The sequence below is a fragment of the Spermophilus citellus genome (assembly GCF_964194105.1).
Source record: "Spermophilus citellus genome assembly, chromosome: 1".
Classification (NCBI taxonomy): Eukaryota; Metazoa; Chordata; class Mammalia; order Rodentia; family Sciuridae; genus Spermophilus; species Spermophilus citellus.
Window position 1 is genome coordinate 228,157,885 of NC_138182.1, and position 72,089 is coordinate 228,229,973.

At 40.5% G+C, this 72,089-nt stretch overlaps 1 long non-coding RNA gene across 1 annotated transcript; it reads left to right on the forward strand.

Moving 5' to 3' along the window:
• The first annotated feature begins 1,396 nt into the window (after positions 1–1,396).
• On the forward strand, positions 1,397–36,279 carry LOC308656986. Its single transcript, XR_014023822.1, has 3 exons — positions 1,397–1,524; positions 34,247–34,370; positions 35,799–36,279. It is a non-coding gene; the product is annotated as an uncharacterized lncRNA (long non-coding RNA).
• Positions 36,280–72,089: the final 35,810 nt, after the last annotated feature.

Below are 72,089 nucleotides of genomic sequence, written 5' to 3' on the forward strand. Positions count from 1 at the left end.
GTAAAAAATCAACAAATATCAGCGGGCTGATCCATAGCTATAGGAATTAGCCTGACCAAACCAGGAGGAAGAAGTTGATAAGCTGCAACCTATTATTTAGAGGTTATCGTTAGATTTTTAAATTAAAAATGTTTTCCTGTTATTTTCACTTATGTCAGCATCTAAGGAGGAAAATCTGACACACACATTTTTCTATATGCCTAGAAAGAGAAATGCTACTATATGTTATAAAAGTTTATTAAAGCATTCTTCCACTTCCTTTCCTAGCATATGCTATGAATCTTTGTAGTAGCCAGGGTACATTTTTTTTTCAATTAATTTTTCTTTTTTGCTTTACTGGCAGTCAATTTTACTAATAGTCATTTTTCTAAGTCAAACACTTTAATTAAAGTTGGAATGAAAAATCTGATTAAAATCTAAATTGGCTCTAGGAGCCATGATCTTTTGGTATGCTCTTTGCAGTTACATAATTTATGTCCCAAATTGCTACATTACGACTTTCAGTCCATTTTCCCTAACTAAGGCGTTTAGAAAGGTCTAGAGCTTTGAACCAAATAATCCTAATTTGGAAGCTAGCACATACCCAATGTCAAGAATTCCATGACTAGCAATAAGTTATGGAGCGAATTTCCAAAATGATTTAATTTTTGAGCAATTCTGAAAGAGGGACACACAATTTCTTTCCAGTTGGTTGCTTTTCCTATCCTAACTTGTTATTTAAATATATTCAATATTCATCTTAAAACTCATTCTCAGTGATAGATGCTCTGCTACCATTCAGAAGAAACCAATTAATTCTGAATATATAAAGGAGTAGTCAGTAGGGCAAAAAAAGCAATGCGGTTTATCTGGGTCCTATTTTCCAAAAACCTTTCTGATGACAAAATTTTAAACATAAGATATAAAAACCTTCCAAAACCAATGTTGTGTAAGCCACAAAAAAAAAAAAAAAAAAAAAAAAGCAAATGATAAGCATTCCAAACCTTGCATACAGAGAAAGCTGATAAATCTGATTCCCACTTAGTGTCTCAGGTGGATGAATTAATAATTTCATAAAAAATGTATGAGTCCATCAGGGACATCTGAATTAGAACAAAGGCTGAAAGAACAAAGGTAAGGAATATGGGGAGTATTTATGAAAAGGACACAGTAGCTGCTGGGGCATGTTGTTTTTCAAGCTCAGCTTGTGGGGGTCAACTGGGGTGGCTGGCCCTATTGCTGCGCTCTATGGACAGAAATAGCCAGCCGCAGGCAAGGGTCACCCCATGGTATCAATTACTTGCTGCTACCTGGAAAATTTAATTTCATGCCCTGCAGTAGATCTGCTTTCTTCTCTAATATGAATGGCAACTGTCTCCGGTTGGTAACAAGAATAACTCATTTCCTCAGAGTCATTAGACTCTAGAAGCTTCTCCATTCAGAAAGTCCACAGCAGATTGCTAGCATAGCTGAAAGATCTGCTGCACTAATGCTGAGTGAAAAGGAATGAAAAGTCTGTGTTTGCCCTCTTCCTCACCTTTTAAGGTATTGTTTGGTTTCTGATTTGTGGTTGGGTTAGCCTCAGTTATTCTGTGAAATTCATATTTAGGTCAACATAGATCTCTCCATGGAATTCCCCCAAAGAAAGGTAGAGCTAGAGATGTTAGCAAATACAAAAAGCCTGTGTTTTCAAACAACAGGAAATCTGGATGAAGGAAAATTTATACAGGACTTGTTTTTCCTTGGAAATGTTGTTAAGGGTCTATAAATAATCTCCCACCTGAACCCTCCAGTGCAAATCATACTTTGGAAAGATGAATGAGAACTGTTTTGATAATTAGATTAATATTGTACTAGAGAGCTGATGGGAATATTCAAAACAAAGAACAAATCTTTCACATTTGATCTGCTCCATTATGGACCTGGCTGTTAACTAGGAGAATAGAATACAAAACTGCCAGAAAACGGATCCTATTAATGGTCCTGATTTTTGTTACTTTGTTTCCTTGGCCTTAGTTCTAGTTTAAAAATGTTGCTAATGATTTCATCAGCATTACAGAAATTATCATTCAATGAAATAGCCACGTGCACTAAAATTAAAAATTCAGAAATGAAAAATTGTAGTTAGTAAATAATGTTTCTTTTGGAGTTTAGGTGTGAGGATGTTTTTATGTACACACAACGTACATAACACCCTAACTGTGCAGTTGTGCTTACCTGTAATAGTCAGTGACAAACATAAATGGAACTTACACCCGACTTCTTTCTCCCCAAATCACTCTGCCAATTCTCATTAACACAGTCAAATCCACCCAGGCCATTAAAGCATAGAAAGGAAAGAGACAGCCTTAGGGCTTGTTGGGGATCTCAGTGGGGGGGGGGGGGAAATGGTGGGGGAAGTGAGGGAAGATGATGAGGTGGGTGAGAATTGCTTTTTCTCTGGACTTTAGTTCTAAGAACAATGGCGCATCTGAAAAGAGCTGTCATTGTTAGAGGAAGAAGCAAATATTTCCTACTGAGAGTCAGGGGTCTTCAAACTATTCCATCCTCTTTTACACAAAAGGTCATACTCTATCTCTCCTTCAACTCATGTTAAGAAATAAATGGATTAATTATGTGTTGTTTTAAACTCACCACTATTATGGTTTATTTAAAAGATTTTTTAAAGTGTAAGTTAAGTAAAACAAAACAAAGAACTTCTCAAAATGAAAACAATTTTTAAAAGGTCTCTGAAAAAGGGGGAAAAAAGAAAATTATGTATCTTGGGTATTTAGATCTAGACATAGAAAAGATATTTAAGATTTTGTACTGTAGTTCCCTTGTTATGCAAAATGAGAAACTGGGACTCAGAATGCAAAGTGACTTGCCCCAGGTCACTTAACCTCTTAGTCACAAATTTAATTAACATCCATGTTTCTTAAATCTGGGAAAATTTGAGCATCAAAATAAATGTTCATAATACATTTTAACCCATTGCCTAAAATAAAAGTCTTTAAAAAGTATAATGAAAAGATGGGGGGAAATATTGTGCTAAACTTACTACCCAGAATCAGCACTTTGAGCCCTTGGTGCTCCCTGAAAAGGGCTGAAAGTGTTTCAAAATTTCCCCCAAAATAAAAGATTCCTTATCTTTATAAATAAATAAACATAATAGGCCAGAGGAAAAAGTTCCTTAACTAGAATGCCAACTCGTAAATATAGAAGAAATGATAGATTTTAAAAATTATTAATGGAAATTAGAGCCAGAGAACAAAATTTTGATGAGAAACAGGATAGCAACATAGCCTAGAAGTATCATTGTCCCACAGCAGCACCTGTCTTCCCATCCATCCAGGGTCCCTGTGATACATTTCAGGTAGTCCCCAAGGGTGGTCATACCAGTTTCCACAAGTCCATAGTGCTAACAAAAGTTTCTCATTATTATCTCCTTTTGTCTCCAAGAGACAAAAGGTGACCCCATGTTCTCTCAGTTGGACTCAATCCCAACCAGACAATTAATGGACATTCTCTGCTTGAAATGTCAAAGTCAAACAAAAATATAGAGATGAATTTCCAATAAGCAAACTTTTATTTGTGAAAAATAAATGGGATTGTAATCCGGGACACAAATGCACAGGCTGGGGTAGCCTCTGGTATATCTGAATAACTAAGAAAAGTTTGAGGGTTTAACTTAAGACAGAGAAAATTATGCAAGTTATTATTAAAGAAAGTTCATTGGCACTTTGAGAGCCGGCAAGCTCTGATTGGTGAGCTACAGCAGCTACTATGTAAAGGTAGTTTTAAGGTCATAATTTGCAGTTCTTGTGACAGTTGTTAAGAAGAAAAAGCAGTCTTGAAGATAATATGAGCCATTTTGCTGGGTTGGCCTGGTGGGCCAGTTTCTGGAACAATTGCTAGTGATATGAGCATTTTCTCCCCTAGTCTCTTGTCTTTACTTGAGATGAATGTGACAGGAATGTTTTTATTTATATACTCAATGTCCACAGAATGGACCAGGCTTCTGGAAGCCTGGGATCCCATGCCCATCCTCTGTACCAGTGAAGGTGTGTGGAAGGCAGGAGTACAGTCAACATTGACAAACAGGGTCACATTCTAAGAAGGCTCTGGTCATGGCTTACAGAGTTCAAGAGAAGACATGCTTGCTAAAAAGGTGTGCTGTTGGGACTGAAAATTGGTGCATCAAATATATAAAGCAGTCTGGAGATTCATTGGAAAACTTGGAATGGAACCACCATTGACCCAGCGACCCACTCCTCAGTCTATACCCATAAAACTTAAAATCAGCATACTATAGTAATGCAGCCACACCAATGTTTATAGCAGCATAATTCACAATAGCTAAACTGTGGAACCAACTTACATGCCCTTCAGAAGATGAATGGATAAAGAAACTGTGGTGTGTATACACAATGGAATATTACTTAACATTAAAAGAGAATAAAATTATGGCATTTGGTGGTAAATAGATGGAGTTGGAGAATATTATGACAAGTGAAGTAAGCCAATTCCAAAAAAACAAATGCCAAATATTTTCTCTGATATAATGACACTGATCCATAATGGGGATGATAGGGAATAGAGAGGGAATAGAGGAACTTTAGATAGGGCAAAGGAGTGGGAGGGGAAGGGGATATCATGGGGGTAGGAGAGACGGTGAAATGAGATGGACATCATTACCATAAGAACATGTATAAAGACACAAATGGTGTGACTCTACTTTGTGTATAACCAGAGACATGAAAAATTGTGCTCTATATGTGTAATATGAATTGAAATGCATTCTGGTCTCATGTGTAACAAATTAGAATAAAAAAAAAGAAAAGAAAGGTATGCTGTTCTTTGTCTATGCTATAAAATTCTAAACTGCAAATTTAACATGGCCAGAAAATAAACTATTATTCACCGCTCCCTTCATCCTCTGGGCAAGACTTGCATAGATCATCATCCATAAAGCCCAGAAACAACATTCAAGAATGTCACTGGAAACCAATATTCACAAACAGCTCGATGAATGATGCAGAGGCATGAATAAAGATGTGGCTGGCATTAAATCAGTGCTAGGGGACTGCAGAGACAAGCAGATCTATATTGTTTCAATATAAACCGCTTCTAAAGAAGGGAGGTATTCTCATTAATAGCAGCACCGCCACATTTTCTTGTGGTGGCAGATATGAAATTAGCCAAAACAAGTGCCCTTGACGATAAAGAACAAAAATAGATAGTTTAGTTTGTGAATAGGAAGAGAGTGCCTAGACTCCTACATTTATTAAACAGTAAGCAAATGCATAAGGAAGGGCCTCTTTTCTCTCTATTATTTTAAATCTCATGAATAAATCACAATATATCAGATGAGCCCATGTGTTCTTAAATATATTGTAAAATCAAATTGTTTTATCTAGATAGGTGCCTTGTGCAATCTAACATCTTATTTTGATGGTGATAGCTTAAGAGGGATTATAAAAAACGGTCTCAAGAGTTTGTAGTACCTCTCCATGGCTCAGTTTTCTCAGCTAGCTGATGTGAGATAATAATAATTTATAGTTTTACACTGAGAAAGATTATTGTCAAGCCCAAGCGGGTATAAAGAGGTCTTGGGGAGGCAAAGTTATGGGATCAGGAAGAGGGGAGTGTCTTCTACAATGGGAATGTTTAATGTCATCATCAGGAATTGACAGCCAGATGTGGGTGGGTATACTGGTGTGCTAGCTTTGATCTAAAAACGGGGCTCACCTTCCCCAACACAGTGATGAGTGGAGCAACACTAACCTTTAGTTCCAATCTCTGCTTCTCTAAGATCATCAAACGTTGCTGACACCTCCTCCCTCTGGATTGTATCCCTTATTGACATTCGCACTTTCATTGGTCTTGCCCTGCAAGGGAGCCAGAGTCACATGGACATTGTATATTTCTACCTGAGTTCTTATTTCTGATGCTTTAACTCTCCCAGGGCAGAGTTTTATAAATTCCCCTTTCCCCTGTTCTTGGGGAGTAACTCCCATCTATTTTGCTAATGAGGGCTCACCTTTTCTACAAAGGAAATGAGCCTGTTAACAATGATTCAGGGTTTATCTTAAAGCTCTATAATAGAAAATTTGAGAGTAATTGAAGTATGCATTTCCTTTGTAATCTCCCTGATCACCATCCCTCCAGACCAGGCAGGCTGAGATGCCCCTGCTCCCCACTCCCCATGCACATTTCTTTAGGATAACATTTATGGTTCATTGTGCTGATTTTACAATTCTGCTTACTCCTGTGACCTATGAGCTCATTAGGATAGGGACCATGCTTTACTCACTTTTGAATTTCCCAGAAGTAGTGTAGTGTCATAGTCAAGATCTTGGTTTCTGGAGTCAGAATGTCTAATATAGACTCCCTGCTCCAGTGTTGGCTTCCAACTTCTCTGAGCTTCTGTTTTCTCAACTATCAAAAGAGAAAGTTAATAGTTTCTTCCTCAGATTGTTGCGAGGACAAAATAACATTTGTAAAATACCTAGCATAGTACCTGCCATTTAAAAACACATAGTAAATGTTAATATTTAATTATTAGTAATTGGTGCATGGAACATAGTTATTCAAACAAAGGTGTACTAAATGGGTGACTGAATGAGCAGGAAATGCCAAGCCTGTTGAACCCAAGTCACAAATAGAGCTCCCAAACCACAAATGGGTCCCGATAATAGCCCATTGCAAAGATGTTTACTAAATTTGACTGCAGTAGAAGGAATATTTCTGGTGATCGCTGCAGAAGGGTAAATGAATTTCTGAACTTCTGAGATTCTCAACATCTCATTCTTCACCCAAAGGCACCTTTCCCTGGAAGTCCTACAGAGGAGGCTCAAACGCATTGGATCACAGAGTAATGTGTAAAGAAGGGACATTAAAGATTGTGGAATGCACCCTGCCCCGTTGTAGAAGGAGGACTTCAGGCTCAGAGTTAAGAAGGCCCTGAAGTTAAAGTATACCATTCTCTCAGGGCTTTCTGCCATCCCTAGTAAAGTCAGGGCTACAGCAGTTGGAGGCAGAGCTAGAGGCACACCATGAATAGTGACTTCATATGAAGGCCAGAGGTTAACTGTCAGGTTTTAAGGCCCCTTTTTTGGAAGGAGGGAGGGGAAAGGGTCCTAAAAGGGCTGTCTCAGCACAGATGTACTGGCATATGTCATCATGACAGGTAGACACATCTTAAAACAAACCTCACCAATGCAATTCAAAACAAACTGAGTCTGCAAGAACTGGTTCCTTACATTAGCTCATCAAGTTCATCCCCTTGTCAAGAAGAATCAAATCTCCAGGTAAAAGGCAAAGCACTTGATCCTTTCCAGAAGGCTAGGCAAATTTAACTTCTTTCCCTTCCAGAACCGATAAGATCTTGAATAACCACAGTCTGGTGCGTGGGAGGAGCTAGACTTGGCTCTGCTGAAAAGCTGGTAGTTGTTAGTGGGAGCTTGAGACTGTGAGTGGAGGGATTTTCAGCTGCCCGGCTGCACTTAGTTTGGTTTTATGTCAGGCTTTCTCAGTGCTTACCTCACCCACTTGTTATGCAGACCCACTGCGACATGTGTAACTGAGGGTTTAAAACAACTGCAAAGCGCTGCATGGATGGGATCTGTCCCCATTCTTAAAGACAAAGAGCTTTTGGTTGAATACATTTATGATCTGTATATTCAAACACTTTGTATGTGTGTGATTCCGATAGTCAGCTTCAGTGGTAGCTCTAAAGCCATGTTAACAATAATTACCCCAATTCCACTACTTCTTGCTCCCACTTGTTCTGAAGGGCTATACTCCCTTTCAAATGCCCCTCCAATATTTTGACCAGTGCAAGTGGGAGCTGCCATCTTGCTCTGCCAACTCATGCTCCAGGCACCACCAGCACACTCAGCAGTACCATGTTTTTTTTTTTTCTTAATTTGTGTTCTATATCACACTTGGGTGGAGAGTCCTACCAGCAGGATTGCCTGAACCTCTTTATTTTTTCAGAATTTTAGGGGCTTCTTATTCCTACTTCCTGCTCACATTGTTCTCCCTCTTGAGTCTAATATGGCTACTCTTGGAGGGAAACGAACCATGGACTCAACACTTCACACAGAGACTTACTCTATTTCTGGCTAAATTTGCTTAGTTCCCACCACCTGTACCTGGATTTTTCCTCAAGAAAACTACTCTCTCTCTCTCTCTCTCTCTCTCTCTCTCTCTCTCTCTCTCTCTCTCTCGACTTCTTAGTCCCCCAAAATCTGTCTCACCAGATTTTCCTGCAGAAATCCCCAGAAATGCTTGTATCCCACTTAATCTCCTTCTGCCAACATTCACTCATTCCATAGGTTTCTTTGAAGAATATTTACTACATGAAACATTTCTCAAACTCTAAAACAGAATTGTTTTCAAACTCCAAGCAGTGCTGAAAAAAAAAAATCCTATAACCTTGTGACTCTAAAAGAAATTAGGCATATGGAAAATTGAAAGAAGTGGTTATTTGGGATTTACTGAAATCAGAACACCAGAATATGCCCGGGTTAAAGATGAGTAGGGATGAGATCGTGTTGGGGGAATGAAGAGGCCATTGTTGGGCAAGGTTCTTTGTGAGAGAGCTGTTGATGTTGGCAGAGGTCAGCATGATGTCTTTTAGGAATCTCCCAATTTTGTCTTAGATGTCTGTCCCACACACTCCTGTAGGGCAGCCCTAGCACTTCTCCCACTTCCTGCAGAGTGCAGACTATATCCTGAGCAGCATAGCAGTCATTGCCCCTAACCCTACCTCCCAAGGAGGAATAACTAGTAGAAACCAATTCATTACTTGCCTCATGGCAGGACTTAGAGACAGTCCATAAGGCTATCAATTATGAAAGGCTCCAGGAAATCTTCCTAGATAAGAATGAAAACTCTTCAGCATTTTTAGATCACCTGACCAAGGCTTTATTACAATATACTAATCTGGACCCTAAAACTCCGGATGGGAGACAACTACTAATGACTTACTGTTTCTCCCAGAGTTTCTCCAATATTAAGGCCAAACTAGGGTACCTAGAGAGGGGTCCCTAACTCCCCAAGCTGAGGTTCTGGGAGTAGCCTTTTAGGTATATAACAGGAGAGACGAGAAGGCCCGGAAGCAGAAATATGAGATGCTCTCTCAAGCCATCTGTCTGGCCTTAGCATCTGTCCCTGGTTCCACTGGCCTGCAGAAGGGTCCTTCAGAGCCGCCCAGACCCTGTTTTAATTGTGGTCAGATGGGTCACTGGGGCTCGTACATGTCCTAAGCCTCACAAGCCTCCACGCCCTTGTCCTAAATGCCATCAGAAGGGACACTGGTCATCCAGCCCTTCTGGTTCCCCTTTCCAACTCTCAAGACTAGCTGCAGAGGACGGATGAGACCCAGGTCCCCATCACCTGACCACTACCATCACTCCATGGGAACCCAGGGTAACTCTGTGTATTCAGTAGGCCTGTCTCCTGCCTCCTAGACACTGGGGCTACATATTCAGTCCTCAAGGAGCTGTGGGGGCCTACCACTCGTTCTGTGACCTCTATTGTCAGGGTAGAGGTTAAACTTTAACAACCCTTACAGACACCTAGCCTTGTTTGTGCCTTTGGCTCTCTAGTTTTCACCCTCTCCTTTTTGGTGTTGCACAATGCCCTGTTCACCTTATAGTAAGGGACATCCTCACAAAGTTGGGGGCTATGCTTTCCTTCTCCCCTCACATGCACTTCCATCCAGATTCGCCTGCTGCTCCCCTGATCCTCACCTTAGGACCATCCCCTCTTCTGTCTGCCAGTGCCTTCCCATTACCCCCTTCTGAGGTGGCCCCTTCTGTCTGGGGTGTTTCAAGTCCTTCTATCTCCTCACACCACAAGCCCATTCATATCTATTTCAAAGACCCCTTCCCCCATTTTCTGGCCCAATTATAATACCTGCTCTCCCGACAAAAACTCTATGCTTACAGCCAATCATTTAAGACCTTTTGCAAACAGTTTCCTTAGACCTACTTATTCCCTTTATAACACCCCCATCTTGGCAGTAAAAAACCTAATGATTCCTACCCTTTGGTCCAAGACCTCCATTCCATCAACTCTGCGGTTGTCCCAATCCATCCCGTGGTGACCCAATCCTTATAACCCATCCTTCTCTCTACCATTCCTTCCAGGACCTCTTACTTCTCAGTACTAGACCTGAAAGATGCCTTCTTCTACATTCCCCTACATTCTGACTCTCAAGACATTTTTGCCTTTACACGAACAGACCCTGAGTCTTATAACTCCACTCAGCTGACACGGACAGTTCTCCCCCAAGGGTTCCAAGACAGCCCTCATATCTTCGGACAGGCCTTGGCGAAGGACCTAACATCCATGCATCTCACTCAGTCCTTGGTGCTACAGTATGTTGATGACCTCCTTCTTTGCAGTCCCTCCTTTGAGGTCAGTCATCAGGATACCTGTAAACTTCTTAACTTCCTTTCTGCCTGTGGAGATAGGGTTTCCTCCATCCAAGGTACAGCTCTCCTTAGCAATGGTAACCTAGGTCCCCTCCTGACCCCTACACACAAAGCCATTACAGTTGATAGAAAGGGCCTTGATGCCCTCTACTAAGGAAGAAATTCTGTCCTCTCTAGGTATGGCAGGATTGCTCAGAGCTTGGATTCCTAACAACTCTATATTGGCTAAGCCTCTATATGATCCAACCCGGGGCCCACTCTCTGAACCCCTATTGCACTCTGTTACAAAGCCCTTCACCAGGCTCCAGCAGGCCCTCCTCCAGGCCCCTGCTCTCCATCTCCCTGATCTCACACACCCATTTTACCTTTCCGTGGCTGAAAAGAAGGGATTTGCTCTAGGAGTCTTTGGACACATGCTGGGGCCAACTTTTGCCCCTGTGGCTTAACTATTGAAGGGTCTTGGCCCTACTGTTTGGGCATGGGCCCTTGTATGAACATTGGCCACAGCCTCTCTACTCATTAACAAGTCAAAGAAACTCACCTTTGGGGCCCCGGTCACCATTCTGGCTCCCCATCACCTAAAGGAACTCCTCACCTGCTGAGGGCCATTGCCAAGTAGGAATGACGCACCAAAATTTCCTTGCCAGCCTACCCCATGTTGCTTAGAGGACATTGGCTGTATGCTTTAGTAAGGTGACCTTGCTCAAGGACCAGGGCGGATCCGGGTTTAGAGCTGATCAGGTTTTAGGGAGTATCCCGTCCTTGGGTTTAGGGAAGTTCCAGGTTTAAGGTGTACCCTGCCAGGAATAGGGCGTATCCTGCTGCCTCAGGCACTCCCGATCCTTGAGTTCCCGTTGAGTTCTCGTGAGATTCAGAAAGTATTGGAGAAGAAAGCCTCGTGGAGTAGGTGAATTGGGCGGCAGCAGAACTGGGATTTCCCCAGAACGTGTGTAGAGGCCGGTGTGAGTTCGGGAATAAAGAATTGCTGTTTGAATCTACAAGGTGTAAGTGGCTCGTGATTCTGTGCCCAGCCAAGACTGCGGCACTCACCTACATGGGCTCATATTCCTTACCCCCCTGTCACCTTTTATCTCCACAGATTTTCCTGATGGAAGATCCCAGTCTTAATTTCCACACGTGCTCACCTTTAAATACTGCTACTCTCCTCCCCACTCCTCAGGACTCTTCCACCTCTTCTCCTCTTACCCATTCATGCCTTGAAACTCTGGAGGAGCTTCTTCCATGTCCCTCCACATACAGGAAGGCCCCTTGCTCCAGGCAACATGCACAGGATTCACAGATGGCTCCTCCTTCCTTCAGGAGGGAGTTGTCAGGCAGGGTGTGCTATAGTCTCTCTAGCCTCGGTTGTGAAATTGGCTCCCCTCCCCAATAATATAATCCAATCAGCAGGCTGAACTTGTCACCCTCCTCAGAGCCTTCGCTTTGGCAAAGGGAGCCTCCCTCAATGTCTACACTGACTCTAATGTGCTTTCCACATACTTCTCTCCCACTCTGCTATTTGGAAGGAGTTCAGATTCATTAACATCCAGAGAACTTCAATTACTAATGCCCCCTTTATCTCTGATCTCCTTCAGGCTACTGCCATTGGAATCTCACATTTTAAATCCCATCAGACAGACACCTCCTTTGTGACACTGCAACAACAAGGTAGACTCTGAGGCGAGGACTGCCACCCTCTGACAGCCTACACCACCTGCGGTCCTCTGTCTTGCTAGTCCCCCTATGAACCATTCTCCACATGACATCCAACAGATGCTTACCTTCCTTCACAACTCTTTCACCCTAACACCACATCTTTAAAACAATTTCTCACTGCCCACCTTAAACTCGTTGGAGGACCTACAATTTCTCTCTGCCCTCTCTGCCTCCTGTGAAATCTGCCAAAAAACCAATACCACCTCCAATCCCAATCCATCTGCCTTCCTTTTACACCAGGCAAGAGGACATCTCCCTTGCTCTGATTGGCAGCTGAATTTCACCCATATGCCCCTGGTCAAGCAGTACAAATTTCTCTTAGTACTTGTTGACACCTTCTAGAGATGGGTTGAGGCTTTTCCTACCATTAATAAATGTGCCCCTACTGTGGCCACTATGCTCGCTGAACACATTCTTCCCGGATTCAACCTCCCCTCCTTGTTCCAGTCTGATAATGGTCCTGAATTTACTTCCCATGTTTCACTCTCTATGGCTAAGGCACTCAACATCTCCTGGCATTTTCATATCCCCTACCATCCTCAGTCCTCTGGCAAGGTGGAACATACCAACCAGACCTTGAAGAACACTTTCACTAACCTATCCCTTGAATTACCTTTAGATTGGACTAAACTCCTTCCCTTGTCTCTTCTTAGGGTTTGAGCCCTCCCAAAGCCACTCAACATCTCCCCCTTTGAACTTCTATATGGACAGCCTATCTATCTACCTGCTCAGGTCACCACCCTCCGATTCTCCACTACCCCTTGCTCCTCATCTTTTCTGGCCCTTTCTTACATACATTAGGAACCTACAATAATACTGTTTTGGCAAAGCCTGGTTCTGCCTCTTCTCCTTCTTTCACTCTGTTTTCTGGAAACCTGGTACTTTTTGCCCCCCACCCCATAGGCCCTCCTCCTCCTCTCGACTCTCTGCAAAATGGACTGGACCCTATTGGGTCATTCTTACCACTCCTTCGGTGGCCTGCCTTGAGAGCATCCCATATTGGGTTCATAACTCCCATTTAAAGTGGTTTTCTCTGCCCTTTTATACAGTGGCTTCCACAGGCCCTCTCAAGCTATGTTTCTCCAAGGTTGGAACCCCTAGTCTTCCTTCAGTCTCTGAGGACCACGAGGACACTGCAGAACGATGAGTACCACCCTTCCCTTTTTCGGTTTTGCCCTCCTCCCTTATTCTGCACTCACTTCCCAGGGGTACCATTACCAGGAATTACCATTCCAATCTCTAGGAGACTTACACCAACTTGCTCAAACCATACTAACCATACAGTCCCAGATTGATTCTTTAGCTGCTGTGGTTCTGCAGAATCAAAGGGGCCTTGATCTTTTTATGGCCAAAAAAAGGTGGACTTTGTACCTATAGGAGGAATGCTATTTTTATGCCAATCAATCTGGTTCAGTAAAGAACAAGATGAAACAACTCCAACAGGACCTTGAACATTGGAAACAACAGCTCCCCTCTACTGAAGGATGGTAGCAAAGTAACCCCCTTCTCCATGGGCACTTCCTTTCCTGACCCCTTCTCCTTGTCATAGGCCTTTTGTTAATGCTTGCTCACTGCATCATTAGATTGGTTCAAGACTATATCCAGGGCTGGGGATGTGGCTCAAGCGGTAGCGCGCTCGCCTGGCATGCATGCGGCCCGGGTTCGATCCTCAGCACCACATACAAACTAAGATGTTGTGTCCACCAAAAACTAAAAAATAAATATTAAAAATTCTCTTTCTCTCTCTCTCTCTCTCTCTCTCTCTCTCTCTCTCTCTCTCTCTCCCCCCCCCCTCACTCTCTCTTTAAAAAAAAAAAAGACTATATCCAAAATAATCTCTAATAAAACAATAAACCAGCTTTTGTTGCAGGAATACCAATCCCTCACCAACAATTGGGGCACTGGGACAGCATTCTAGCACCACTCAACTTCTGCTACCATAACATCTCACGCCCCTAATGAGGGATTCAAACACAGTCCCTTCCCAGCTGGAAGCAGTTATAGAAGATTGACCTACCTCCCTGTTCCCAAAGGGGCCCAATAAAAACAAAAAGGGAGGGGGGATATAAGGTCCTTGTTTAGCATCTGAATGGCCATCTTAAGTGACAGCTTCCATTTTAAGGAAAAAGTTTCACTTTCCCGCCCTAAGGCATTTCTGAGAAAGGCTCACCACTCCCTCACACCAACCCAACCCCTAACTGCCTGCTTTAGGACCCTCCAGGCTCTAATCCCTGAGGCTGATCCATAAAAGTCCCAGAACTCCAGCCTGTTTTGCCTCTCTCTCCTATAGAGATGGCCTTTATTTGTCAGCTCTGACAAATAAACTCTCCTGTGTATCTCTATCTATTCTCAGTCTTTCATTTCTCGCTTACTATCTCTTGTTCCTTGCTTTCCTTTCAGAACTCACTGTATTTTTTTCCTACCATACTCACACTCTGAATGCTTTACTTCTAACACCAGATGTGTAAGGGGTTTTCTTATGTCCAGAGGGTCTCCAGCAGATAGAAACTGGATGCCTATGTTTCAATACAATTCTGACACTACCTTCCTAGAGATAGCATCAGGTCCTCCTGGTTTAGGGTTTAGTCCCAGAAGACTGACTCCTACTTCAGATCCCAATCACAAGTTCTGGGTTGTGACCTGTGCTCCTGACAGGCCATAGCCTGATATTCCTACAACCCTCTCCTTGGGTCCATAATTTGCTAATATGGCACAGAAAATGCAGAGGAAATCTTCATTTCTTTGCCCATTTATTTTAAAAGACATTACAAAAAGATACAGAACAGCCAAATGGAAGAGATAACATGCAACTAAATATGGGAGGAAGAACAGAGCTTCCATTTTCTCTCTATCCAGGCCAAACTTCCATGCCAATCTCCAGGCGCCTCTACCAGGTTCAGCAAGCTAGAAGCTATCTGAAATCCACAACTCGGGGGTTTTTATGGAGGCTTCATCAAATAGGCATGATAAATTATTAACTCAATCTCCAATGTAACTTCCCTTCCTGGAGGATGGGGATACAGCGGGAAGTTCCAAGATTTTAATCATGTCTTTGTTTTTTTGATGATGGCCACATCTAGGAACCCACCTTTATTAGAATAAAATATGCTCCTATCATTCAGGAATTTCCAAGGGGTTAGGAACTCTGTGCCAGGAATTGGGACGAAAAACAAATACTACAACAAAAGATGTACCAAGTACCCCTATTGCTCAGGAATTTATGAAAGTTTTAGGCATTCTGTTCTAGGAACCAGAGGCAGAGATCAAATAGATATTTCTTATTATATCACAGTTTATCATAGAACAGGTCAAATGACAATCTCTGACCCTTGTTTTCACTAACATTAATTTTTGTTTTTCTTTTGTGGGACTCTCCAAGGCCCAGGGGCAGTTCCATTCTCCAAAGAGGATTTGCCAATTATCTCAGAGTACTTCTCATTGGCAAAACCTTTAATTTCTTTACAAAGGGTATTCTCAACCAGACAGCAGTGTGGATTCAAACCCAGCCCACTGAATGACAAGCAAGAGACTGTGAACTTTTTAGGAAATCGGTTTTTCAACACTCAAAACCCAAATCAATCCACATTATGTTTCCTTGTCCTCTCCCTTTGCTATTTTCCTTTCTAATCTAGAGTGTGACTTTAGAAGTCCTAGGGTTTTGACAGGAGTCTAAATTCATCTTGCCACTGGAACAGACCCTATCCCCTGGATAATTGTTAAAACTCAAGGGCACCAAAATTGTACAACACCCTCAAGGCCTGGCTCTAATTCCTATTTCCACTCTGGGTTCTAGCTCCCTCTTCATTTTTGGTTCTTGAGATTTCTTTGACTTTCATGTTTGTTACATATCCTCTTTCTTGGTACTTCATAGTAGGAGGGATTTTCAGAGTATGTAGTCTGTCATATTGGTAGGAACTGAACCCCCCACTAGCATTTTATAAATAAGATAGAGTAACAATTAGCATAAGAAAGAAGAAGAAAAAAGAACCTACTACTTGAATGGGTAGGTGGTCCTACCCTTCAAATCAGAACTCAGCATGTATAAGGTTGGAGAATTTAAAATAAGAACTGGTTCAAGGAGTCCATGAATTTAGAGAAAATGATATCACTGCTAGGCCTGGGGCTCATCCTGACCCTTGGCTATGGAGAATCCAGGGGTTAATAGGAGAGTGACATTATCATCTACTCCCCAGCCCTTACTTCCCCGAATCACTACCAGTCATCCAGTCTCCAAAGATGACTGGGCTGGCCAGGCCAGGTCAGACAGGAATCCTTAATTCTTTGCCCTGGGGAAGGTCTCAGCCATGGCCTTGAATGTTTCAAGACTGCAAAACACATTATAGGTCGAAGTGATAAAATTTTCTATCACTCGGCTTTCTAAAGACAGGGTGAGGAAAAGAACAGAGAAATAGGCTCTTGCCATAGGACACACAAATCAAACACTTGCATTAAATATCCAACTGTTTGATCTTCAGTCAGTAAACAACAGAATCTTTGCTCAACATAAGGAGACAGTGAATGTTTTTGATTAAATAATAACCACTACATCAATCCCAGGTATATTCCTAGACAAGTCAGTGGGATAATTTTTCAAGGTGTGGTAGTGGTAATGCAGTAGTGGTGGTGGTGATTTTGTGGTGGTGGCAATATGGTAATGATGGTGGTGGTGGTGGTGGTCATGATGTGGTGGTGGTGGTGGTAGTGGTGGTGGTGGTTGGTGGTTGTGGTGGTGATGATGATGGAGGTGGTGGTAGTAGTGGTGATATGGTGATGGGAATGGTGGTTGTGGTAGTGGTGGTGACATGGTACTATTGCTGCTGGTGTTTGTGGTCATGATGTAGTGGTAATGGTGATGGTGACAGTGGCTGTAGTTGTGATGTAGTGGTAATGGTGATGGTGGTGGTAGTGGTGGTAGTAGCGCTGGCCATGGTGTGGGGGAGTGGATGGTAAGGGAGGAGAGCTGCCCCTGCTCTTCAGACAGTAGCTGAGTGGTGCTTGTTTTCCCTTCTTCTTGGGTTTTGTCATACATGAAGATCATTGTCTCAGTGAACTTCGTTACTTCCTCCATTGGATTTCCATTTTTACCATTAAATCAGGACTGAACTGGGTATGCTTATTGTGCAAGAAAATCTTATCTCATGTGGGCTCTCCAGCTGGAGGAGGAGAAAAGCCCCCACAAGATCTATGAGCCTCAAGTGCCTGGCACTAGGACTATCATCCTGTCAGATACACTTAAATTTACCTGATAGAGGGGAAACTTTGGGCTTCTAAAGGAAAATGTTCTCAGCTTTTATCCCCTGTCCTAGTCCCTTTAGGGCCACCAAAGCTTTTAGCCATTGCAGAATCTACTTTTTATTTTAAATCCATAGCCTTTTGATTAATTTTAAAACTACAAAGGTTTTTCTTTCCTCCCATCACTACATTCAAGGTCCAGAAAGGTGTGGTGACACACCTAGAGTAACACTGCTCACGTGAACCAGAATCTCCAATCCCTAGAACAGTTTCCATTCCCCAAATCCTCATCGCTTCCCAAAGGGTGAAACTGGATGAAGAACACTTGATGAACAACTGGAAATTATCCCCCTCCAAATAGTGGGAAGACTGGTCCTGGGAGTCTGCCTTTGCTGATGTGGATTCTATGTAAATACTTGCTGAGTAGGGAGCCAAACAGACTCCACCCTGAGCTCTGTCTTTACATCTCCAACTTAGTACAGGCCATATCTGGAGGAAACAGAACCCTTGCTTTTGATTTTCTAATAGGATCAAACCACTTTGGTGCTTGTAAAGAGCGGACCATCATTTTATAGGCATGTGACTTCTCTAGCTCTTGCTCCCTTCCCTGATTCAAAGGATGTCCCAGGAAGAAGGCCCAGAACTGCAGGTGTCACAAGACCTGCACATGAACTTTCCTTGGACTAGCAACCCCAAACCAATTCTCCTAGGTTTCCTAGAGAAACATAAATCTCTTGGAAAGTATGAAAATACACTATCTGTGTCAGTCTTTGGGCCCATTATGATATTGGGAACTTTTCCTTTAACCCCCTATGGGGAGAGGAATTCTCAATGTCAGAGAAAGCCTCGTGAAAAATATCTGGCCATTTTGCCTTCCCAGCATCTGCACCTCCCAAGATATCTTGGAGGCAGAGCTTGTCTTTTAGAACAGAAGCAGGTCAGAAAGTTGCTCTCTCAGCAACTTTGTGGAGTTGGGTACACTTGCCCTAGATGTTGGATCTGAAGAAAGTGGTTCAGGGGGATAAGGAGTACTTAAAGATTAATTCTAGCAGTACCCTCAGCATTAAGAGGTGCTTAATGGTGGAGATTTCAAGGGGAAGTGCAGCAACATCTAGAACTTTCTGTGGCATGACCTTGGCTATATGGCCAGCACTGACTCCCTTGCACCTGTTTGTTGTCCAAGCCTACTTCTCCTTTTAGCATTCCCATCAGTCCCACAAGTTATACAATCTCTTCCCAGTAAATTCATTTTCTGCACGCTTCAACTAGAAATAGTTCCTGTGGTTTGCAACCACTGATCCTGACTAGACCTATCTCCATCAAGTTTTTTCATTGAATGGTGAGGATTTGAGGACTGAGCTCTGCTCATGGCATCTTATTAAGAGGGAGTAAAGTAGGAGAGCTTCATGATTGAGGCTTGAAGGACTTTACTTATCCAGCTGCTGGTAGTGGGGAACAAGAAAGGAGGTCATTTAAAGCCAGCAGGAGGTGGTGGTCTATGTTAAATCACCCATGTGACTTTGCTACAGCTCCCATACCCCCAACTTAAAAGCAGGTACTGACAAGCATCCTGTGGATTTATTTTTCCACTGCTGCCCTCCCTCTCTTTCTGGATCTCCTTTGCAGCCAAAAGTCCGGTCCCACAGCTGGATGAAATAAAATGATTATATTGGGAGACCTTAAAATTAGCATGGTTCAATATGTCTTAAAGTTGGGGCCATTCCCTGGGTAGAGAATGGAGGTTTTCTCACTTTCTCTGCTGCAGCTGCTGGGGATAAAGTCAGGAGCTGTCTACTCCAAGGACTCCCCAGCCCCAGACCAAACTTTCCTCCCCACACCCTTCCAAATCCATTCACTGCTACACTTGCCATGTACCACAGTGAAAGACAAACCCCCTCCATCAATGGCACATTATCATGTGGCTTTCCATTTTTCTTAATCACCTTATTCCTTTGCTCTTCCAAAGTTGAGGATAAATTATTTAACAAGTCCCCAGGGTTGACTTTATGAGAACTTAAAGCCAGTGCCCATCTGCTATAGGTTAGGGTGAGCCAAACGCTGAAAGTTAATCCTTCTTGTTCCACTCTGGAAAACACCCAGCCCAGCACACACACACGTGTGCACACGTGAGCAATCACAAACCCACACACCCGACAATAGCACCTTCCAAACCACATGGCCCAAACAGTAAAACATCAAGGCTTGAATCACCATGCTCAGGCCAATAAAAACTTTGTTCTGTGGTCTCCTACAGTAGAGCTTGTGCTGCCTGAGTGGCCCCCACGTGCCTGCCTAGGATGGAAACACAGCCATGCCTTGTAGAAATAGGTTCCATGTAAACATTTAAACATTCAGATGCACCTATACTTTTTTGATACATGCATTGAATGTGTGTAATATTAGAGATGGAAGGAAATGTCTTCCAAATGCACACCTGTATCATAATATCTAATTTTATAATTCATGTGTTTCACCACGTTTCTTTTAAGAGAGCAGAGATCAGCTAATGAGATACTTTTCAATCTTTTACAGTAGAAGTGGGTTTGAAATCTGTCTCAGGCACATTCATATGAGAACAAACTTTCTAAGCCAGATCTCAATCTCTTTAGCTGTAAGGTGGCGGTGCAAAATACTACCTATTTATACTAGTGTGAAACCTAAATGAAACAGTAAATTAAGCCTTAGCCCAGAGTCTGTCAGATGATAAATGCTGTTATAGGCTAGGGAATGGTAGTCATCATTGTTGTTATTAATATTATTCAACTCAAATGAATTTTATTTTGAAGGAGTTTGTCAACAAAGCTGCATTGATGAATGAGTAATGAATTTACTCTTGCTATCTTTTAATTTTCAGAAACATTAATATCATCACTCCATCAGAGGCATCCATGTTTGTATCTCCAATAAAAGCTAAAGAGTTTTTCTAATTAAATTTAACCCAAGCAGTCTTATTGTCAGTGGCTTAAAAACAATGGAATTTTTAAAAGATGTGAGATATAATGATTTATAGCAAACTCAATGCATTTTTTCTGAAAAGGAAACAGATATCCAGAGAAGACACTTTGCCTCAGGACACAAAGAAGAAGCAAGAACCCAGGTCTCCAACCCTGAGGCCTACTTCAGTTTCTTTGAACCTGTTTCCAAGTGAGAACCTATGGCCTACTGACTACTGGCCAGTAGAGTTTACAGGTTCATGATCTAATTTAGGAACTGTGGTAGAAACCTATTGGATGTGTGCCCAGCAAACTCACCCTAATGCCACCCAGCCTCTGGTGGGAACTGCTTGTTTGGAGGCTGTGAATCAACTCCTGGCCACAAGTCCATGGCAGCCACCAGATCCTGGTTGGCCCAGTAGGAATTGCTCTTAGGAATATGGAATGAAGGAAAGAGAGAAAGAGTCTTTTCCAGGTGGACAGACACCATTATTGCTCATGTTTTCATTAGTGTTGTCTGGGGATGCAGAGAAAGTCAGGGTGTGAAAACGGAGAAGAGAGCAGACCCATTATGAAGAAAGGCAAGAAGAATTGGATTCCCTATGGTTTTTGTCTCAGTTTATTTGAGATCCGCTGTGAAGTTACCAGGAGTACAATTGTCTGATTCCCTGTCTGACTTCCTGTCCACCTCAGCTGCTGTGACACTTCCCCTGCAAGATGTCTAAGGCTCTGTATCAGATCCCAATGCCGCAGTCTAGCTGGGCAAAATAACGGGGTGGGGGGGTGACAAGGAACTTGTGAAGGTTGATACAGCGGGAGCCGCTTTATTGCGGGACAGAGAAGTATATATAGACCCAACTAATTACACACAGCTGAACTTAATTAACATAAACTAGATACAGCAGTCAATCAATAAGGAATCCTTATCATCTTAATGATTACACACAGCTTAACTTAATTGACATAATCTAGACACAGCAATCAGTCATTAAGGAATCTCTATCATCTTAACAGCTAGCTGGTGTTACTTCTCAAACCACTCCTCTTGGCAAAGTGCCAGGCGCCATCTTGACTTGTCTGTGGCTCTCAACATTCCCAACAGCCTTGTTCTTCACTTTTCATTTCTACTACCATTGCCTTGAAGGTGGCTTGGGCTTTCCAAATCTCACATGCTACCCTCAGGTAGGTTACACTTTGCTTCCACTTGGCAGCTGTGGCTCAGCACCTGCAGAACACAAGATGAATGACTGAGAGGCGGCCCCAGTAGAGTGAGTGACAGACTTCACAGAACACACAGAGCATGCTCCCAGCCAGGAGCAGGCAAAGTCTGTGCTGGGGATTCTGCCAGTAGTAGAGCTTACTCAAACAGAGGGAAATCATATATATTAACCATTACTAAACTGAATTATTAAGTATAAATATGTGTTTGTGCATACAATTTTTTTTGGGGGGTGGATACTAGGGATTGAACTCAAGGGCACTCAACCACTAAGTCACATTCCCCACCGGAGTTTGTATTTTATTAGAGACGGGGTCTTACTGAGTTGCTTAGTGCCTTGCTTTTGTTGAGGTTGGCTTTGAACTCGTGATTCTCCTCCTTCAGCCTCCCAAGCCGCTGGTGTGCATATACATTTTTTATTTGCACAAAGTAATGTATACAGAATGGTTTCATTGTAGTGGGTTCATATATACATAAAAATGTAAATTGATCAATTTCACTCCCCGAAATGTTTTAAGAAAAATGTTTCAGAGGCAAATATTTTAACAAATCAGCTGTGTCACATTTAGGGGAATGTCTTTATTTGTAGCCCCAAACAAGTTTATTTATTCAGGAGCTTAGCAAGTTTTTTAAAAGCTATGAGGAATATTTGGGCTTTCACTCAGCAAAGATTTCTTGTTCACCTATTATGAGATATTTAGCAGCATACAAAATGAATTCCTGGTCATTGTGGAGACTCTATGCAGCAGGCCCCCTAACAGCTCTTATGGCAGCAGAACAGTAGCCCTGGAAAATAGTAAGAAAGCTGATGTCTATGCAGCACTTTTTATCCTGAAGGATTGTGCTCATGTGGCTTTCACACATTTGTTCATGTGTTTGACCAAAAGATAATCTCCATAAGTGAACAGACTGTGTCTTTATCATTCCATCTCCAGCACCTGACCCAGAATTGGTCTCAGTAAATACTTTTTGATTAAATAAATAAAACAAATTATCCCCCCATAAGATCTGTGTGTTAGCATGTCCATTTAACAGATGGCAAATTGAGGAAGAGAGAGGTTAAATAATTTGACCCAAATCACATAGCAAGAAGAGCCAAGGTTCAAACCCAGATTGCTTTTCAATATACCAAGATATTGCTTTGGTGTGTATCAGTTGGACTAAGGTTTTCTTGGAGTTCAGGTCACTCTTTACTATAAGTTGTGCCTGTAGGGACAAACCACAGCACTTTCATGCTATTCTGTACCAACAGGAGAATGTGATCTCTGATAGGTGTTAACTACATGTCACTCACATACCCCAGACATCACCAGCCCAGTCAGCAGCTACTGATATTAATAACCCCAACCCCTAGTTTTGCCTTTCTTTGCAGGCTCTGCAGCATCTCTCTCCTTAAATAATGCCAACTATATTCTGTTTATCCCACCTACACCACACATCCACAAAACTTCTAGACATTTTCAAAGATCAGTTTACATAGCTCTCAAACCTATCCAAGAGTCAGCCACCAACCACCATGGGATATCTGTAGCTCTTCTGCCACAGTTTTGCTTTGCCAACTTTACTGTGAGACGCTGCTGAGGACAGGCACTGTTACGGCTCTCAGAGGTGATTTCTGGGAGAATAAGGATGATGGCTGTCAGTTCTCCCAAAGCACCTATTCCTGCGGGCTCCAGATGGAACTGATCTTGGTGAAAAGAATGGCCCCAAAGCCAATGTCCCTTATCTGCCCCTGAAGCAGCGCTCCCGTGTCCTCAGGCTCACATTGTTCTTCTTTATGTCAAACCAAAATGAACGCTCCCTCTCTATGTGCCCAGATCCAGACAGAGGAAGCCTGGTGGAGGGAAGAGGCTCCTACGCAAGTTCAGGCAGTGCAGTGCAGAAAGCATGGCATTCTTCTGAAAATCCAAGAGCCTCTGATCTCTGATACATTGAACCTAAAATAACTAAATATTAGGGTTTTGCTAGATGACAGATACTCTTGGATTCTTACCTTAATAAGTATTATGAAAACACCAGAATTGAAGCATTGAAGCATATTACAAATACACTCACACAGACCCCTTACAACTGAGGAAATCCACTCACTAGCACGCTGTGTGTGTGTATGAGTGTGTGTGTGTACGAGAAAGGGGGGGGGGGAGAGAGAGAGAGAGAGAGAGAGAGAGAGAGAGAGAATGAAAACTGTCCATTTTTAAAAACTTAACTGTGAGGCAGACACAGCCTACAGACTCCTGAAGGAGCCACATCTGAGAGGCACTAGAAAGTACCCACTGACTATTCTCAGTAGCCTGAGAGTCATTTAGGTCAGTATGATCTACAGCTCAAAGTCCATACAATGTCATTCCTGAGCCTATTTCTTAATCTAGACAAGAAGCGGTCAGACTTGAGGTCCTGTTGGTCCTCATCCAGTTGTGGCCCTCCGAGACTCCTATTGAAGTTGGTAGGCCAGGGTCTCAAAAGTTGTGGGGCAAAAGAAAATGCCTCAGGGAGAAAAATGCCAAGAAAGGAGGTTTATTAGGTGGTAATAAGTTTACAATACAGCCCAGGACCTCGCTGTGGTCTGGCTCTACAAGGGTGGCACTGTAATTAGAAGGAATTTTAAAGGGAACATTCCCAGCCAGGAATAATATAATTTCAGTCTTTTATCCAATCTTCTTAGTGCCTATGCACATGAATTTATTAAACCCTACAGACTCCCAGAATATGTCGCAAAGTATCGTTGTATCTCTCAGGCAATCAAAGGAGCTGCAGCTATAGAGAGTGTTACCTCCGGGCTCCCAGAGTTACCCACCAGCTCAGGGGTCCTCCAGGGGTGGTCCTGGCTTCTCTGGTGGTCTGCAGTGGGTTTCCAGGGGTGTGTGGGTTGGCTCCCGGAGTAGTCATGCTTCGTCAATAGCACTGTCTCTGCTTATGCTCCAGAAGTGACTTGTAATTTACTTGTGCTATGCCTTCTGATAGTTTGCCAGATTTTTAAATACCATTCTTCTCTCCTTGTAACATTGTGCATGCCCACTCTGGTCCTCATTTTTTATGATGCTAACTCATTGAAGGTGTTGCCTGGCCTGAATGTTTTCTGGTTCTGACCAAGTAACACTTTACTTGAAAGTGGTAGATTCCCTGGTTCATCCTGGCTTCGGGTTAACATGATAACTTGCAGTGCTGCATTTTGGGGTATCTCACTGAGCATGGGAGATTTCAGATGTGTTAGGACAGAAGTCGTTTCCTGTTGCCATAGTAATATTTTTTTCATCCAAAAGAAAGTGTTGATTGTCAAGATATTATCTAGACTGTACTTCTTTCTGGTCTAGTAAAACTCCAAGAAAGGAAACCATGAAAAGTAGAGAAATTATTTGTAGGTCAAGGTTTGTTACTAACATCAAGGTTTTATTTTAGTGGAGAGAAAGGAAAAGAATATCCACAGGCCCACCCGAATAGCTTCCTAATGTGTGTGTGTGTGTGTGTATATATATATATATATATATATATATATATATATTTTTTTTTTTTTTTTTTGTTATTGGATGTTATTTCAAAGGCTCTTGAATGTACATACAGAATCATTTTTTTTTAGTAGTAACAGTTTGCAAGATTTCACATTTTTAAATCAGCTCAATTTTTCAATAAATAAACATTACATCACAACCTGAGATCCCTGGAAACTTTTAAACATTTTTGTTGTTGTTTGAAAACAAAATTTCCCATCTGGCCTGCCAAGCCTGGTGCCAAATTTTGACCTCACACAATTTCAAATGGATGAACTATTATGTTCAAGAAAGTAAGAAAACTCAGGCTTCTGATGGGATGGCTTGATAGCCCTTTCTTTATGATTTGCTGCTAAAATGACAGGATAGATCTGCTCTGTGACTATGAACTCAGAGTCCTGTTACAGATCATCTTTCTAGAGAAGAAAATTGGTTTTACTTCACTCTTCATCAGTTAGTTATCAGGCAGGGTCCAAATGTCTGGTCTTTTCCATTTTTATTATCTGTGCCGGTAAGTGCTCCCCTCAAAGCCTAGAAGTGAGACTCAAACTAAGAATAGTGACTTGGCCCTTCAAATTAGTCTTCCTTGATTATTTCTTGCTTCCATTTTCTCTTTGCAAAAAAAAAAAAAAAATAGCCACAATGACCACAGCAAAATCCAAATGTGTCATGGCTCAAGTGTGATTAGATTCATTATTTCTTGCTTATATAATGTCTAAAGCATATTCTCAGTGGGCAGTCTGCTCTGTTTCGATGTGTGATACAGGGGCTCAGCATCCTTCCACCTGTGACTCTGCCATCCATTTCATGGAGCCCATCTGTATGGACTCAGTATGAGAAGACTGCGTGGCAAATCATGGGGGGAGGATTTTAAGGTTGGGCATGGAACATCACATATCACTTCAGCTCACATTTCCTTAGTCAGAAGATCAAACTGAACCATGAGGAAGTCTGGGAAATGCAGCCCAACCTTGCATCAGGGGGCAGAGGAAATGAACCCTGACCTGGTCTCTGTCCACCCACCTCCCCGCCTCCAGCAGTTCTAGCTGTACTCAAGTATATACTTGAGGTTGTGATGTTCTGAACCCCATTCCACCCCAGTGTTATAAAGGCCCCACCACAGGTACTACAGTAGAATCATATCTACCCTTAGTCCTGATCCTGTCTCTGGAGGAATGAATGGGTGAATTTCAGCCAGAAGAGGAATATTGTAGACATATTTTATGAATCTTGGACTCCTTCTTGTGGGAACAGGCTGTGAGGCAGAGCAGATGTCGCTGTTAAGGTCATCTTTTGCAAAATTAAAGGATTCTTGTCTTTTTTAATTATAAAAATCATATGTGTTCACTGTTAAAATTCAGAAATATGTTGAAAATAAAAATCACCCCTAATCCCTTTTCCTGAGAGATGCTAACATTTTTCTTGTTTGTGTACTCTGATAATTCTTATGTGCATATCATTTAAATTAATTTGTGTCTGCAAAACAGATCATACTGTAAAGCATATACTGTTTTGCAGTCTGCTTTTTCATTTAACAAGATAGGCTATAAACATCAATCCATGTAAATAAGTATACATCTCCATCATAATTTTTGGCTACATATTATTTGATTATATGTACATGTGTGAGAATAACTATAAAATACATTTAGCATAGCTGAACGAATAGAGACTTGTTGTCATTAAGACCTGAGATTATATCTGTTTCATTTATCAGTTTATCCCCACCATGAGAGATGCTCAACAGTGCTCTGATGACCAGGAGTGGTGGCACATAACTGTAATCCCAGTGACTTGGGAGCCTGAGGCAGGAGGATTGCAAGTTCAGCAATTGCCTTAGCAATTTAGCAAGTCTCTAAGCAAATTAATGAGAAGAGTCTCAAAATAAATACAATTAAATAAAATAAAAAGGGCTAGGGACATGGATCAGTGGATAAGTGCCTCTAGGTTCAATCCCTAGTACAGGAAAAAAAAAAATGTACTCTGATGATGAAGTAGGCGTCTGCAAAATTGGGAATGCTCTCATATTTTGGTGTACAGGCAAATCAGATGGGGATCTGGTGAAAACATGGGTCATGACACAGAAAGTCTAGGTGGGCACTGAGATCCTAACACATTTCTAGGAGATGCTTATGCTAATATGCACAGAGTAACAAGGATCTGGACCAGTGGGTATCAATTTGGGGAGGTTTTGTGCCCCAGAAGACCATTTGGCAATGTTTAGAGACATTTTTGGTCATTATTACTGTGTGTGAGGGGTGCGGGTTTCGCTGGCATCTAGAGAATACACACACACACATACACATCCATACATTCAGGGGGAGAGAGAGACACACAGAGTGAGAGTGAGGGGGAGAGAGAGAGGAAGTTTCCTATTAGTTCTGTTTCTCTTGAGAACCCTGACTAATACAATAGACATCCTGTCCTATCTATGAAGCCACCTGGCTCTGTTCCTTGGTGTTTATCCTGGAGCTGAGCTTGAGTCCCTGTAGCTGCATAAGTCAGGAGCCCTTACAAATATGACATTAGCTAGAAAATATTTGCTCAGCAAATTGACAATGTAAATAAGATTAGAGTAAGATAAGGAGTGAGCTCAAATATTAAAATAGTGAGGACAAACTGTGTTCAAGCATCTTTTTTTTATATATACTTTTTTAGTAATTGTTTTTTACAGGGCTGAGGACCGAACCCAGGGCCTTACGCATGCTAGGCAAGCGCTCTGCCACTGAGCTAAATCCCCAACCCCAAAATCTGTTGGAGTTCAGCAGATCTTTTTTTTTTTTTTTTTTTTTTTAAAGAGAGAGTGAGAGAGGAGAGAGAGAGACAAGCATCTTAAAATCATCCATTAATAAGTAATTTAAAAATTAATTGTAAATGCGATCTATCAGGTCATGATAGGATTTGTTGATATAGATACAAAGTGTAGATGTATGCTTATGTAAATGTAGCTGATATAAGAAAGCAGCTGCTTTTCAGCTGTTTTCTAATTCACAGGTTTTATTTATACATCCAGTATCTTCAACATACCAGATTATAGACTTGAATGAAATGATGTGAATACTAATTCCCATATTTTGGAAACTCCAAGCCCCCAATTGTTCATATAGTACCTTGGGTGTCCCCCACATATATATGGAATTTCCCAAAGTAACCTGCATTCATTTGAGAGTCAACTTGGCGACATTGTCTCTGCTAACCTTGTTCAGCCTCCTGGGACCTCTGCAGCCCAGGCCCCATCACTGCCCTGACCTCAACCACTTTGCCTTGGCCTCTGCTGTTCACAGCTGCAGTCCCCTGCAGTCTCTGCCTCCCTAAGCCACATTCCTGCCTTTGACCTGGACCCTCTCCAGTGGTCTCTGCCTGGCCAGGGTTCAGCTGGTGCATCCTGGCCACCAGTGCTATCAGTCACTGCAGCACCCTGACAGCTTCACAGTCTCTTGTAAATTAGAAAGAAAAACATTCACTCCCTCTGTGTAACCTTCAGATGGGGGATCCCTCAGCAGGCTTCCTTGGGCCTTGGATTATTACCAGGTTTATTGCAACACCTGCCAGTTTACACACCCAGCTCCTGTTCTTCAAGGAGTAGACAAATACCACCAGGACATCAAGGATGGGGAGGATTCCATGCCCAGATACCATGCTGGGTTCCAGAAATACCAGTGCCACTCTGAATTGCAGGCAAACTCTCCCTGTTGCTGGGTCTGACTGTCAGATTCATATTTGTTTATTATTTATTGGGTTGCGGGGAGGGTACTGGGATCTGAACCCAGGAGCATTTACCACTGTTTTCCTGTTGTTTATTTTGAGACAGAGTCTTACTAACTTGCTGAGGCTGACCTTGAACTTGTGATCCTCCTGCCTCAGCTTCCAGAGTCACTGAGATGACAGGAGTGTGCCACTGAACCTAGAAAATTTACCATATGGTAATTTTACCTATGGTAAAATTTTACCTATGGTAAAATCTTTCTTGAGGAACCCATCCTCTGTCCCCTCCTCACACATCCAGCAGTGGCTCACTGTCCAAAGGCTCACACACATTTAAATCCTATTGAGGACTTAGTTCAGGCAGCATCTCACCCGCCATGCTAATCCATTGCCACCAATAGATTTGGGGTTAAGGGAGGAGTGGAATGGAGGGTACAATAGGGCTCATCTCACAATAAAACACATTTTTAATAATCTAGTATTTTAGCCTAACCAAGACCCTTGCTAGATATGAATTCATTTTATCACTTTCTTCTATTAGTCTACACTAGGGAGGTTAAACACTCTAGGAGTTAACTCTACTTATAAATCTCTAATATAGGAGCACTCACAGAGGAAACCCAAGTGTATAGGAATAATATTTTGTAAACTTAAGTTGTATATTTTCTATCAGGTAGTGGAGATACTTTTTTTTACACTGAAAATGATGAAAAATGATAAACACTTGCATAAATATTACTATTAAATTCAAATTATTCCAAATGCTAAGGGTGAGTAATGCAATATATAAAATAACACAATATATCCCTGTTTTTCCCAAAAGCTCTTAATTTCAAGTTTAATCCAATTTCCCAAATCTTTATTTTGAAAGCTATGGAAAACTACCTAGTGGAATACTAAACAATTATATGTTAAAATCTGAGTACCAACTTTCCAGCAGCCATACCTTCAAAAAGCTTTACTTACAGTGCTTAGGGAGATAGGGAAAGAATACCCAGATTTTGTCTTTTTGTTTGGTTTTGTCACACTTATTTTATTTTGCTTTTTCTTTTAGATATACATGACCAGAGAATGTATTGGCATATCATACATGGAGTAGAGCTTATTCTAATTAGAATACTATTCTTGTGGTTATACATAATGCAGAGTTTTATGTACTTATGTATTCAAATACAAGGCTAGAAAAATTGTGTCCAGTTAATTCTACTGTCCTTCCTATTCCCCTCCTCACTAATTTCCCTTCATTTCCCTTTGTCTAATTCATTCTATTTTTCCCCTCCCACCCTCCCTTCTTGTGGGTTAGCATCCAAATACAGAGAGAATATTCGGCCTTCAGTTTTTTGGGACTGGCTTATTTCACTTAGCATGATAATCTCCAGTTCCATTCCTTTTCCAGCAAATGCCATAATTACATTCTTCTTTATAGCTGAGTAATATTCCATCATGTGTGTATATGTGTGTGTGTGTGTGTGTGTGTGTGTGTGTGTGTATATATATATATATATATTCATATTCTTTATCCATTCATCTGTTGAAGGACACCTAGGTTGGTTCATAACTTGGATATTGTTAACTGAGCTGCTATATACATTCATGGGGATGCATCACTGTAGCATGCTGATTTTAAATCCTTTGAGTATAGACCAAGGAGTTGGATAACTGGATCAAATGGTGGTTCCATTCCAAGTTCTCTGGGGAATCTCCATACTGTTTTCCATAGTGGTTACACCAATTTGTAGTCCCACCAGCAATGTATGAGAGAACCTTTCTCCCCACATTCTTGCCAACAATTATTGTTACTTGTATTCTTGATAATTGCCATTCTTACTGGAGTGAGGTGGAACTCAGTGTAGATTTAATTTGCATTTCTCTAATAGCTAGAGATGTTGAACATTTTTCATATAGTTTTTGACCATTCACATTTCTTCTTCTGTGAAGTGTCTGTTTAGTTTCTTTGCCCATTTATTGATTGAGTTATTTGTTGTTTTGGTGTCAAGTTTTTTGAATTCTTTATATATCCTGAAGATTAATGCTCTGAGATGCAGATGGTAAAGATTTTCTCCCGTTCTGTAGGCTCTCTGTTCACATTCTTGAATTTTTCCTTTGCAGTGAAGAAGCTTTTTAGTTTGATACCCTCCCATTTATTGATTTTTGATACTGGGAATGTAACCCAGAGGCACTTAACCACTGAGCCACATCCATGGTCCTTTTTAATATTTTATTTAGGGCCTCACTAAGTTGCTGAGGCTGGCTTTTAACTTGTAATCCTCCTGCCTTAGCCTCCTGAGGTGCTGGGATTACAGGCATGACCCTGTGCTTGGCCTCATTTATTGATTCTTGATTTTACTTCTTGCATTTTAGGGTCTTACTGAGGAAGTCAGTTCCAAAGCCAACATGATGGAGAGTTAGGCCTACTTTTTATTCTAGTAAGCAGAGTGTCTCTGGTCTAATGCCTAGGTCTTTGATCCACTTTTAGTTGAGTTTTATGCAGGGTGAAAGATAGGGGTTCAATTTTATTCTATTGCATGTGGATTTCTAGTTTTCCCAGCACCATTTGTTGAAAAGGCTATCTTTTCTCCAATATATGTTTGTGGCTCCTTTATTTAGTATGTATTTGTGTGGATTTGTCTCTGTGTCTTCTATCCATACCATTGGTCTTCATATCTGTTTTATTGCCAATACCATGCTGTTTTGGTTACTACAATTCTGTAATATAATTTAAGTTCTGGTATTGTGATGCCTCCTGTTTCACTTTTCTCGCTGAAGATTGCTTTGGCTATTCTGGGCCTCTTATTTTTCCAAATAAATTTCATGATTGCTTTTTCTATTTCTATGAAGAGTATCACTGGAATTTTAATAGGAATTGCATTAAATATGTATAGAGTTTTTGGTATCATGGCCATTTTGACAATATTAATTCTGCCTATCTAAGAACATGGGAGATCGTTGTATTTTCTGACGTCTTCTTCAATTACTTTCTTTAGTGTTCTGTAGTTTTCATTGTAGAAGTCCTTCACCTCTTTTGTTAGATTGATTCCAAAGTATTTTATTTTATTTTCCTTTGTTTGAGACTATTGTGAAGGGGATAGTTTTTCTGATTTCTCTTTCAGTTGAAAGGTCACTGGTGATAAGGATGTAATTCACTTATCGGTGTTGATTTTATACCCTGTTATTTTGCTGAATTTATTTATGAGTTCTAGAAGTATTTTTGTAGAGTTATTTAGGTCTTCTAAGTATAGAATTATGTACTTGGCAAATAGGGATATTTTGAGCTCATCTTTTCTCATTCTTATCCCTTTAATTTCTTTTGTCTAATTGCTCTGGCTAAGGTTTTAAGGACCATGTTGAATAGGAGTGGTAAAAGAGGGCATCCTGTCTTGTTCCAGTTTTCAGGGGGAATGCTTTCAATTTTTCTCAATTTAGAATGATGTTGGCCTTGGGTTTAACATGTATAGCTTTTACAATGTTGGGATATGTTTCTACTATCCCTAGTTTTTCTAGTGTTTTGAGCTTGAGTGGATGATGAATTTTGCCAAATGCTTTTTCTGCATCTATTGAGAAGATCATATGACTCTTGTCTTTAAGTCTATTGATGTGATGAATTACGTTTATTGATTTCCATATGTTGAACCAACCTTGCATTCCTGTAATGAACCCCACTTGATCATGCTGTACTATCTTTTAAATATGGTTTTATATTAAACTTGCCTGTATTTTATTGAAAATTTTTGTATCTATGTCCATCAGGGATATTGGTCTGAAATTTCCCTTCCTTGATGTGTCAAGGCTTAATCTTATCATATTGTTTCAACTATCAGTCCTACAATAATGGTGCTCAAATCTGTCTGTTGAGCCATGGTCTCTGCTGAACCTTGGGTGTGCAACTTTCCAGGCCACACCTAGCAGCTCTCCCAATTTTGTCTAAAGCTCAATATCTAAAATCAGATACACCATTCCCTTTTCCCTGAACCAGGTGTGCCTCCAGATTTGTCCATTTCAACCAATTATTCCATGTTGTAATTTTCTATTTTAAATTTCATTCACTGTAAGAAACTTGGTAAATTATAATTATAGAACTGAGAGGCTTTAAAGAAAATTCTATTCCCTAACACAAAGGTACAAGTGTTTCCATTCTTCTTATTTATTTTTTGAGGATAAGTACAAATGAGTGATAGGAGATTATGGTGATTGCAGGAAGAAATGTGAAGCAAGGAGGATACTGTATTTGTTGGCTGAGATGGTGAGTGGACAGGATTCCAGCATAGATGCCATTTGAGACCAATTAGTGAGGCAGAGCCATTTCTCTGACATTCCCAATATTCCTGGGGAGCAGGATCTGGTACTCTCCTGCATGTGAAGCAGCATCTCCACCAGCATAGCCACATGAAGATGGTGTCACCAAGCACAGCTGCTGCCATGTCTGCCTTGGAGCTTTGCTCACAAACTGGCTTAGGCCTGGCACAGCTGCTGGCCAGGCCCTAACACATTCTGTTCAAGTCTCTGGGTACATTCTGTGCTTTCTGGCCTTTTTCAGGCCATGCTTTGCTTCTCCCACCCATTTTCCTTGGAGTGGGAGGCTACAGCTGCTGCTCACAGTCTGTTCTCCATGGTCTTTTCCACACCAATGTCAAGAGTGAGAATGTGAACTGGCAGCTGACACTGACTGATCTTTGTCTTTGGTTGAACAGAACACATTAGCAGGGACCTAAACCATCCCAGCCAAGAGCACAGACTCCACAGCCAGGCTGTCAGGGTTCATATCCTATCCCTACCATTTTACAAGTTATGTGATGTTGGGCCAAGTATTTAGCCTCTCTGTGCCTCAGTTTCCTAATAATAGTAATTATCTCATAGTAATAGTAATTATTTTAGGGATTAATAATAATAGTAATTATCTTAGGGCTACTAGATAATCTTAGGACATCTAGGAAGTCTCTTGGAAGCCACTAAAAAGTTCCTTCACATCATTCCCAAATCTAATTCTTGTTGCCAGAAGGGGAGTAAGGATGGCTTGTTCTCTTCTGCCATCTCAATCTGACATCAGCGCTTTATTGGCTAAATCTGGCTAAATTAAATGTAGTTTCTAGGCACACATAGGGTTTTATGGGAATTAAATGATATAATATAATATATGTAAAGAATTAAATAGTGATTCCCCTATAAAATATTCTAGTTGCTACAGTTTTTATTACTGAAAAGGTATTAACTGCACAATGATCCCTACCACAACTGAAATGCTATCGTTTCTAAAAGAGGTATTATTAACAATAAAAATGATAGTTACTTCTTAGCTAATTGTAACATAAGAAAGTACATTCACCATTGCACTAAATCTTGCACAATAGACGAAATAGAAGTTTTTGGTTATATCCAACACATACATTTTACTAACTTGCCTAATAATTAGAATTTTTAAGCGGTAGAGTCAAAACTTAATGGCTTTGCCTATAACTAAATCAGGTAGTTTTCCTACTATATTAAGCTGCCTCAAATTTGTATTTATTTGTTCAATCAATATCTTTTTTAAATGCTGACTTGGTACTGGAACAGGTGAAATGAAATAGGGTGTGGTAAAGAAACAACTATCAAGAAAAAGACTCATAGCAGGCAAGCTGATTTACACCATTCAGCCAAGAGTTTTCTCTGCATGCATATGAAATTCAAGTGTCATAAGGTAAGTAATCGTTTGTATCCACTCACTATTTAGAGAAATTTTTTTAAAGAAAGCCACCTCCTAAATCAGCCAGGATTTATTCAGAAAATCAGAAAATCATTAGAAATATTTTAGCAGGAAGGGATCTAATGCAGGAAATTACTGGCCTATTAGAAGAGCTGGGAATGTAAAAGTTCTGTGACTGAGGATATAATGAAAGGATTATCTAGTAGTCCTAAGAAAGGGACATTTTAGGGCTACTAGATAATCTTAGGACATCTAGGAAGTCTCTTGGAAGCCACAAAGTACACTCACATCATTCCCAAGTCTATGTCTTGCTGCCAGAAGGGGAGTAAGGATGACTTGTTCTCTTCTGCCATCTCAATCTGACATCAGTGCTTTTTATTGGCTAAATCTGAATGAGATGGGGAGAGGAGGGCTCTACCAGCAAAGGAGTCTGGGAGATGTAGTTTCTAGACACACAGCTCTGTGCCACAGAATAATAAGCTTAGAAGGGCAAGGGCATTGCTGAGCACTATGTAGAACCACTCTTACTAATGCCTGATGATGGGACAATTCTTTTCCTTGGGTCCAGGAGGCCAAACAGCTTAGTAGAGAGAGGTGTCACTATTGTTTAATTCCATCCAAGTAAAAGAACTGAATATTTTCCCTTTGTCACCACCTGAATGGTATCGGAATTCCCACAGAGGTATTCCTTTCATAATACCACTGCCGCATATTGGGTCTGTTCAAAGGAGGATGTCCATCCGAATCCTGGTTTGGAACTTGGAAAGTCACTTGTGTGAGGTAATGAATATATGGATGATTTCAAGGAACAAAGAAAAGCCCTTACACTAGGCATGGCTCACATGGCTCCTCATCATTGGTAGTGAGTTCTATTCCCTTGAATGGTGATTTAGAAAGAATCACCTGATTCTCTTGCAGTTCATGATTTCTCTTTTGTTGGGGGTGTGGGGTGGGGTACCAGGGATTGAACTCAAGGGCACTAGAACACTGAGCCACGTCCCCAGCACTATTTTGTATTTTACTTAGAGACAAGGTCTCACTGAATTGCTTAGCGCCTTGCTTTTGCTGAGGCTGGCTTTGAACTCTTAATCCTTAAGCCTTCTGAGCCTCTGGGATCACAGGCATGTGCCACTGTCCCTGGTCCATGCTGATTTCTCTTCAGACAAATCTTTCCTTCCTACATTTGCTGCTGTCTGATCTCTGAATCTTTAGGTAGGTGTGCCCAATCTGTCTTCCCTTCTCCATGCCCCCCTTCCAAGCTAGGCCAAAATAAGCCCCTAGGAGAAGGGTACCATTCGTCAGGGTCTCCCTTCCAGTTCAAAGGTAACATAGCACCCAATTTTCTTTTGTTCTCAAAAGCTTTTCCTCTCTTGCCAAAACCTGGCTCTAACAACAACAACAACAAAAAATGTTGTCTTTCAGAACGACTGTTTTGGTATGGACTGCAAGAGCTTACTTTGGAAGACAAAAACTGCACATCAAGTATTTCTCTGAAGAGAGATTTCTGGAAACAGATACACACACACACACAGTCACTTGATTTATGGCGGAGGAACAATTCAATAAGGAAAGGATGATCTTTTCATATGATGTTGGAGCAATTAGCTAGCTATATGAAAAAGTAATTAATCTTGATGCCCTACCTCACACAATACTAAATATCAATGCAGGATGGACTAGCCTAAATTAGGAAATAAATTCATGAGTATTCTAAAAAGAACATGGAAGACAATCTTCAGAACCTTGGGAAAGGCAACAATTTTTAAAAATCAGGACACAAAAAGGAATAATCATAAAAGAAAATGCTAATAAACTAAATTTCTTTAAAATTAAGAACATATGTTCATCAAAAGGAGCCAATAGGAGAGTAAAAAGACAAGCCACAAACTGGAAGAAGATTTTTTTCAATAAATATGTCTGACAAAATATTAACATCCATGATATATAAGGAACTTCTATGAATCAATAAAAAAAAGAAAAAATTCACTTAGATGGACTTGAACTGTCATTACATGTAAGAGAACATATAAAGGGCTAATAGCTATATGAAAAAGTATTCAACATCATTAGTTATCAGGGTAATATAGATTAAAATCACAATAAAATAACACTTCACATTTTCTAAAACACTGAAATCTTAAAAATTGGACAAAACCAAGTGTTGGCAATATTCTAAGCCAACAAAACTCTGATTTTAGGCTGATAGGGTGTAAAATGGTAGAGTCACATTGGAAAAATGCTTTGAAACATCAATATAGCTGAACAGAAATTGTTTTTCTAGATATATGCCTAAGAGAAACAAGTGTTTATATCCACAGAAGCTTTACTCATCATAGTCAGAAACTGGAAATAATGCAAATATTCATTACTAATACAAAAGATAAATATATTGTGATATATTTATACAAAGGATATTACATATCAGTTTTTTAAAAGTATGAACTACTACTTTACCAAACAATATATGTAAATCATAGAAACATTGAGTTGAGTGAAAAAAAATCCTGTCTGATTGTATTTCTGTGAGGTTCAGGAGCAAATGACTCTATACTGATAGAAGTTATCCTTGAGAGTGGCTGGGTGTTAACCAGGAAGGAACCAAGGGGAACTTTTGGAATTTGTGGGAATGTTTATATCTTGATTTGGGCGGTTGTTAGTGGGCATATACGTTTGCAAAAAAAAATCTGTTGAATCATATACTTGAGATTAGTGCATTTACTCTAGGCATGTTTTTTGACAAAACACATGCTGCTTAATGATGGGAGTAAGTTCTGAGAAGTGCATCATGAGGTGACTCTGTTACTGCCAAGTCTCATAAAATTCACTTATACAAGGCCCAATGATTCAGCTACCTGCTTAATGTAACCAAGAGAGAAGATGAACAGGATATGTCTGAGGCTACATCCTCATCAAACAGCATGCTATATTATAGTCAGCCTTTTTATATAAGCAAAAGGAATACACTCTAAAGTAACCAAAAAAGTATGATGTAGTAAATGCATAGGCCAATATATATATCAAGTACCAAGTACTGAGGCTAATGTTATGTGCTATGTTTTTATCTGATTGGCATGAAGTAGCTTGTTTATACCAGCATCACCATAAACATGTGAGTACAGCATTGCGCTGTGGCATCAGGTGGCTAAAACATCACTAGGTGATAGGAATCTTTCAGCTCCACTGTAGTCTTCTGGGATCACCATCAACCTTGTTATGTTAGGACCATATTTGGAAAAATTAAAAAATAAACATCAAATTCATTCTCTTTTTTCTTCTAACAAATTTAATTCTTCTTCAAGAAACATTCACCTCTGATTGCCACACACAAATGAGTCTCAGAAGAAAAAGCTTACATTTGCTTTTTCTTCAAACATATATAGAGAGACACACACAGTACATACCAGGGTAGGTGAAGGAAAGACAGAGAAGACTCAACCCTAGTCAGGCTGCCCTGGATAGCGCCAGTGCTGAGCAGAGTACTTTATACACTGTTATGATTTAGGTAAAAGTGTAACCCAAAAGCTCACATGTAAGACAATGCAAGAAAGTTTAGAGATGAATGATTTGAGTTATGAGAGCCTTAACCTAATCAGTGCATCAGACCCCCATAGGGGTTAACTGGGTGATAACTGTAGGCAGGTAGGGTGTGGCTGCAGGTGTGGTCCCTGGGGACTTGCCTTTGGGTTTTATATTCTGTCCCTTGTAGACAATCTCTCTCTCTCTCTCTCTCTCTCTCTCTCTCTCTCTCTCTCTCTCTCTCTCTCTCTCTCTCTCTTCTCTCTCTCTCTCCTTTCAGGTGGTCATGTCCTGAGCTGCTTTCCATCTCCATGCTCTTCCTTCCTTATGTTCTGCCTCAGGGCCCAGAGCAATGGAGCCTGCTCTCTATGGACTGAGACCTCTGAAACCATGAGCATCATATAAACTTTTCCTCCTTGTCAGGTCTTTTGGTCACAGAAGAAAAAACAAACAAACAAGCAAAAACAAAAACAAAAAAAAAACTGACTAAAACACACACACAATAGCAAGTAAACACTTGCTACTTTTCAAATTGAGTCTTTATAAGTGCACTGAGCTCCATTGAAGCCAAAGGAAGCAAGCACAGTCACATCAAGGGTGCATACTTGCTTCACAAGGTACCCAGGGCTGACTTGGCTCCTCAGTAAGAGCTGGGGGCTGAGCTCCAAGGAGCCACTCCACTTGGCTTCCCTTGGTCAGTCTGGTCCTCCTTATGGAGATGATGGGTTACCTGATGGCTGCTTCTCCAGCCTGGGAAAGTCCCTTCCATGTAAAATTTCCTGGCGTGCTTCCCACTCCCCACACCCCCCACTTTACTTGGTGGCCTCTGGGTAAACCAGACATGCTGCATTTGAACAATCCCATCAGCAGACAAGCTTATTTCAGTCTAGCCACAGACTAAAAAGTACCTGCATTTTCTGGTTTGGAAAATCCATCCTGTGTCTACAGAAATAAGCATCCCCTCCCATGAACTCCTAATAAATATCTGGAAGATCTCAAGGAATGACCCTTGGCTGACCCACGTGTGCACATCTTTGAAATCCCTCCCTTCCGCACTTTCTGTGGAGCCAGGCGAGGGGTCTGAAAACCCTCGAACACTTTTGCGAACCATAAATTCAGAGAACTGTTAGTTTGGGGATTTGAGGAACAGATTTCAGGAAGTAGCAAGGAATAATCATGTTTTGGGTCATTTCATCGTTGTCCGTTCCCAAGGGTTTACATATGTTCTTTGCCTGTATCCCTACAGATCTGTGCATTTCCTGTTGGAAGGAAAGGAACCAAGTCAGTATTCAATTTGCAAGTGATATTAATCAAAATTGTATTTTAAGTGACAGCGCTCGGTAATGTGGGGATAGCTCCATCTCTCAAAGAAGATGTATTTTGTCTGCTTGAATATGAACAAAAAGCAATGTGTGTCTTCCCTGCATAAAGAATCATCTCATAAATATATATTCCTTTCCCATATGGCACATCCTTTCAACCCTAGTTATGTGTGCATTCTGAGGAACAGCAAGCAGGAGTTTCAAGCTGTATGACTAAGTTCATGTTATTTTAAGAATCCAAGAGTTTGACCTCAACCCAGAGTCATACTTAAAATGGATAGATTCTATGACTTGGAATTGTAAAATGGGAATTCTTTGCTTGATGAGTTTATTTCATCATCTCTGCGGGATAGGATAAATGGAGATAATGATAATTAGAGAAAGAATAATTCATTTTTGTCTCTGTGTACAATTCACAGAATCTGCAAGTTTTGGGTTCTAGCCTAGAAGCTGAATCCCTCTGGTGTTTGAACTTGTTTATTTTAGTCAAAATGTGACTACAGAGGAAAAGGATTAAGACAGTTTTTGAATGATTGCCAAAAGCATCTTGGACATCAAAAGTTTCCATAAAACAGCATTTTAATGGTTTAATGTAAATGAACCAGAAATGGATATATTGCATTTCATTTGTATGTACACAGAGTTTTAAACTAAAGGGGGAAATGCTTAGAGATAAGATTTCTGATTTCATTGAACCAGAAATGTTTCTAAGACTGATTAAAGGAGACTTGCTTGATTTTCCTAAGACATAGTAATTTGTTATATGTATTTTTAATTAATAGAGCTCCATATTAGCTATCATTGTCTAAATATAAGTCATCCCTGTTCATTATTGAAAATGCTGTGGCTACCATGGTTACAATAGATTTTCTTTTCTTCATACTCAATAGTAATTTATGGCAATACTGAAAAATACAGAGTGTGAAATGCGGATGTCAGCAGAAATTACAAGAATGTGTTAAGGCGGAGGTTGCAAGCTGGTGGCTGCAAGCTGGTGGCCTATGGGCCGAGTCTGTCCCATACTCATGAGTTATTTGGCCCTGAGAGCATTCAAAATGATTTTAAATAACTTACTAGGATTTAAAACTCAGGTGATTTGATCGAGAAGTGAAGATTCCTAGTGACTCCTGACAAATAGAAAATCTAGCCACCTTGGAACCTGGTTGTTGCACGGCAGCCATCAGCAGGAGCTGAGAGCAATCTACCTCTTCAGATGGGACAGGGTTTCCCAGTCGACTCCTCAGATGCTTCGATGGATTGCATCACCTGCCTGGCCCCCCCTAGGCTTTGAGTGTGTGATTCATACTCAAGGTCAGAAGTGGAATGCAACACCCTCTGAAAATGGTCTCCATCTCAAGAAACACACAGGGCAGGTCTGCTCTATATTCTTTCAATGAAAAATGAACTCTGGATTATTCAGAGTTGAACAATTCCCAAATGCAAATTCTTTGCTTAACTATCACTCCATCTGGTATTCCTCGCTTGCTCTTCATACAGCCCTTCATCAAAGGGTCAGGAGAATCACAGTGGGCCACTTACCTGGTAAATACTTTAGCTGCTGATACAGCTGCTGAAAGAGAGAGCCCTTAACAATAAAATTGAATTTTGAAATTAATGACAATTCTCCAAGTTCAATCTTCAACCACTTTGCATTGGGTGATAAATAATTCACTGGGTTATTTAATTATTGCCTTAAATTTTTGGCAGACAAAAGGTAGAACTTATTCCAAGTTTTGGTTGGTTAAGACATTATCCTGGATCAGACAATATAATAAGATCAAGCATGGCATGGACCAGTCACATATTATGACAGAAAATGCATTTAAATCAAGTCAATCACCTTGCATAACTAAATTGTTTATCATAAGGAGAGAGATTAGGAAGCATACCCAAATTATTACAAAACCCATCATTGTCATAAGTAAATAACTGAAAACATAGTTATAGGCAGAAAGTATCATCCTATAATCAGGTTTGATTACTCATACCTGCTTTATAATCTGAATCTGAATAAAATGGCTAAGACTATGGAATATGTACAACTTAGTAACTGATAAAATAGCATCTAGTTATATCTTAGCATCAGTCCACATAATAAAGAAATGCCACAGACAGGGGCTTATTTATGGCTTATGACATCTAGGTCAAGCTGACATGTGATCAGTTTTAGTAGAAATAAGTGCTAAAAGGAAAAGCTGATACCCAGAGTTTGCCAAGATTCACCATCACAAACTACTTTCTATCCAATTAAAGACTCATCATTACTACCACCAGGTGGGAATAAAATCCTCTGCTCTACTTGTGCTTCCCCTTGATCCTTCTTAGGTTCAAAATTTATCCGTAATATTCCTTAACAAATTCGCTGAAATTGTCCCTTCCTCTCCTTTATGCAGAGCTCAGCTAGGTTGCTGTCCTTGGTGTCCCTTCTCAATGACAGGAATGTCATGCTAGGGGTAGGGCAAAAAGATTGGTGTGGAAGTTAGTCTTTAAGGAAATCAGAGTTGTGATTTACAGTTATAATTTGTGATATTTATTTCTCCATTCTACATATATTCAACAAATATTTATTGGTTATTTACTATACCCCAGGTCAGATATAATTCCTGAGATATGGCATTTAAATTAATCAACTCTTTCTCAATATCTCCAGTAATGGAAAATGAAACCTTTACTCTACAACTCTTGCTAGTATATTAGCTTTCACATAATGATATACTTTCTCACTACTAGCCCCAAATTTTTATACTTATTTATATCATATTTATTGACTTAAAACTATTTAGTCAGTTTTTCTGTTACTGAAGACTTCACCTATACATCAGTGATGAATCCACTGAAAGAGAAATTACCTCATTCACAATAGCCTCAAAATTAAATAAAATTCCTGGGAATCAATCTAATACAAGAGATGAAATACCTCTACAATGAAAACTACAGAACACTAAACAAAGAAATTGAAGAAAAAGAAAGAAATTGAACCTTTCCTCAGAGATGGAAAGATCTCCCATGCTCCTGGATAGGCAGAATTAATATTGTCAAAATGGATATACTACTAAAAGCATTATGCAGAATTAATGCAATTCTTATTAAAATCCCAATGACATTCTTCATAGATATAGAAAAACCAATCATGCAATTTATTTGGAAAAATAAGAGACCCAGAATAGCCAAAGCAATCTTTAGCAAGAAAAGTGAAGCCGGAGGCATCACAATACTAGAATTTAAACTATACTACAGAGCTATAGCAACAAAAATGGCATGGTATTAGCACCAAAATAGACACGTAGACCAATTGCACAGAATAGAAGACACAGAGACAAACCCACACAAATACAATTATATCATACTAGACAAAGGTGCCAAAAACATTCAGTGGAGAATAGAAAGCCTGTTCAATAAATGGTGCTGGCAAAACTGGAAACCCATATGTAGCAAAATGAAATTAAACCTCTATCTCTCACCCTGCACAAAAATCAACTCAAAGTGGATCAAAGACTTAGGCACTATAACAGGGATCTTCTGCTTAATAGAAGAAAAAGAAGGTCCATTCTTCACCATGTCAGCCTAGGATCTGACTTCCTTAACAAGACCCCTAAAGCTCAAGAAGTAAAATCAAGAATCAATAAGTGGGGGCTGGAGCTGTGGCTCAATGGTAGAGCACTTGCCTAGCATGTGTGAGGCACTGAGTTTGATCTTCAGCACACACATAAATAAATTAATTAAATAAAGGTGTTGTGTCCATCTATAACTAAAAATAAAAAACAGAATCAATAAATGGGATGGATTCACACTAAATAGCTTCTCAAAGAAGACAATCAATAATGTGAGGAAAGAGCCCACAGATTGGGAGAAAATCTTTACCACATGCACCTCCAATAAAGCATTAATCTCTAAGATAAAGAACTCAAAGAACTTAATGCCCCCCGAAAATAACTCAATCAATAAATGGGCTAAGGAACTGAACAGACACTTCACAGAAGAAGAAATACAATCAATCAACAAATATATGAAAAAATGTAACTTCTCTAGCAATTAGAGAAATGCAAATCAAAACTACACTAAGATTTCATCTCACTTCAGTCAGAATGGCAATCATCAAGAATATAGGCAACAATAATGTTGGCGAGGATGTGGGAAAAAGGTACACTCATACATTGCTAGTGGGACTGCAAATTGGTAAAACCACTATGGAAAGCAGATAGAGATTCCTCAGAAAATTTTCAATGGAACCACCATTTTACCCAGCTATCCCACTCCTCGGTTCATATCCAAAAGACTTAAAATCAGCATACTAAAATGCAGCCATGTCAATGTTTATAGCAGCTCAATTCACAATAGCTAAACTATGGAACCAACCTAGGTGTCCTTCAATAGATGAATGGATAAATAAAATGTGATATATATCTTCAATGGAATATTACTCAGCCTTAAAGGAAAATGAAATTAAGGCATTTGCTAGTAAATGGATGGAGTTGAAGAATATCATGCTAAGCAAAATAAGCCAATCCCCAAAATCCAAAGGCCAAATGTTTTCTCTAATATGCGGATGCTAATTAACAATAAGCATTGGGGGCACTAGAGAAGAATAGAGTTAGATTAGGTAGAGGGAAATGAAGGGAGGGCAGGGGAGGGGATGTGGGGATAAGAGAGATAGTAGAATGAAACAGACTATATATATATATGTGTATATATATATATATATATATATATATATATATATATCCTCATGACCAATGTGATTCCACAACATGTACACTCAGAAAAAGGAGAAATTATATCCCATCTATGAATGATATATCAAAGTGCATAAATGCATTCTACTGTCATGTATAGCCAATTGAAAAATTTTAAAAAAGACTTAACACAATCATATCATGGTTAGTAATCACATCACCATTTCAATGCTCTTTTTCAAATGACTTGAATGCATTCAGTAGAAATATTTATAGGGTGCCTTCTCCCCTTATGAAGAAACAGGGTCATCCCTTTATTTATTTTTTATTTTTAAGTAATTTGTTTCACTCCACAGTACAAATTGGCTATTTGTCAATACCAGTTCATGGAACAGGCCTACCTCAGAGATGATGTTTTCATTGTCGCTCTCCTAGAGGATCTCAGTAATCATTATAGTTGTTTAATAATGACTACAGTAAGTTGTTCAGAATTGCAGAGGGATTTAGGTAAGATAAGAGGGTCCAACCAGGTGAGGAGTCAGATAAGGATGCACAATTGCCAGTAAAGGTGTCCCCAGCATGATAGAGACATCACAGCATCATGCTGGTATATGTGATTCAACCCCCCTTGTTAATTCAGCTCTCCACAGCCTAACTTTAATGAGGCTCTTTGAGCACCCATAGGCCTTCTCAACAAAGATAACCTTCAGTGTCTTCCTATAACTCAGCTACACAATGGAGAAAAAGAGAAAATTGGAGGAGGTGTTGGACACTAGAAATTTGGACACAAGAAATGCGTGAGAAAAGAAAATTCTCTGACTCTTCATTCAGATGGATGCTTGATCACTGTGAGATTCAGTTTATTGTAATGGGATCTCATATACCATGAGGTTATATTGATAGTCAATTACTAATAGCTTTGGCTAAAGATAAACCTTGCAGAGAAATGAGATCCTCAAAAGATACTGAAACAAATATGTAACTGAGTAGAGAAGTGTTTATTAATTTGAATTACAAATTTAGCAGACCTTATACCTATCGTTATGCCTGTTCCTTCTGATAAAGTCATAATTGAGACAAATGTGCAGGTAGAAGCCCCAGAAGCAATTTCCATGCCACACAGTATGAAGAGGAAGGACACAGGGAGCACGCTTCAGCTTTGCAATCTGCATCCGCAGCTTTAACCCTGTGCAAGAGTCTGGCCAGCTACCAAGAATCAGACTTAATTTTTACCCTTGAGTATAAATTAGTCCAGTACATTGACTGCCTGACTCCAGAGCTCAGCTCAGATTCAGCTTTCCCGGACCCCACCATTTGCTGTAGCCAGGGCTCTTAAGCCCACCAACTAATTAAGCTAACTTCCTGCAGGGAGAATTTTAAATATATGGGGGTTGTGTAATAAACACCAGTGAAATATTACTGTGATGGTAGGCAAGGAAAAGGTCATATCAACTCTTGAATTTTCTGATATAATTTATAATTTTAAAAGTCCATTATTTATTAAATTCCTATAGGGTATAAGCAAGTCTAAGACATGGAAATCATATTAAATCTTTATCGTTTGTTGGAATAACTGTTAATTAGGGATTACTTATATCTGACTCAGTCAAAAACAATGTTCAACTGTAAACAAGTTCAGAAGCATTAGACCAAGATGTATTAAATATTATTATATTAGTTATTTATTCCACTGAGAATTAACTAAGATAACATCCTGGTATTGTTACCATTTTTTATAGAGTGAGAAATTTAGGAGTATAATTATATTTGGAACAAAATATATGTAAATATACATATACATGTAAGTTTATATATGTAAATATATCACACACACATACACATATGTAAGAGAAACTCAGTAACAAGCAAGATACCTTAAAAATAATATGAAATAATCAAATTTCCAGCACAGAAGCAGTTGGTGAGACTTTGAGGAAACATCTGAAATTGATGTTGAATGATTAACTGAACATATGTGAATGTTGCCAACACTGGCAGATGCTATGTGAGAGGTGTAACAGTTGGACAGTAGCCATGCTGTGCAGACCTCGCCTGGAGGTCATGAAAGTAAATGAAACTAACAAAAAGTTTTTTAAAAAAAGAGGTTTAAAGTATTGATGTAGAGAAGAAATTGAAAATACATGGATAAGTCAGGTATGATGGTGCACACCTCTAATCCCAGCTATTACTCAGGAGGCCAAACATTAGTTTGAGGCCATCCTGGGCAACTTAGCAAGGCCCTGTCTCAAAATAAAATTTTAAAATTTGGGGGTGTAGCTCAGTGCTTACTTACTATGTGTGAGGTCCTGGGTTCAATCTCTAGTACCAAAAAAAAAAAAAAAAAAAAAAAAAAAAAGAAAAAAGAAAATGAAAATACGTAAAAATATGGACATAATGGACCTGTCTAGGCCTGAGGAAATATGGGGATTTTGCAACTTTACAGGTATCTCTCCCTCTATCCGTGGACAGAATTGATAGACAAATACTTAGATGAATTTTTAAAAAACATACATTCTTCACAGGAGCATGATGATATCAAGAATGGTGAAGGATCTGAGATTCACCTCCTTGCAAGCTAACAAGTTAGCCTGCCAGTTTCATGGATGCTGACAGAGGACATAAGACTTCGGATTCAGATACCAAAGGCATTTTCTTACTTACAACAATAGTTCTAGCTACAGTTTTATTATTTTCTATGTCAGTTCCTTGATCCTCATGTCCTATTGGGGTGAAGGGACAAGGGCAAGGTGATATCTGCACATGCAGTAGGTTTTGTTATAGGAAAGGAATCTGTATCTTAAGAAATTTGAAACTTTGTAGAGGGCTGAAAAAAAAAAGCCCCTTGCAAGGAGAGAGGAGGAGAGAGAAGAGACTATATCTCTGGGGCTTGATTGCTATAGTGCAAAACAGAAGTTGCTAGAGCTTCTGCTTGCAAGATACGCAGAAACACAGCAGACTGAGGGAGGTCTCCCAACAGGTAATACAGAATGTATTTTTAAAGCTCCACTGAATACATAAAAACTTTGTGTAACTCTGTATGACTAATTTTTCTATCAATGAATAAATTTAGAAAATACAACTACTAGCCTGTATTTCCATTTTTAATATTCTTTGAACTTTATATCACACTACGAGGAAGGCAAGTGTATTGGGCACAGCAGGGACCACAGGCCAACATCTCCTTTTAAGCTGAAATGGCCTCATAGCCTTTGCCTTTGATAAGCAGTGCCCCAATCAGGATGACCAACAAGACACTATTTCTGGAATCACTAGTAATTAGCCAAGGGGAACCAAATCAGCTAAATTCCCATAATTAAAATTGGGGCTGTCAAGTGTTAAAGAAATAGACCTCTAGAAGTGAGAGGAGAAAGATGCAGGTATGGAGGAAGCTCTAACCCCAGGAAGACAATGAAAGGGATGGTGGGGGTAGCTGGTCCCTGGAGTTCCTAAAGACCTCATAGATCTTCTGTTTCCGATGGAGTACAGAACATTTTTCTGGCAAGGCCATTTTCAATTCCCCTTCCCTTTCCTTTTATTTTCAGAAAGTTTTTTTTAGTTGCTTACAACATATGTACAGAAAAGTGAATACATCACTTTCCCAAGTGGAATTCATCCAAGTAGGTAGCACCCAGCACTCCAGAACCAATCGTGTTCTTTTCTATTTTCCTAGCTCCCCTATCTCTACAAACATAGGTATGTTTGCCTGTTAGTGTATTCCCTGTGGTAACTAGATTTTTCCCTCTCAATTTCTTGTTTGTGAGATGCATCCACACTGGCACATGAGGTTTTGCATTATTTGCTCTCATTGCTTAATAGTATTAATGAACATGCCATGATTTATTTTTATCCATTCTACTGTTGATGGCCATTTGGATAATCCTCAATTTGGGGTGATTATAGACAATGTTGTTCTGAATTGTATAGTACATGCCTTCTGATAAGCATATGAATGAATTTCTTATAAGTACATCCTTGAAGGTAGAATGGCTGGGCTCTGTGGCATGCATATATGCAGCTTCAGGAGAACTGCCAAACATCTTTCCTAAGTGGTTGCAGCAATTTATACCCCTCAGAAGCCAGTGGCTCCACATCCTAGCCAACACTTGATATTTTCCATCTTTTTCATATTAGGCATCCGGGTGCCTATTAGTAGCTGTAAATGAGTGTTAAGCTCAGTGTGCTTTAAACATGAAGCAGCTTTATTTTTCTAGCCACTACTTTCAACCATGCTGTCAAATCCTACTTTTCCATCACTTAATAATATTGTAGGAAAAATCCCAGGGCTTTGGGGTCCTTTTGTTATTACAACTTAGTTTGGGTCAGTTAAAAGTATAAATCTCTCTCTGATTCAGAGCTCCCAGCCCAGACTACACTTGAGGATTAAGGGGTAGGAGTAGAATAGTATGTGGTCTGCCCTTTACAGACTACCCTCCTCCCTTGTCTTGGTCCTAGTTCTACTTTGGGGGCAGAGAGAAGGAAAGAGTCAAACAAAACTGGTGGTGTGACGTTACAATCACCTCCTTGTTTATGGCTAGTACTGCTGCAATATCATGGAGGATATGTCTGATATCCATCTCTGGTTCCTGACACACAGCTTCAAAAACTCTTGGAATTTCCAGATAGGAATTGTTGTTATGATAATAAGGTGACTCTGGTGGGTCTCTAGGCTGGGAGCTGGACACTAGAAAGACCAACCATATGATTAGAAAATTAGAATTTTGGCTCAGCCTGGTCTCCAGAGAGGGAAGATCAGCCCAAGGGCTAAGTAGATGTCCATTCTGGGAGGTAATACCAGTTCCCACTCTGGTAGATAACCCAAAGTTCTTAGAGAAACTTCTCTTGGGGCTATACCACTCCTCACCTTCAGTTAAATGATATGGTTAATGATTAAATCAATTGTGTTTATGAAATGAAATCCCAGTAAAAACTCTGGTCACCAGGGCTCAGTGGAACTGCCTGTTTGGTGAATGCCTTGATATACCTGGTTAGTGACATGCCCTGACTCCACTCCCTCCTGGGCCTGAATATTGAGTTCTATGAGCCACTCTAGTGAATGATCAAATTTGAACAGGTTTTGAAAACCCTTGAATTTGAGGCCATTTGGTTAAAAGCATGACTGATCTGGGGACCTCATGAGCATCTGCACTCTGAAATAAAGTAAGTCTTCTTGGGGGATCATGTCTATGGAACCTGATCCTAGTTCTAGGTGATTAGATTCAGGACTGAACTTCAGTACAACCTGGTTGTATAAACACAGAACTGGTTTTTCCCTAATTATCTCAATGGTCAGTGTCCAGAAACTGACTCTGTCTTGGAGCTGTACCCTGTGTTCTATGGAAGGTGGAAAGACCTAGTTCCAGCCGCACCACTAGCTCCTCCTCCAGTCTCCCACAGTGGCCTTCTCAGCCACCTTTTGCTCCTAGGACCCCTGGGCAGCAGACAGTCTGCCTAGTTGGAAGACTGACAACAGAGGTCAAGTCTAGTTTCCTTTCTTTTTTGACCCCAAGACCCCCCTCAGAAGCCTTCTATGCCAGGGAGAGGTAGGAAGCTCCATTCTTACCCCCTACTCCCACATTACTGTCTCTCTCCAAGTCTTTTTGTCTAGTTTATGATGGGAGAAATGCAGGGCATCCAGCTCAAGGGCTAAGTAGATGTTCAATCTGGGACAGGTAATACCAGTTCCCACTTCTGGTAGGTACCCCAAAGTACTTAAGAGAAACTTCTCTTGGGGCTACACCACTCCTCACCTGGATTAAGGAAAGGAATTCATACCCTGGTCAAACACCTTTGTCCCTCAAATTTTAGGTTTCCAGCCATTCTTACACTTCCCAGGTTCTTTTATGGGCTGGGGAGGAATTCTTGACCACTGACAGTAGGATTTGCTAGCCAGCTGTTAGTAGTTCCTGCAGAAATTGCCTACCTATGTGAACAGCTCTCACTAGGAGGTAGGCAACCTTCTAATCTCCATGTTGGCTTTAGGTATCAGTCATTCTTCTTAGACTTTTTATGAATTAGCAAGCAGACAAATAAAAACAGGCCACAACATTTATTGTTGTTTGTCTTCATAATAGCTGCCATTCTGACTGGAGTGAGATGAATTCTTAGAGTGGTTTTGATTTGCATTTCTCTAATTGATAGTGATGATGAACATTTTTTCATGTGTTTGTTGATTGATTGAACATCATCTTCTGAGAAGTGTCTCTTCAGGTCCTTGGCCCATTTATTGATTGGATTATTTGGGGTTTTTTGGTGTTTAGCCTTTTGAGTTCTTTATATACCCTAGAGATTAGTGCTCTATCTGATGTGTGAGGGGTAAAGATTTGCTCCCAAGATGTAGACTCTTTATTCACCTCACAGATTGTTTCTTTTGCTGAGAAGAAACTTTTTGGTTTGAGTCCATCCCATTTATTGATTCTTGATTTTAATTCACTACAGGGACACAGCCACATCAATGTTTATAGCAGCACAATTCACAATAGCTAAACTGTGGAACCAACCTAGGTGCCCTTCAATAGATGAATGGATTAAAAAATGTGGCATATATACACAATGGAATATTACTCAACAATAAAATAGAATAAAATCATGGCATTTGCAGGTAAATGGGATGGAGTTAGAGAAGATAATGCTAAGTGAAGTTAGCCAATTCCAAAAAACCAAATGCCAATGGTTTCCTTGTTATAAGGAGGCTGATTCATAGTGGGATAAGGTGGGAGGAATAGATGAACTCTATATAGGGCAGAGGGGTTGGAGGGGAAGGAAGGGGACATGGGATTATTAATGATGATGGAATGTGATGATTATTATTATCCAAAGTACAGGTATGAAGACACGAATTGATGTGAATATACTATGTATACAACCAGAGATATGAAAAATTGTGCTCTATATAAGTAATAAGAATTATAATGCATTCTGCTGTCATATATAAGTAAAAAAAAAACAGGCCACCTTAATCAACAAGTATATTTTTGGGCCCCTGTTTCATGCACTCATACCATGGAATAAAAATGGAAATGGATCACAGGATTTGTGGTGAGAGACCTTAGTCGATTGATTAAAGGAGGTTAAACACACATAATAAGAGATAGAGTTGGAAAATCACAGATGAGAGGGAGAATTGGTCCTCATTGGGGACCAGATGTAATTTTATGCTGGCGATTTATACAGTTTTCTTTCTCTGCTTCCCTCATTGGAGCAGCACTAATTATAGGCAAGGGAAGGTGAATGCCACCTAACTAAATTGGATTATTTTTATTGTTTCCACAGGAACCACGCCATGTGGGGAATGTTTATTCGGGGAATATGCTGTGTTTATCTTCATTTCATTCAATTGTCCGCAAGAGTGATTGAATTTTATGTTCTAAAACTTTAATTCCATGAAATACACTTGAAGTATATTGGTTTTAAACAGGATATGAATTTAAGAACTCCTGAGCTATCTCCTTTGCACTTGGGTACTTGTGTTCTGCTATTGTTTTATTAAGTTGGTCTTCCCTTTTGCTTGAAGACCATTTGCAAACCCCCACTGTTAAGAGTTGGGGCCTGGATCTTTCTGATTGGCAGCCATAACCATAACCATGATAAGGAGAATATTTTGATGGGGTTTTGATTCCATCACGCTAGGTACTGGAAGGGAGTAGACCAGCAGGCAGCAGAGTGTCATGGTTAGGAGGTCAGACAGCTTTGTGACTTGGGGATGTTGCTTATTCTTCCTGAACTGCCATTTTACTATTTGTACATGGCAATAAAAATACTACCTCGCTAATAGGGCTTTTTGGAAGATTAGATGAGAAAACACATATAAATCCCTTAGGACAGTGCCTGACGCATAATAGTACTTAATAAATATGACATGTTGCCCAAAATAGCAGGGTGGGGTGGGGGTGGAGACAAATGTTCTTAGTGCCTGTGTACAGAGCCATTACACATTTTATAAGTGTTCTGGCATTTTTGTGGCCTGTGTTGTCTCCAAGAGGGATCTATAGCTTTTCATTGGGTTGGGGAGCCTTCTCCACGGAGAGGGAAATTATCTCATCAGGGTTCAAGTTCCCTGGTTGCAACGCCCACTGATGTTGATTTAGCTCACTGACAAAGCCACACATCGTGCAGCTGCAGTCATTGCCCTCCGTGTGAGCTTAATAATCCTCCAGTTACTCCTCTGTGGTTGAAGGGCATGTTTGCTTTCCAGAGGAGGCATCAAGAGGTGAAATAACGTGTCCCAACTGGGACAGAGGGAGTGTGCGGTTCCACTCTTCTCCTGCTAGGGGCTGCCATAGATGTGGGAGTCCTAGTCCTAAAGAAGAATTTGGCCTCTCAAACTGGTGTTCTGATGGTAGGTGTTTCATTTGCTAAGTGAGAAAGAGGCAGTGGGGGATAGTAGAGCACAAACAGGCTAGTCATCACATTGTAGTCCCTGCCCTGCGTTCATGGCTCTGTTGCTGGGTGCCATCAGTCACATGACCTTTCCAGCCCTCATTCCCACATGAACAATAATGTAGCACCAACAGGGACACCCCTGAGTCACCTTCCAGGGCAAGTACTCCATGTGCTTGGAGAGAAGGGAAATGACTCCTAAATACTGCTCTAATATCTTGTTAAATTGGAAGTGGTTTTACTTTAAAACTTTCTTCTTTGCCATCAAACAATATTAAGCAAGTTCCCCCACACATCTCCTATCCCCCATCCCTGCTCCCCAGCAAGTGGCTGTTGAGTGTGGCTCTGGGCTTCTTCAGACCCAAAAGAAGCACGAGGCCAGCAATCAGTGGGTGTTCCAAATGCCCCAGGCTGAGGACCCTTCCTTGGCCCACCCTCACCCCCTTGGCTTTTTCCTGGTGTTGTGGGTGGTGCTGCTTCCTACCAAGCTTCCTGGCAGCTGCTGTTCTTGGATCCCCATCTGTGTGGGCTGCCAAAGACAGTGAGCTCATGGCATGGCTGTCTGGCCCAGCGTTCTCTTTTCTGCTCAGGCCTCACTCCATTCTCCTCTCAGGCAAATGTACAGCTGGCTTCAGTAGCACTGAACTGTAGTATAATCATTCAACTGTTCTCTGAAAATGTTGGGCCCAATTCTGCCCTGCTCAGCATAGATACACACACCGTGACCATGCCTGTGGTTGTCTCTCAGAGCTGCACCAGTTAATGTGCCATTTCTCACAAACAAATATATCACACAAGGAAGAAGCTCAAGAACTCCACTAACATTGTGGGTAGATCTCACCAACACAAAGCTGAGTAGGGAAAATCAGACTTAGAAGACCATGTATGTATTAGTCTACTTACTTATATGTGTACTGTACTTATAAAGTGCAAATACAATTCAAACTGATCTATGATTCTGGAGGTCAGATTAATGTTTACTTTGTGGAGAGGGAGCAAAAATAGACCTCTAGGGTGCTAGTAAGTGTTAATTTTTCAGGCCAGGTAACCGATTAGTGTAAGTTTTTGTTTGTTTGTTTGTTTTTTAAAGAACCCTCAAGCCACATACTTATAACGTGTGATCCTGTGCATGTGTGTATAAGTGTGTTGTGTGCATATCTAAATATATGAAATACTTCAATAAAATGTATGTAGTAAAAAATATACGTACAAGTGATTCACAAGTCTGCACCTATTGTCCCTAAATGCTGTTTTCCTTACTCTGAGTCCAAGGAAGAAGTCCTTGGGTAATTCTGCACAGTTTTTAGAGGCAAGGCATTTTGCCCTCTCAGATCACTGCATAAAGAGTATGAGCTCCAGTCTCCCAGTCTCCCAGCAGCTAGACTTCCTATGAGACCAAACACTTGGTTATTCATATTGAAATTTTTAGTTACTAATGGGGAAAAGGGGTGGGGATAATTATAGTTCTAATAGTTACTCTTGTTCAAAATCTTGTAGGTTGAGCATTTTACAGGTTCAGTGTGTCTTATAGTGTATCATCTAAGAGAAATACACAGGCCACATGGCTTATAAATATCAAAACTGAAATTTTAGTTAGAATAAAAAAAAATCAGGAGGAGGAGAACAACTTCTGCAGAGTCTGGTTTTATAGACAATTGGTGTCCTTAGCCAGGGCATGCTGGAGCAGCCTGCTTGGTTCATACACTTTGACAGTCGCCTTGGCAATACTCATTGAACTCTTGTTTGAGGAAATCTGAGGGGTGGTGTGCACTGCCCAGTGCTGCAGAACACAGGGGCCAGCAATGAAGTTGCTGTGTTTCTGTAGAAAGGGCTCCTCCGTCATCCAAAAATAGGTGCACACCAGTTACCGAAATCCTGCAGATCCGGAGTCAAGCACCTACGGAAGAACTGACCAAATCTGTCCAGCCTCCGCTTCTTCAATCTCATGTTTTTCCTTAAATCTTAATATTTTGCTTCAAATAACTGTTTATTATTAAATATGCATATACACACAAAAGTACATACCCTAAGTGCATATATTTTTACTACATACATTTTATTGAAGTATTTTTATATATTTAGATACACACACAACACACTTACATACACATGCACAGGATCACACATTATAAGTATGTGGCTTGAGGGTTCTTTAAAAAACAAACAAACAAACAAAAACTTACACTAATCGGTTACCTGGCCTGAAAAATAAACACTAGCACCCTAGAGGGCTATTTTTGCTCCCTCTCCACAAAGTAAACATTAATCTGACCTCCAGAACCATAGATCAGTTTGGATTGTATTTGTACTTTATAAGTACAGTATGCATATAAATAAGTAGACTAATACATACATGGTTTTCCAAATCTGATTTCCCCACTCAGCTTTGTGTTGGTGAGATCTACCCACAATATTACACAAAGTTATCATTCATCCTCATTTCAGTCAATTTTTCATTAAGTGTAAATAGGAATTTACTTACCAATTCTGCAGTTGATGCACATTGGAACTTCTATTTGGAGTCTATCAGGTACAGATATATGCCTTAATTTAAAAAAGAAAATCTTTGATAAAGCTTCTCCCTCAGGGCTGGGTAACTAGTACTCATGAATGACTGCTGGTGTCCAGAATTCAGCTGTACTTAGCTGGGACATGTTCCTGGATGCCTGGCGTTAGCAAGTAAAGTCCATGAGTCCCAGGAAGCCAACAGAAACAGCTATTTCAGATAGCTTCTGTGTGCATTAACAAACCTAGGTAAAAGAAATATAGGGCAGGTAGGAGACTTGAGACTAGCTCATGTGGAGATGCTACCCTAAAATTCATGGGAGCTCAGTGTCTTCTAGAGGCCAAAACCCCGTATTAGTCTCACAGTGAAGACCAAGTTACAATCAGAAGTCTTTGAGATAATTAGGAACGTTATTATTGAGGCCCAGTTCAATCACATTTCAAAACACAGTTGGAAGTGGAGGACCTTGGGGTCTGTAGATTACATTTGAGATAAAACTTTATGACCACAAATCAGTGTTGCTCTCTGCAGAAAACATTTCAGGGAAGGCTGGCATGAAGAACACCTTGAAAGGCCAGCATTTTAAGCTGCATATTTTAAGTTATGGCATAGCTTATGAGTAAAAACTATATATGCAAAGGATATTGTAAAGGTCATTCATCTTTTGAAAATATCCAATTACATCCTCAACCATGCTCAAGAAAAGTAGGCTGAAATCAACTGGGTCAATGTGATAATAGCAAGTTGAGTACAGAGGAAGAGCACTATAAACTGAGGCCCTAGAAAACCTAACAACTGTCTGAGCCATATATATCACTATCTGAAACAGAACTACATACTTCAAATTATAGATTTTCTTAGGATGGTTCAACTTCCATTTTTTAAAATTTTACTATGGTGTGAAAATGACGCACATTCCAAAGAAACCACATTTTGAATTCTGCTCCTTCTTCAGGCTAGTGATATGCCCCTTGACATTCTCCTCCAATGCTGGGCAGCAGCAGTGAGCCACGGTTCCCACAAGGGAAACAAAGCCATCCTCCATCCCAGGGAGTGTGCTTCGTTGCTAAGCTACCATGTTTGCACTGGTAGGTGAGGTACATGAAATGCATTTTTTACTTAGAATATTTTCAGCATATCATGGGTTTATCAGGATGCAACTTCATCCATCACTTCACTTTGTTCTCTCATTTTTGAGGTAATTAGACTGTCTACCTTGCTGTATTGCTGGATTCTGCTTTTATCAGCTTGATTCTCCCCCAAATTGTAATGTAATCATATGCAAAGTATCTCTCTTAGAATGTGGCTTTGTGCTTGCTTCTTTCTTGTTTTCTCTGAGGAAGGCAAAATTGTAATGCCTGGCTTTTTCTTCAGCAAATGCTGTGCTCATAATTTCAGTGAGAATCCACTTATTATAGTTTACAGTTGAAAAGTCTATGAACTTGATACCCAAAATCTGTATGTTCACCTGGAGGGCATTGAGGGGATTGGAATCTTAGGAGATGGAGGTGGTGCCTCCAAATCTCCTCATCACACTCTAGTCCATGTGTCCCTCACAAGGAAATCAAAGGCTGACACATACTCGGTGCAAGTTTCAGGCAGTGTAGCGGTAAGTGAACCGAATGCCTTACCTACACTGACACTATGACAGGATCATCTGAGCTGATTGCTCTGACGCCCAAGAGGTCCATTTCCTTCCCATACCCCGCAGACCCAACATGTGAAACTGATATCCAGATTAGCACAGGTCCCAGGGACTCACAAGCAGGTTATTGAACGATCATCCTGAGGAATGGAGGAAGCTGATTTCCCAGGCAGTTAGAGGAGATCTCCTTTCCGGGCAAAAAGGGGCAACAATCCAGCTCAGGTAGCTTCATGCTAATTGACAGCCCAGGACACAGTTCTGATGATGCAAATGAGTCCAGCTGGATTCTGATTGACCCTATGAATCCACGTAGTGTTTTATAGACCACCAGTCCCTTCAGAGGCACAGTGGCCTCAGGGAAGGACAAGAATCACAAGTCACTCACTCTGCCTACACCTGCACACACCCCCTAGACTCCAACTTGGACCTGGCAAAGGTGTGATCTCCAACTTTCAGACAGGTAAATGCAGTAAGAGCTCACTACCCTTCCTTGCAGAAACTTCTAGTCTCCTGGTGTCTGTGGCCTATTCTCAGGGTCCTATTCATCCCTGGGCACTTTTGCACTCTGGCTTCCTTTCTAGTTTCCTCTGTTCAGCTAGCACTGGCCTCTTCTCAGCCTCCCTGTAGGATTGTTAATGTTTGTGCAGGAACCTTCCTGCCACCTGGAGTCATCTCTCTGTATCTTTCCTCTTTGTTTCATTTTGGTTCACAGCAGGGCACCACAATTTTCTCGCTTTCTGTTAATAAAAATTAAGCAATCAATTTCCTTCCCCTCCATTACACCTAATTCCCTCTGTAACTCAATTATTATTGCGACTCTGGCAAGTGCTTTGCAAGGCAGATGGCAGGAAAGACACATTGCCAAAAGAAAGGGCATTGTTTGCAGAGGAATATTGTTTACATGGAAGTAATGACACTTGCCTTCCAAGGATAGATTATCTTTTCTCAAATTAAATTCATGTAACTCTATTAATGTAATAAGTTTATGCAAATGCTGCCAAGGTCAATATAACCCCATGTAGCAAACTATAGCAACCATGAAAAAACTTCATATGTACCCATACATACATACATACATACATATAAAATTTTCTTCATTCAGGAGTGGGATGAAGTTAGGATAAACCTATTCCATGACTTTTGATTTCTAGCTGCTTTGAATTCTATAACACCTGATTTGCAAAGGTATTTTAGTTCTTTGTCAGGGTGCAGAGCAAGCCTGGTAGATTAGATTATGGTTCTTTGTAATGACACTTGGGAAGATTCAGTCTGGCCAAGAATGGTGAAAGAGTCCCAGCTCAAGTGGGAACTTCAATTGATTGACTGATTACAAATATTGCTATGCTGGGGTGGGAGGGAAAGGAGAGAAAAGAACTAGCATCCTCTGTAATATTCATGACTCCTACGGACGGGTAGAGAGAGTAAAAGAGACGTCATCATCCCCTTCCTGCCCACTGTGGGGACCCTGCAGAAGTTTGGTGGGCTATTTCTTTATAGTATTGGGTGGGACTATAAAATGGAGAGGCTATTTTCTATAAGACAGTTATAATACCAATCTTCTTACGTTGTAGTCTTACTTTGTTTATAACACTTTCTGTTGTGTTTGTATAACCACCTCCATTTCTCCCTATCCCTACTTCCTTGGGTAACTCATGCTTCTAGCAATTTGGTTCTCCCAGAAAACAAGAAGAATCCCTGAACCACTGATGTCAGGATCAAGATTTATATTTCTCTGCACTCAAAAAAAACCTGGGCATCTGTGTCTCATTAATTCCCAGAGTAGATGTGAATTTATCAGGATACAGAAGTCTGGAGCATCTGGCCAGGAATTTTCTTCTTCTGAAATAACCTAAATATGCATTGCATAAGTGATTAATAGATAGAAATGTGAAACAAGTCTGTTCCCTTTGTACAATACTGTTACAAAACTTTAATACAACAGGAAAACATATTCATTGTTGAAACCCCTGAAAATGTAAGTAAGCACAATAAATAAAATAAAATAATTTATAAGTCCCTCCTTGGAGATTCTAGTCACTGATATTTTATTGTATCTCAGCAGGGTTTTTTATTTTCTTAATGTGCTCTAAAAAATGGGATCAGCCATATAAAATCTGCCATATAAAATCAGTAGTTATGTTAGTCAACTGTCCATTGCTGTGACAAAATTCCTGAGGTAATCAACATAAAAGGAGGAAATGTTTATTTTGGCCCATGTTTTCGGACCATGACCCCTTTATTTTGGGGCCTGTGGTAAGGCAGAATATCATGGTGGGAAATACATGATGGATCAAAGTTGCTCACCTTATGGCAACTGGAAATCAAAGAGAGAGGAGGGTCTATGTCCTAATGCCCCCCTTTAATGGTCCATAATAATCTAACTTTTTTCTACTAGGTCCCCATTCCTAAGGGTTCCACTACTTTCCAATTAGCACCACAGGCTGGGAACCAAATTTTCAACACACGCTCCTTTGGGGGAGATTCAAGATCCAAGCTATAGCAGTACTACATCATTAATATTGTTTCCATCTCATCAAAGATATGTTAGCATCATTTTAATGGCTACAAAGTTTCTCTGTTACATGGATATACCATAATTCATTTTAACTGGCTCCCTGGGGTCTATATTTAGAAGATTTTTGAAGGCTACATGACTACTAGTAGTACAACTGAATTTTTTCTATTGTTAGTACTTTGCAAGTATCATGACTATTACCTTAGAACATCTTATTAAGAGATGAAACTTAAATCAAAGATTATTCAAAGATTTCAGGATTTTGATATTGATTGCAAAACTGTCTTCTGGAAAGGGATACTTGGTAAATTATGATTTTTCAAGGCTGTATAATTCGATCTTTATTTTTGGCATCTTAAAAGCCCTACCTGTGTGTCTTTTGCATAGATTCACTTCAGCAGCCTGGCTAGATGTCTTAGGCATTGGTGTTCTTTAACAGCAATCTTCAAGTACTACCCTTTCAGAGCCTCAGTGTTTAAAGCCCACCAGTTATTATTAAAAGTCTTCCTCATTTACACAACCATTATCATACTTGGCATTACAAATCAGTGGCCCTAGGCTTGCATGGGATTGGAGGGCTTCTCACTTAGAGCCATTTTCATAATTTATTTGAAGAATTTTGCTCAATATTCATAAAGCCAAATGTTCCAATAGTTTATCTGCCAAGCTATTACGGTCCTGTCATTGTACGTGAGGCCCCTGTGTCTGAGGCAGGACTGGCAGCCGCACCCCAGCTCCAGGAGCACAATGCAGGTAACGTCCGCTTTGGCTCCACTCCCAAAACCACAACACACAGATGGTGGAGAACAAAAGGCCTGCATGGTCCACCGTGATTCAGCTGTCTCCCAGCCTTGGCCCCAGCTCTCCTGGGTCCCTCCTCCCAGCAAGCACCTCTGCCTTCTAAAAGGCCACTCTTGAAAACACCCCTAATGTTGGTCCAATACAGAGAAGCTGAAAGGAGAGCCGTTTACTGTCACTCAATCTTCTCATTAGACGTTGTCATTGCCCTCCTCTTCCAATGTCAGGGAAATAAAAGTCCATCTAGGTGCCAACAAATCCTCCCGATAGAGTGGTTGCTATGGCAACCTTACAGCGATGAATTAAACAGCACACCATGCAGTCAGAAGGTGTTGGCTCAGCAACTGCTCTGTGCTGGGCCACACCTTCTTTTGAAACTAGTTGATTTTCTGTGACCCAACCTCTATTTTGTATCTCTGTGTTTCAGGCACAGTTCTTTGTTAAGGTATTTGATTTACTATGGAATCAAGATTTGCAGAAGGGAGAAGAAGGGGTGGAGTGGAGGATAGCTGAAAGACTAGAAAAAAAAAACCCCAACAAATACAAAGGGATGATTTTTAAAGAGAGAGGGGCAAGCTTAAATAGAATCAATTCATTCAAAACCAGGTGCAGAAGGATAATGTGAATTCTGTGGCCTGTGAGAGGGTAAAACCAAATCAGCTCTATCTAATGTTGGGCTGGTTTAAAACAAACCTCATGCTATTATTAATCTAATCCCTGCTTTGTAAGCCGTGACATTTAACTGGGTAATTAAATAATAATTGAATAAGTCTTCCAGGCATAGAACCAGGCCAAAAAGCCTATTCCCCTGAGGCAATTTTCATCAAATATTTACTTACTCTTCAGTATTAATGATGGGAATTTAATGTTATATTTTATATTTACATACTAACATGGTTTGAAAGACCTTTTGTAATTTATGGTTTCTCAAGTTACACATATGACTTGAATTAAAAACACAAAAGAAAAATCTGGGGGATGGGAAATGAACATAAATGTAAGGCAGGTGGGATGGGGACCAACCTTCACGGCAGTTAGCTCTACATCTGCTGGGGCTCTTGCCTATCATGGTTTACCTGTAGGCATCATAAAAACTTTAACAGTTCTTATTCTACAAAGAAGTCCCTCACTCCATGCTAGGCATAACTGGAGCTTCTTTTCCAAAAAAAAAAAATCCTTGCATTTTGCTAGTTCTTCAGGAGGATCAGATAGAGAAGGGTATGGTGTCCTCAACCCAGTGGTGTGCTGATAAATGATGAAGAACTGGCTCTTGGGAAGGAATGTATGCCTGTGTACATGTTCATCAATTCATTTTAAATTTTACTGGTAGAAAAGATATGTAATACATAATCTAAAATCATAATCAAATAGACAATAAAATCTCTTCCTAACTTCCATATAGCCAATTCATTAGCACAAGAATGCTTTTTGCTGAATTCTCATATCTGTAGCCAACTGTACTTACTTGCAATTAACAAATAAGTATAGTTACTACATGAAGGATGACTGATCCCTTGATCTATGTTGATTATGATGAACAAAGACATGTGGGAGCATCGCTCTGGTGTGTGTGACCTCTCTGCTGAATCAGATTATGGTTTTATGACGTTGGAAATATTTTACCATTCACAATGTAATGGCTGTAGACATGATACACTTTTAGGTTTAATTTGCATTCTTAATATTTTTTCACTATTTTTCTAAAGTCTAAACCAATAGAGCACTAAGTTAAGCCCTGATTGTTGTCATTTATATCAATGTCTATACATTCTGGCAGATTTAAAGCCACCAACAAAGACGACCCTAAAAGCTGAGTTGAGAAGGGATGAATGATAGAGGACCATTGTGTGGAATTTCCATCACATAAGTATGAAAGAATTAAATAACCCCAAGAACACAGGTAAAATATGGTAAAGTAATAATAAAATGATGAATTTTGAGTAGTTATTATCTTTGCTTTTTGTATAACTCAACTAATGTTTTAATTTTACTACTTGCTGTATTTGATGGTCACCTCACAAAATGTCTGAAAATTCAGCAGTTGTCACTAGAGAGGTGGTAAAAAACTGGTTCTGATATTCTAGGGCACCCTGGGGCTTCATGCATTGAACTTTGTCTGCCTTGGGTCTCAGGTCCTGCTAACACTGGTCATACTGTTAGTAATCTCCGTGACAACTTGCAATCTGGTGACTTCCACCAATAAGCTCAGCAACAGCTATCATCAACCAAGCCCCATCTCTGTGGTATGCACCCCATATGCCCAGCCAGCCTCTAGGGTAGTGGCCCTGGGTTGCCTCTCAGCCATTCTTACTGCAAATGCCTGGCTCTGCCCCTGCTTGGCTCTGCCCCTGCTTGGCTCTGCTCCACAGCCTGAGAATTTTGCTCCCCTGAAGCCATCCTCCTAGCCCTACCCTCCCTTTCCCTGTTCTTCCTGCCCAACTCAAGGATGTGCTCTACCCTGAATTTCTCCTGACAGTGTTGCTATGTTCTCTCTCAATAATTAGGAAACTGGAAATAATCCCTGGCTATTTTTTTTCTGCTTCAGCTTTCAAGTGTTATGTTCAAATAGAACTGAACCCGACATTCTCTCAATTCAGCATTCTTTCCCTGGCTTGGGGCTCCATGGTCAGTGCTCTCCAACCCTGTTTTCAACCTAGAGTACATGAATGGCCACCTCCAGACGACATGGCTAAAGACAACCAGCTCAGTTTTCTATCAGGTATATAATTCAGTGACCTAGCCAGATTCACTGTGTGGGTGTATATTATAGGGGAAGAAAACAACAAAGGACAACTGTCCCAATATTAGGCCAAACTCTTGTGGTTACAAATAACAACGAGCTTAAGCAAGGAAACAAAGGGGATGGATGCATTGGTTCATATTTAGGATGTCCAGATGTGCAGTTGGCCCCAGGCCAAGCTGGACCCAAGGACTCAAATGAAGAGGATGTAGTTTAGTGATTGGTCTATTTCTCTTTCTCTCATTTTTTTATCTCTTTCTCTGTTTCTTGGCCTCATTTATTTTTTCCTGGAGATAAGCTTTTCCACAGGGCCAAGAAAGGTACTTAAAAGGCAGTTTAGGCAGAAATGGCCACACTTAGCAACCACAGTAGAGAGAAAGCACCTCTCTTCCCATGCACAGAAATCTAGGAGGACCAGCAGTGGCACTGCATGTGTTGTGCACCCAGCCAGAGCATCCCAGTGTGATAATGGCACCGGCTTCCAGCAGTGAAGAGAGAAAGTACAGCAGATGCTGTCAGTGCTCCAGCATCATCCTCCTGCTCTTCATCTTACAGTGCTCACCTGCTACCCACCATGTTGGCCTCCATGTTTCTACCTGAGGTCTTTGCTTTGAGCTGTGTGTATGACAGGCCAGAAATGCCTGGGATCAGCTGCCAGCCAGGAAGTCAGTAGGAAGATTATAGTTCTCTTGACCCTGGAGAGGGCTAACTCTGAGTATCATGCTTCATACTGCTCCCCAGAATCCTCCAGCAGGGTTGAGCTCCATGCCCACAGTTGCATTGCAGCTAGCTGACCCCACTCCTTTACCAGTGTCTGCTGATACTGCCTCACAAGTAAATCATGTGTACTAGCATCCTTTGTCAGGATCTGCTCTGGGAAATCTCCGACCAAGATAGAGAGAACCCAAGATTGGTTCCTCTAGGGACATAGGAAGGGGCCAGACAGGAAACAAACAAACAAACAAACAAAAAACCACAGAACCTAGGATACCTGCAACCATTTTTAGGGGCCTGGCACCAATGACCTGCTCTTTCCTTCTTGCTCTCAGAGTGAAGTGACAGGATCCCACTTCCAGACATTCACAATCATTATCTTTCTAGTCCAGCATCCCAGGGTCTCAGGCTTCCTGGGCACGTAGATTCCATTCTGTCCTCTTTATTCTGGGAACACTGAAGCCCTGGGAGGTTGGACCTCTCCTCCCCAGTCCTCTACATCCCCCATCCTTGAATTTCCATTTCAGACAATTAACTAATGCTTGATTGTTGAGAGCCACAGCCAAAGGGGCCCCAGCAAACTTCCAGCTGCCAGCAAACTTCCAGCTGCCGGCTGATGATTGGTTCACAGCGGCCCCAGCAACATCTAGCTGATTGGCTCCTCTGCGGTGATGTTCATTGGGCTGTCTCCCTGCCCTTCAGACTGCAAAGCTGATGATTGGCTCACAGCGGCCCCAGCAACATCTAGCTGATTGGCTCCTCTGCGGTGATGTTCATTGGGCTGTTTCCCCGCCCTTCAGACTGCAAAGCTGATGATTGGCTCACAGCGGCCCCAGCAACATCTAGCTGATTGGCTCCTCTGCGGTGATGTTCATTGGGCTGTTTTCCTGCCCTTTCAGACCACGGAGCTGCTCATTGGGGGACTTCTTTGGCTCTGCCCACGCAACCCAGCCAATCGGCCTCAAGAGCAGGAGGATTGTGGGGTGTGGGTGAGAGGCTTGTGGGAAGCCGGTGGTGGCAGTTGGGCTCTGACGGTTTTTTCCTGAGGAGCTGTTTTGTTTGGCGTTTGTAGTTCTAAAAATAAAGTTAGTTTCTTTTGACAAGTGGCTCCTGAATTGTGCCCAGCCAGACTGTGGCATTTGGTGGCTCGCACGGGGAGCAACTGAGGGTAAGTAAACTGCTCGCCCCTAAGGGCAGGGCGAGAGGATGGGTAGCCATTCTAAGTTTCCTCTTTTGTTTTGCTTCATTTTTGTTTTAAGTTGCCTGTCCCTGGAGATGAGTGAGACGGAAGAAAAACCGCTCACATCTGAGGAAAAACTATTTGCGTCTGAGGAACAGATAGGGAGAAAGGACGGATGCACATTTCAGGAGGATAGAAAGGCTGATATAATGAATTTTTGTTCGAATTTTATTTCATTCTGTCTCGGTTTTGTTTGGCGTCACCTTGTTGGGTTGTATTATAGTAGAAATACGGGATCAGCAATTAGTAAAAAACAAACCGAAAGACTGTTAAGTAAATTGTTAGAGGAAGGAGGCATCCCAGTAAAATCAAGAGCAGTCAGGGCATACGTTGATACAATACAAAAATGTAGCCCATGGCTTTTTAAGGAGGAGTTGTTAAATATATCACAGTGGGACCATCATGGTGAAGATTTAAAAAGAATAGAAAAGAACAACCCAGGGACTCTGCCAGTTGGCACATTGCCATTGTGGATGTTCGTATCTGGTTTGCTTAGTCCAAAGCCTTCAATTCAGACAAAGGTAGAGGAAGGAGAAGACATATTGATTCAAGTAAAAGAGAAGGTCTCTCAAATTAGTCAGAAAGAGGAAAAGATTCAAGTAAAAGAGAAGGTCTTTCGAGCTAGTGAGACAGAGGAAGGAAGTTTAGAGCAGAAAAAGCCATCAGAGGAAAAGTTACAACAGGAGACTGCTAATAACACCTTTCTGTCAGAGAGCGTAAGTGTCCAACCAACAGCACCACCTCTACAGGAGACTGCTACTAACAGCATTCTATCACCAGAGGGCATAAGTGTCCAATCAACAGCACCACCTCCATATGCTAGGAGGCTCCCAACCCCCGCAGTTGATAGTTGGGATCCTGAGACAGGATCTCAAGTATTAACATGCCCTGTATTTGAGGTAGGAGGACAGCGAATTTACCAGGGTTTAAATTTCAAAACAGTGAAGGAGTTAAAAGAGGCTGTAACAACCTATGGTCCTCAAGCACCCTTCACTGTAAGCTTGGTCGAATCCATTAACAACTTGAACATGACACCAGCAGATTGGGCTAAAATGTGTAAAGCTGTGCTAAATGGAGGTCAATACCTGTTATGGAAGGTTGCCAATGAGGAATTTTGCAAGGAGACGGCTAAGCGAAATGCAGCAGCTGGTTATCCTCAGAGAAATCTAGATATGTTGTTAGGAAAGGGACCTTATGAGGATCAGCAGCAACAAATTGCATATGATCCTGGCGTATACTCACAAATTGCTGCAGAGGCGATTAGGGCATGGAAGACTTTACAAGGACATGGAGGTTTACAAGGTCAATTATCTAAGGTAATACAAGGAGCTAATGAACCTTACACTGAATTTGTAGATAGGCTTATTCAAACAGCTACCAGAGTTTTTGGGAATACAGAACAAGCAATGCCATTAATAAAACAACTGGCTTATGACCAAGCGAATCGTTGGTGCAGAGATATCATTAGACCATGGAAACAGGAAGATTTAAACACATATATTAAATTATGTAGAGACATTAATGAACAAGAGCAAGTCATGGCAGCTGCAGTAAAACAGGCTTTAGATGCCAGAGACATTAATGAACAAGGGCAAATAGTGGCAGCTGCAGTAAAACAGGCTTTATATGCCAGGCCAAGAACATGCTACAATTGTCAACAAACAGGACATTTTAAAAGGAATTTCCCCATAGGAGGAGGGTTTAACAAAACTAGGTATCAAAGGAGTAGAATACCGGGTATTTGCCCACGATGCCGTAGAGGGAGACATTGGGCTAATGAATGCCATTCTCAAACCACCATAGAGGGTACTCCATTATCAAAAAACGAACAAGGACAAGGTGTTTATCCACGATATCGTAGACAAAGGCATCAGGCTCCATTGCCAAAAAATGGGCAGGGGGCCCCAATGCTCCGGGGCCCCAAACCACAAATATACAGAGCACTGGAGGAACCCAGCAACCCCATCAGGGTAGTGACCAGGACACATTGTCCATCAGATCCCTCATCAGACAAACCAGAGGGAGCACAGGGTTGGACATCTGCGCCTCCGCCAGATCAGTACTAACTCCAGAGATGGGAGTTCAAATCATTCCCACAGGGGTAAAAGGACCTCTTCCCAAAGGAACAGTAGGCTTATTATTGGGACGTAGCTCTTCTACTCTAAAAGGACTTTTGATAAGTCCTGGGGTAATTGATCCCGATTATGAAGGTGAAATAAAAATTATAGCCAGTTCTCCAAAGGGTATATCAGTAATTTCACCAGGAGATAGAATAGCACAGTTACTAATAATACCAAGCCTACATGATAAATTTTCCAGTCGTGCTGTAGAAAGAGGTTCCAAGGGATTAGGCTCCACAGGTGTAGATTGGGCTATGCTTTTTTTAAATTTAGATTCTCGCCCCATGCTAAAACTAAATATTCAAGGACATGAATTTAATGGGCTACTGGATACAGGTGTAGACCTTAGCATCATCTCTCGTCAAGAATGGCCAAAACATTGGTCATTACAACAAGCCACTCAAACGCTTCGAGGCCTAGGAGTGGTGACTAATCCCCATAGAAGTGTAATGGTATTAGATTGGAAGGATCCTGAAGGATGTGAAGGAACTATACAGCCATATGTATTGGATCATCTTCCCGTAAATTTATGGGGACGAGATGTCTTAGATCAATTAGGTTTGACATTAACAAATAACATCAATCAAAATGCACCCACTATTATGGCTAGACAAGGTTTTAGGAAAGGAAAAATATTAAAAAAACAAGAACAAGGTATAGCAGCACCAATACAAATAGATCAAGGAACAGACAGACATGGGTTGGATTTTCACAAAGGGCCACTGAGACAATAAAAATTACATGGAAATCAGAAAGACCAGTATGGGTTCCTCAGTGGCCCTTGACTAAAGAAAAGATACAAGTAGCCCATGATCTGGTCAAACAACAATTAGCGGAAGGACATATACAACCTTCTGTATCTCCCCATAATACTCCCATTTTTGTCATCAAAAAGAAATCTGGTAAATGGAGATTATTGCAAGATTTAAGAGCCATTAATAATGAAATGGTCATTATGGGACCTGCTCAATCGGGGATTCCTCAATTGTCTGCTTTGCCAAAAACTTGGTATGTTTTAGTTATAGATATTAAAGATTGTTTTTTTTCAATTCCAATTCATCCTGAGGATAGTCCACGTTTTGCATTTACTATCCCTGCACTGAATCATGAAGGTCCTGATCAGAGATATGAATGGAAAGTACTCCCTTAAGGGATGGCTAACAGCCCAACTATGTGTCAAATTTATGTTAACAAAGTAATCCAGCCACTTAGAAATCAAAATCCTGAACTACAAATATTTCACTATATGGATGATGTATTATTAGCACACAAAGCTAAAAACACATTGCTAGAATGTTATGCCACACTTACAAACTTATTAAAAAATTATAATCTAGAGATAGCAATAGATAAAGTACAATTAAATTTTCCAATTAATTATTTAGGAGTTTTATTATCCTCAACCATGGTCCATCCACCAATAATTCAAATACGAGTAGATCAACTCAAATCACTTAATGACTTTCAAAAGTTATTAGGAGACATAAATTGGATAAGGCCTTATCTAGGTATACCAACAGGAGAGTTGGGGCCTTTATTTGATATCCTAAAAGGTCCATCAGATCCAAATTCACCCCGAATGTTAACGCCTGAAGCAAGAAAGGCATTAAAAATCATTGAAACATATATGGAAAATATGCATTTGGATAGAATTGATATAAGTTTGCCTTTATTATTTATTGTACTACCAACAAAAAATATTCCTACAGGAGTTATTTTGGCAAGAAGGTCCATTATTATGGATACATTTATCTTATTCTCCTAACACTATTCTTACTAGGTATCCTGAGGCTGTAGGACAATTAATACTCAAAGGAATAAAAACAACAAAAGGAGTATTTGGAATTTCTCCCAATAAAATTATTACTCCATATACTATGAATCAAATTGATGAATTAGCTAATGAGTTAAATACTTGGGCAATAATCATGTGCAAATCTAATGTTTCATTTGATAACCACTTACCATCTAATCCTTTATTGTCTTTTTGGTCATTGCATCCTGTAATTTTTCCAAAAATGACAAGAAAAACACCTATCATGAATGCTCCAAATATATTCACTGATGGGTCAAATAATGGTACAGCAGCAATAGTTACACCTGATCAAACTTTTACATTTTTAGTACCCAAACAATCAGCTCAAAAGATAGAGCTTAATGCAGTATTACAAGCTTTTGTGATGTTTAAAGATTCTGTATTTAATTTATTTTCTGATAGTCAGTATATAGTTAATGCTATAGTATCCCTTGAAGATGCTGGTAGGATTTCCCCTTCTTCTACTGTTTTCTCTTTGTTTTCCACTATACAAAGTTTAATCTGGGACAGAAAAGATCCATTCTTTATAGGACATATCAGGGCACATACAAGATTGCCTGGAGCCCTTAGTTTGGGCAATGATTTAGCAGATAAAACTACACATGACATACATATTTTCTCTACACTAGAAGAAGCTATAAATTTTCATAAAAGGTTCCATGTCAATGCTAATACTTTACAAAAGTGTTTTAAAATAACTAAGGAACAAGCTAGACAAATAATAAAACAATGTCAAAATTGTGTGACCTTTTTACCACAAGTTAATCTTGGAGTCAATCCTAGAGGATTGATACCTAACCATATTTGGCAGATGGACGTCACACATTTGCCAGAATTTGGAAAATTAAAATATTTGCATGTTACAGTTGATACTTCTTCTGGATTTTTGATGGGCTCCCTTCATGCCCGAGAAAAAACTAAAGATGTTATAGCTCATTGCTTACAAAATTTTGCCACTGTGGGCATTCCAAAACAGTTAAAAACAGATAATGCCCCTGGTTATACTTCTACCTCTTTTAAACAATTTTGCTCATCATTTGGCATTACTCATATAACAGGAATCCCATACAATCCACAGGGACAAGGCATAGTTGAAAGAGCTCATCAAACTATTAAAATGTACTTATTAAAGCAAAAAGACGGAATTGGGAAGGGGTATATATTCCCCAAAGATAAACTTAAAATAACCCTTTTTACTCTAAACTTTTTAAATTTGGATTCATCAGGACTTAGTGCTGCAGAAAGGCATATGTGTCCAAAAAATGTACATAAGCCCAAGGTACTTTGGAAAGATATTCTAACAGGACAATGGAAAGGTCCTGACCCAGTAATTGTCTGGAGTCAGGGGTCTGTTTGTGTGTTTCCACAGGAAGAACAGCAGCCGATTTGGATTCCGGAGAGATTAACTAAAGTCCTGACCCAGTGATTGTCTGGAGTCGGGGGCCTGTTTTTGTATTTCCACAGGAAGAACAGCAGCCGATTTGGATTCCAGAGAGATTAACTAAAGCGATTTCTACAGACCAAAAAGAAGATGATTTGGCTCAAATCCATAATAGCTGATATCCAAAACTCCAATTTGGCTATCCTTACATCTGCGACAGAACCAGGATGCTTTTTTCAATATCTATTTTATTATTGCCCTTTCCCATATCATGAAGTTCTATTTTGTTTTCTGAGCTCATACAGACCTAAGTTAATGTTTTGCTGATCAGTTCTATTTTTTTTTTTTGACTATAGAGTTTTTAAACATTGCAATGGAGATTTCACCTGTAAAAAGTTATAAGGCCTTTACTATTATGTTATGTGTTGTATGTATTATATTATGTGTGCACACTTGTGTTTTGTGTTATATGTTTGAATGTACGTATGTCCATATATCATATATGATAAGCGCTCATGAAAAAATGGATCCAAATATTTTTTTTATTCATGTGATTTAAATGGTTTAATTTAAATTGGGTAAATAACTATTAAGAATTGTTTTAATATGTAAACAAAAAAGAAGGTTAACAGATCTGTTTGTTTACTTTTTCACCTTTCCTTTTCATTATATTTAATAATTCTCTTCAAGACAATGTAAATTGTTAAGAAAATTGTTTTCTTTTAGTGCCTTCTGGAATGTTACATAATTTTTTCTTTAGCCATTATTGCCAGAATTCCTATCTTCATCCCAGTGCCGGTGAAGACAAAGATAAAACTAATCTACAGTTTCTGCAATAGCCATCACTGAACTGCTTGCAGAACTTGCCTAAACTATGTGTCACTTGTATGCATTGTGAACTCATTTGTATGCATTGTGAACTATCTGTTGGTGCAGCGACTTGTGGTAATGTTGGGGTATTTTTGCTGATGATGTCATCGGTGGTACAATTTTTCCAACAAGAGCCGTCAATTGGCTTGGTGTATCTTCCTCCCTTCTGCTTGTCATGACAAAGACCTCTCCACAGGTGTGGCTGTATACTGGACCGGTAGTCAATGATGGGTAAGATCCAATTACAATGGTACCAACCTAAGACAGGAGGCTGACGCCCTGAGGTCAGCTCATCCGAAGACGGGTAAGGACCATATGTAGTATTGGACAACCTAAGGCAGGCACGGTCCCTAAGCCACATGCTTGTTGTTTAAACAGAGAGGGGGAGATGTTGAGAGCCACAGCCAAGGGGGCCCCAGCAAACTTCCAGCTGCCAGCAAACTTCCAGCTGTTGGCTGATGACTGGTTCACAGTGGCCCCAGCAACATCTAGCTGATTGGCTCCTCTGCGGTGATGTTCATTGGGCTGTTTCCCCGCCCTTCAGACTGCAAAGCTGATGATTGGCTCACAGCGGCCCCAGCAACATCTAGCTGATTGGCTCCTCTGCGGTGATGTTCATTGGGCTGTTTTCCTGCCCTTTCAGACCACGGAGCTGCTCATTGGGGGACTTCTTTGGCTCCGCCCACGCGACCCAGCCAATCGGCCTCAAGAGCAGGAGGATTGTGGGGTGTGTGTGAGAGGCTTGTGGGAAGCCAGTGGGCAGTTGGGCTCTGAGGGTTTTTTCCTGAGGAGCTGTTTTGTTTGGCTTTTGTAGTTCTAAAAATAAAGTTAGTTTCTTTTGACAAGTGGCTCCTGAATTGTGCCCAGCCAGACTGCGGCACTTGATTTCTAAGATTTTCCAAAGGATATTTTTAGAATACAAGTAAATAATATATATGGAAACTTCATATCAAATTACTATTTAGGGTTTGATTTTTTTTTAGTTCTGCTTTCTATTCTCTTTGCCCTGTGACTTTTGAAGAGGCATATGAGATGTCCCCAAACTGTTAGTAAACCGAGACTTGTTGAGAAGTTGAAGACAAATACGCCTATATTTGTGCCTCTGTGTTCTCTGAAGGATCCTGGGTTTTTCTTAGACTTTAATTTCTGCATCTCATGCTTTGCGCTGCTTTTTCCAGAGATTCAAAATAATCCATAACATTTTTTTCTAACATTAAATTTTTTCTTTCAAAATTCATTTTCAGTTTCAACATTTCTCCAAGAAAGCAAAGCCCAAAGCCATCACAAAACTAGGCCACTCTGTGACTTAACTTTGGGTATTTCCCCCCATTTCTGGGTATCTGGCCTTGAAACCACATGATTTCTCACATTGATTGAAGAGACTCAGAAACTTGATCCATCGATGCAAAGTTCAGAGAAATCCTCAGTCCCTTGCAGGACTCAGTACAGTCCACCTCTACTAGAGGTTGGTCATGTTATGT